This window comes from Trachurus japonicus, chromosome 10 (assembly GCF_045865225.1).
Source record: "Trachurus japonicus isolate A0001 chromosome 10, Traja_1.0".
Lineage (NCBI taxonomy): Eukaryota > Metazoa > Chordata > Actinopteri > Carangiformes > Carangidae > Trachurus > Trachurus japonicus.
In genome coordinates, this window is record NC_140916.1 from 5,261,235 (window position 1) to 5,332,995 (window position 71,761).

The following is a 71,761-nucleotide window of genomic DNA, read 5'->3' on the forward strand; positions in this document are numbered from 1 at the left end:
CATGGGGCGCCCGCTCTAACCACTACGCCACGCGACGCCCCGCACTGATCTGTTTTTTACTCGCATTTGCGACGAGGGGCTCGCACTGTCGAGCCCTGGTTGGCGTATCCCTTTAAAGCTAGTTGTTATCATCTTGGTTATTGAGGTTGAAACTGATGTTTCTGAGCCATGATGTTAACGACCTCTCTTCCTGTTAGCGATCAATAAAGTTTCTGACAACCCGATCATTTGAATGATTTTATTCAGATTCAGTAACAACACAAATAATTTCCTGTTTTCAAATTAAAAGCCTCAGACACTTAACAGACTGAACCGACCCGACACATTAATCAACGTCGTAAGAAGCTAACAGTGGTACCAAGAAAACAGATCTTCAAATGAAATAAATAAAATAAACCTGAATCAACAGAAAACAGTCCTCGTCCTGTCGGCAGACTCCACCTGCCGACAGGTGCAATGTGGGTACTGTGGCGCTCAGCCGTGACCAGCAGCAGAGGGAGCGCTTGCTTCGTGGCGAGGGACATCCGGCCGGGCCCCGCAGGTTCTGCTTTAGGGCCCGACCTTCATGAACGCCAGAGGAGAATGCCCCACTGCACCGGGACACCTGAACAGACGGACAGGTGAGAGACGGGTGAGAGACAGGTGGGAAAGGAGAGGAGAAGAGAAGAGAATAGGAGAGGAGAGGAGAGGGGAGGAGAGGAGAGGAGAGGACGGGAGAGAAGAGGAGAGGAGAAGAGAGGAGGGGAGAGGAGAGGAGAAGAGAGAGGAGAGGAGAAGAGGGGAGAGGACGGGAGAGGAGAGAAGAGGAGAGGAGAGGAGAGGAGAGAAGGAGAGGAGAGGAGAGGAGAAGAGAGGGGAGGAGGAGAAGACGGGAGAGGAGAGGAGAGAAGAGGAGAGGAGAGGAGAGGAGAGGAGAGGAGAAGAGGGGAGAGGAGAGGAGAGGAGAGGAGAGACAGGTGAGTGACAGGTGACAGACAGTCAGTCTACCTGTGTCTATCTACCTGTGTGTGTTTACCTGTGTGTATCTACCTGTGAGTGTAGCTCTAAGTTGAAGAGAAGGTCATGTGATCCACCTGGTTCATCTTCAGGTGGTTGTCGAGGATCTGACAGATCTCCTGGATGTTTGGGACGTAACCGGACTGAAGCTTCGACCACACCGGGACGTCTGACAGGGAGGGGACGAGAAACACCATTACATCAGGAAGTTACAGGCACAGAGGACCATCATCACCTCACCTGTACGGGCCGTCCGTACAGGTGAGGTCATTGTGAACCAATCAGACTGAGGTGAGGTCATTGTGAACCAATCAGACTCAGGTGAGGTCATTGTGAACCAATGGGACTCAGGTGAGGTCATTGTGAACCAATGGGACTCAGGTGAGGTCATTGTGAACCAATGGGATCAGGTGAGGTCGGTTTCAACCAATCGGACTCAGGTGAGGTCGGTTTCAACCAATCGGACTCAGGTGAGGTCAGTTTCAACCAATCGGACTCAGGTGAGGTCAGTTTCAACCAATCAGACTCAGGTGAGGTCAGTTTCAACCAATCGGACTCAGGTGAGGTCGGTTTCAACCAATCGGATTCAGGTGAGGTCATTATAAACCAATCGGACTCAGGTGAGGTCAGTTTCAACCAATCAGACTCAGGTGAGGTCATTGTGAACCAATCAGACTCAGGTGAGGTCAGTTTCAACCAATCGGACTCAGGTGAGGTCAGTTTCAACCAATCGGACTCAGGTGAGGTCAGTTTCAACCAATCGGACTCAGGTGAGGTCAGTTTCAACCAATCAGACTCACCGTTCAGAGTAACCTCGAAGGCTCCAGTCGACAGGAAGTGAGTCTCCATCATGTTGCAGAGGAAGAACGCCATGAGACAGGAGAAGATCTGAGGAAACAACAATCGTGGAGGATGTTCGTTAGAGCCATCACCGTGGCAACCTGCTGTTTTCTGGTCTCTGTTGCCGTGGTAACGGGTACCTTGTTGTCCTGACTCCAGGTCCAGGCTCTGGGAGTTTGGAGGCCGAGGAAGAGGAAGGGGTTCTGACCGCTGACGATGAGGAGGATGGAGAGGAGCTTCAGGTAGGAGACCAGCTGACCCACACACCTGGAGGGAGGAAACACACACCTGGTGATGTCACAGCTCACCTGGGGAAGGGGGCGGGGCCAGTGTGGTGATGTCAGAGCTCACCTGTTGAACGGGGTGGGGGGGTAGTTCTCCCCCTCGATGCGGATGTCCGGATACAACTTAGTGATGGTGTGGGAGTAGTCCTGGAAGACTTTACTGTACCCTCAGGAGATACTGGAAGACAGGAGAGACAGGTGAGACAGGATCGACTCATGGGATAAACACCCAACAGAGGCCGTTTACACTGAATTGACCCTTTGTCAAGGCCCCGCCCCCCACGGTTACTGTTGCTAGGTTGGACAAACAATGGTCACGGAAGGGTTAACTCCCATTGGAAACCATTGAAAATTAGGCAGATTTAAATTGCTTGTAAGGAAAATTTGAATTAACTTATACATCAGAAAAATAGTGTCCATGATAGAGGACAGACGTGGCTCAATAGCGATTGAACGGGCATTACCTGACTTTTCCGAAAAATGGGGTAAAATCATTGTTTTGGTCACTCACTAGCTAGTAGCTAACGACGCTAGCTAACGTTAGCTACAAGCTAATCTCCGCCGATCTCCCGTTTTTCCTCGTAAAACTTCACAAAGTTCAAAAGACATTAGTAGCGGTAATGTTACGTTTGCTAGATAACTTTGAAGGTATTAGATCTTCTCTGTTTATGAACACGACCAGAGAGTGGACTGGAGAATGAATGAGCTTCAATAGCACTTCAGTAATACAGCCAGGGAAAAACAGGCTCACTTCTCATGAGGACTGCACACAACAACAAACAAAACTTTGCAGTTAACCCCTGACCTATGTCTACAGCTCCCCCTAGTAGACCACCCCCAAACCCTATTATTAAGCTCAACTAAATACATAACAGAAGGTTAAAGTAATATGTATACAGTAGCCTACATGTTTATTGATGTCTTAGGTTTGGGGAATGGGATAAAAATGACTCCATGAATACGTTCCAGATATCGTGAGTTGCTACTGCAGGAACCCCAGGCACATTTTAACTATATTGAAAAATTATAAAGTAGTTTTTGCCGAAAAACTTGCTGTCTACCTATCTTGTTTCATAGGGTTTCATTCCAGGGTTGTCCAACCTTAGAATGTTGTGCAACATGTGACATGGGGAGAAGCGCTCTGATTGGTGGATCAGCAACCAATCAGAAGGCCAACAAAGGGTCAATTCTGTTGAAGAATTCTGAAAGTTCAGAGGAAGACCCTAAACAACGCCTGCAGAGCAGAGCTGGGTCGTTTCCCATTATTACTCAACATCCAAAAACGGACAATGACATTTTGGAACCATCTAAATAGTAGCCCAAAAGACACACTTCCCTCTAAAACATTAAAAACCCAAGAGCTGAACCCAGAAAACAGCCCCCTCACTCAGCTGATGGTGAAGCTCAGTAACCTGGCTCCCATCAGCTCAGCCTCAAAACACCAGAGAATAAAAACCATCATTAATCAATCAAAATATTTATATGTACAATACTGAGAAAAGAAAAGAAAAACTCAAAGCAGACTAAATTGTTATTTAACTCTAAACAGAGAATATAAATTGGCCGAATACCTCCACTCTGTTACAGACATAAAACAAAGACGGATCCTGACCAAGTACAGGCTGAGTGAGCACCAGCTCGCTGTAGAGAAAGGACGACACTGACAGACAGTACTGCCCAGAGAGCAGCGTATGTGCTCACTGCCCCACAGGAGAGATAGAGACAGAGATGCACTTCCTGCTCCACTGTAAGAAATACTCTTTAATAAGAGACGCTCACTTCAAAGAAATAACTAAGAGAATCAAAAGATTCCACCTGCTAACACCAGAGGAGAAAATGTCAATCCTGCTAGGAGAAGGGACAGCAGTTCCTCTGGCAGCCAAATATGGAACTGCTTAACAACATCTTAACTTGCACCATTATTTATACCTGATTGTACTAAATTCTATTGTAATGTAGTTTATATGGAATATTGTTTATTTGTTATTGAATACTGAAATATGTAATACTGTATATTTGTTATATTGAAATGTCTTTGTAAATAGTTTGTACAATGCTTTGGCAACAACAAATTTCTGTTCATGCAAATAAAGCTAATTGAATTGAATTGAATTATAGGGACAGGAGAGACAGGTAGAGACAGGTGAGACAGGAGAGACAGGGAGAGAACGTGTCTCTCGGTCCAACCTGTCTCTCCGCCTGTCTCTCTGCCTGTCTCTCCGCCTGTTAGCCTGTTAGCTGCTAACAACCCACCAGTACTGGAACCGGAGCACGGGGCCGGTGTAGAGCGCGGACTTGGCCGGCTTCCCGGGCTCCGTCTCCGGGGAGGAGAGGCCGGAGAGGCCGGCGCCGTCGGCCTGCGTGTGTCCGCGCTGCGGGCTGGATCTGCCGAGGTAAACGTCCCGCACCGTGAGGGCGGTGAAGAGCAGCAGAGCCGCCAGGAGCCCGGCCTGGCTGTACTCCGCCATGTTGCTGTCCGCCGCGGAGGGGGACGGTGACGTCAACACTTCCGGCGTCAGGTTATTAGACTTCACAATAAAAGCTTGTTATTAAGGGCTATTTCGGTGCTTGTAAAAACACGAGAAAGATTTAAACTTGATATTGAATACTCTTGTGATTTATGTGGCTTGTATGATGAATCTATTGCACATTTATTTTTCACTGTGTTTATTGTCAAATGTTTTGGTTTGGAAAACGGGACATTCAGTACATCTGCATGAAAAGGACATTTTTCTTTACTATGAAAACAAATGGAAAATAATCTCAATACTTATTAAAAATGTCAGTTCTGTTTTCTTCAATTGTTCACCACAGCTGTATAATGTATCCTTTGATTTAAATAACAAGGAGTAGATTGCCTGAATATAATTTTATGACTTTATTTTTAAGTAATCACTCCTCTAATCCATGTTCGGTTGTTGTCAAATACAAGAAACATTGTAAACGCATTCAAAAGGTGCAGATATCAGTATTCTGCCATCAGATATACAGTATGTATTGCTGTTTCATGCTTTTATTGTGAAAGTTCGATTACGCGGGTTCCGGTTTGAGCACCAGAACCCGGATGAAAGTTTCTGGTAAATTTCTTCTTGTCCTCCGATTATCTGCTCGTGTAAAACCTTCTAGTGTTTTGGGGTGACTTATATTTCATAGTCTTTACATATAGGCATTTTTTCTTTCTCTCTCTAGGCACTCTATTAGCGGTAAACAGTGTGACGTCATATGTGCGCGACGCTGCACGCCCGGCGGATGGAGCAGTGAAGGCGGCAGAGACGTGAAGGTGACGGAATAATAATAAAAGAAAAAAGGAAAAAATCAATCTCATGTTTTTCTCTTCAGCCGTGAAACGCGGGAACAGGTGACCTGAGCTCTGACGTCACGCAGGTGCGTTCAGGTTTGTTTTTTCATCCACGTGTTGTAACTGATGGTGAAGTGTTGACAGGTAAAGCTTCAACCAATCAGCTGTCATTGATCCAACATTAAAGGACAATTCCAGGTAAATTCAACCTGGGCTCTAGTTTCTAATATTTCAGCTCTAACACTGAATGTCTAGATTTTCAGGCTGTTTACATCTCATAAACCAGACAACGTCAGATGTCTTCAAATAGACACCGACGAGGATTTCCTTCACTTCTAAAAAGATGGAGCTAGAATACAAAGTCTCGTGCTCAGTATGTTTCCAGGTAGTCTGAAGCATAGACATACATATAGGCTATAGGCTATATGAATGAATTAATTTTTTATTTTCGTGTCATGCCACCACTATGTCCATCCCATATGGGATAAGACACATTTAATGACAAATACAATTTAAAGACTAGACAGTCCCTCCTGCTGGTGTTAGCTGCCACACAGATGCGACACATAAATAAACTATTTAAGATTACTTTCAGTATTCATCTATATATCGCTCTTCGTCTCATTGCCCAAGCCTTTGAAGAAATAAAGAAAATGCAAATATATTCAACTGAAAAAGATGCTTTAGCTTCTCAGCATCGTCTAACCACACACATTCCTTATTTGGATCTACCTTACTAAACAGTTTTAGTCTTATAGAGTCATAGAAAGGACAGTAGAAAACAAAATGAATTTCATTCCCCACCTCTTGGATGACACATAAATTACAAATTCTATCGTCTTCTGATGTGCTATATATATATATATATATATATAGCTCCTATATGTTTTATCAATAAAGGAAAATCAACCTAGAGTCAAAACGTCTTCGTAGCATCAGGGTAAATCTGGATGTTGTTCATTCTACCTGTAAACACAGTGAACCTCAATGTGACTCTCAGTGAGACTTTGTTTTCCAGCTCCGTTTACCAACATGTCGTCTTTCTAGAAGGTAACAAACTCCTCGGTGTCTGTTTGAAGACGTCTGATGTTGCCTGGTTTATGGGATGTAAACAGCCTGCTCTCCCTGCCTTTCCTCCCACCAGAAGCTGCCTTCATCACATTCTGTGTCATAAACTGTAAACTGTTTCCTTGTCTCTAACAACATCTATGTCACGTCTGTCCGTCCTGGGTGAGGGATCCCTCCTCTGTTGCTCACCATGGAGTTTTTCCTCAGTGGATGTGAGGGTCTAAGGACAGAGGATGTTGTTATGATGGTTAGAGCTGCAACAATTAATCGATTTTAATTTTTTTTAGAAAAAAAGTCCAAATTCTCTGATTCCAGCTTCTTAAATGTGAATATTTCTGGTTTCTTTGTTCCTTTATGACAATAAATTGTGTGTCCCTTTGGTTTGTGGACAAAACAAGACATTTGAGGACGTCGTCTGGTGGTTTGAGGAACACTGATTGACATTTTTCAACATTTTATTGACCAAACAACTGATCGATTAATCGTCCAAATAATCGACAGAGTAATTAATAATGAAATTAATCGTTAGTTGCAGCCCTAATGATGGGATGTAAAGCCCTTGGAGACAAACTGTTGGTAACAACAGGCTATACTAATAAAACAGCCTAAGCTCCGTCTGCTCCCATTCTAGGCTGCTGTGGTGACAGAACTAACTGCACAACAGGAGACATTACCACTAGCAACCACCAGGGGGCGCTGTATAACTACAACCGCCGTGAGTCGTTAAGTGGCGAGACAAACTGTGATGAAGCCACATTTTGAAAATATACAGATAGAAAGTCTGAGCCCCGTTCCACCAGACGAGGGAGAGAGACGGCAGCTTGACTGGACGGAGCCAGAACCAGACATGAAGGCTTCTGATTGGTTTTTTCTTTTCAGAATGAAAAGCATCGGTCAGAGTTGTGTCCTTCCTGCAGCTTCTGAAGACATCGTATTGTCTACTCTCAGGATAAAGGACCATTTCACCCAGTATAACACAACATGTTTCTGAACAGGATTACCAGCCATAAGAAATATACTGGGAGAGGTTTTCATGCAGAGGAAAAATATATAATAACACTATAATAATGAAAGAAAACTAAATGTGTTTTGTATTTAGGAGCAAACTAGTGGACAGCGAACACAAAGGCAGAAAGCACAATAATGTCGGCGCAAATCGGTGAATCCTCTGGTCGTTACAGGCAACGATGAGAAAACAACATGAACGATACGTTTTAGTGTGAATAATATTTATTGTATTTAGGGGAAAAGTCACAGACTGGTGTTTAATTAAAGGGTAGCTCCGCACAAATGAACATCGAGGTCGTCCAGTTGTTCTAGTTGTAGTGTTAAAATCTAAACTTCATTCTGTTAAAATATTAGAAACATTAGATCCAATCGGCTGTTATTGATCCAACATTGGAACCAATCGGCTGTTATTAGGGGTGTCACGATTTCGATTTTTTATCGAAATCGATCGAAATTACGTCACGATCTCGAGCATCGAAGTCAAAGAGGGGATCAACGATCCCCCCGCCCGCCCGCAAAGCTACAACTGCCCGTTGTCCCCATTGCGCACCAAGCCTCTTGTCAGTCACTGGTCCGAGTTCTCCTTTACTTTTTATTTCGAGACAACACTCACTCATTCTCTCTCTCTCTCTCTCCCTCTCTCCCTCTCTCCCTCGCTTTTTTTACCGGCGGTGTCAGCTGATGTGCACGTCTGCAGCAACCCAAACAAATGCACATGTTGACTGGCTCTATTCCAGCCACATGATTGGTTCGGCGCAGCGCGACTCTCAATATAATTGGCTGTTTGCCAAAACATGGATGAATGAAAACTATCGACCACGTCTCATATTTCTATCGAAGAAAAGTTATTTCACAATTTATAGCGTTTTATCACCCAGCCCTGGTGGGCTACTGTCCCCCTCCTACCTGGGAAACAGGAGGGAGACACAGCTCTAACTACACAACACCGACAAGCACTGAGAGCCGCATGTTGCAGAGACGAAGATTTAAAAACAAAACAAAAAAAAACCCGCAAATAATAAGCCGACGAAAAGGTGCAACTTGCCACTTTTTGTCGATGTATTATTTGCGGGGGCTTTGGGGGGATCTGTGACGGTGGAGGATCCGGGACTGATTGACTGTGGGCCACCGCCAGTCTGATCAGGACCTGATCATCAGGTCCATGGCAGCACAGCAGCTGCAGCTCTGCCCCGCTGTCTGTCACATGACTCTCCGTATCAGCGCAATCTCGTTTACATTACATTAAGCTGACATCAGGAGAATAATGAGACACGACGGTAAATTAATGAAAATTAAATTATGATAATGTAAAGATATAAATATATTTGTTTCAAAACCTTGGGGGCAATTTTGGCCCCTGGATCATGATTTTTGGGGGCATGTTACCTTTATATTGTAAAGAAATTATTTAAATGTGACCATTAGTGCCTAATGTGATACATTATGGAAATTGCATCACTTATATGTATCCCATCTTTTGAAATAAGATTTACTGTACAACATTTGATGAATAAAACCAATGATCGTAGACTAGAATAGTCTGAAAATAGCATAGGCGTCTGTGCTGTAAGAAAAAGAAAAAAAAATCGAGAATCGAATCGAATCGTGACCCTAAAATCGAAAATCAAATCGAATCGAGGATTTGGAGAATCGTGACACCCCTAGCTGTTATTGATCCAACATTGGAACCAATCGGCTGTTATTGATCCAACATTGGGTCCAATCGGCTGCTATTGATCGAACATTGGAACCAATTGGCTGTTATTGATCCAACATTGGGTCCAATTGGCTGTTATGGATCCAACATTGGATCCAATCGGCTGTTATTGGTCCAACATTGGATCCAATCGGCTGTTATTGATCCAACATTGGGTCCAATCGGCTGTTATTGATCCAACATTGGAAACAATCGGCTGTTATTGATCCAACATTGGGTCCAATTGGCTGTTATGGATCCAACATTGGATCCAATCGGCTGTTATTGATCCAACATTGGATCCAATCGGCTGTTATTGATCCAACATTGGAACCAATCGGCTGTTATTGATCCAACATTGGGTCCAATCGGCTGCTATTGGTCCAACATTGGATCCAATCGGCTGTTATTGGTCCAACATTGGATCCAGTCGGCTGTTATTGATCCAACATTGGATCCAATCGGCTGTTATTGGTCCAACATTGGATCCAATCGGCTGTTATTGATCCAACATTGGAACCAATCGGCTGTTATTGATCCAACATTGAAACCAATCGGCTGTTATTCATCCAACATTGGAACCAATCGGCTGTTATTCATCCAACATTGGAACCAATCGGCTGTTATTGATCCAACATTGAAACCATTCGGCTGTTATTCATCCAACATTGGAACCAATCGGCTGTTACTCATCCAACATTGAAACCAATCGGCTTTTATTCATTTAACATTGGAACCAATCGGCTGTTATTCATCCAACATTGAAACCAATCGGCTGCTATTGATCCAACATTGGATCCAATCGGCTGTTATTCATCCAACATTGAAACCAATCGGCTGTTATTGATCCAACATTGGAAACAATCGGCTGTTATTGATCCAACATTGGGTCCAATTGGCTGTTATGGATCCAATATTGGATCCAATCGGCTGTTATTGATCCAACATTGGATCCAATCGGCTGTTATTGATCCAACATTGGAACCAATCGGCTGTTATTGATCCAACATTGGGTCCAATCGGCTGCTATTGATCCAACATTGGATCCAATCGGCTGTTATTGGTCCAACATTGGATCCAGTCGGCTGTTATTGGTCCAACATTGGATCCAATCGGCTGTTATTGGTCCAACATTGGATCCAATCGGCTGTTATTGATCCAACATTGGAACCAATCGGCTGTTATTCATCCAACATTGAAACCAATCGGCTGTTATTCATCCAACATTGGAACCAATCGGCTGTTATTCATCCAACATTGGAACCAATCGGCTGTTATTGATCCAACATTGAAACCATTCGGCTGTTATTCATCCAACATTGGAACCAATCGGCTGTTACTCATCCAACATTGAAACCAATCGGCTTTTATTCATTTAACATTGGAACCAATCGGCTGTTATTCATCCAACATTGAAACCAATCGGCTGCTATTGATCCAACATTGGATCCAATCGGCTGTTATTCATCCAACATTGAAACCAATCGGCTGTTATTGATCCAACATTGGATCCAATCGGCTGTTATTGATCCAACATTGAAACCAATCAGCTGTTATTGATCCAACATTGGATCCAATCAGCTGTTATTGATCAGAGAGGAGCCAGGTGTTTCCCATCATGCCCTGCAGCTGCTCTTGAACCCACAGGTGTGTTTGTCTCTGTGTTTCAGGACTCTGTGGGGGGGGGTCACCATGTTGAGTGTGGGGGTGTTGGTGCGTTCCCGCCTCCTGAAGCTCCGCCCTCCTGTCAGAGGAGTGTGTTCAGCTGTGAGCCACAGGAAGTCACCGGTCTGGTCACCTGTGGGCGTGGCCTCAGGTCAGAGGTCACTGGTCAGAGCCGCCTCCGGTGTGGGGGGCGGGGACGTCACCGCGGCGACGGGCTGGTACGGCGGCCTGGTGGACTCAGCTCCGGTTCACCTGTGTGAACACTTCCTGGTCGGTGTGCAGCAGGCGAGCGGGTTGCCATGGTGGCTGAGCATCGCCGCGGCAACACTGTCAGTCAGGACACTCATCACTCTCCCACTCGCTGCTTACCAGCTGATCATCGTCTCCAGGGTGAGTCCACACACACACACACACACACACACACACACACACACACACAGATAAATGACCTTCTATAGATTCAAACCTTCAGCAGGAACTCCACAGCTGTGTCTGCAACCAGCCAGAGAGTGAGATTGAAGACGCCAAAGAGCGACCATGGCCTTGGCCTGCTCCTCAGAGAGAAAGTAGGGCAGATAACTGCCCCCAGCAGTAATCTAACAGAAAGTCCTCTAATTCATAGCTCTCCACTGTAACACAGAGGGATTGACCATTAACTACACAAACTATCTAGGGAAGTGAAATTATTCTCTTTAGAGTCGGACCAACACACTGATGAAGAAAACATCAGGAAGTTTTCAGCCGTGGCTGTTTGGGAGAAACTCTGAGGTGATGCAGGAAGAAGAAGAAGTGTTAACATCGTATTGGCCGTTGGGCATAAACATACCAGCGATGTGATGGGAGCAGCAGTAGATTCTCTCTCCTCACACAGTGACGGTGCCACAGACTGAGAGCTGAGACGCAGAAAGAGACCACGGCCTTGGCTTGTTCCTGTAGACAACACAATTTTCTCCAGCAGAAAGACATCGACTGACTGACCTTTAACCACACTAACTACACGAAACATGTTTTATATAACTTATAAACATGTTTTATTTAACTTATAGGCTAAACATGTTTTAATTAAAGGTAAAAATGCATTTTTATTCAACTTAAAAACATGTTTTCAATAAAGTTATAACCACTAAGTTCTTTTTTTCTTTTTCTGGACAAAGTGGTTTTTTCATACCTTGTTGACCACTTTGTCCAGAAAAAGAAAAAAAGAACTTAATTATTCCATACGGACATAATGAACTTTCATAGTATATAAGTTATAAACATGTTTATTTTAGACTCAACATGTTTTTATGAACCGTGAACTCTGTCCTCCCTCTTCTTCTTCTTCTTCTTCTTCTTCTCGTCTCAGTTAAAACAGTTTCGTCCTCAGAGTGATGAAATATTTCAGGAATCTAGAATCAGACTCTCCCACGACTTCTGACCCCCCCCCCCCCCCCCCCCATCTTCCTTCTCCTCTCTCCTCCCCCCACCTCCTCCTCCTCCATCTTCCTCCCCCTCCTCCTCCTCCTCCCTCCTCCCTCCTCCTCCTCCTCCTCCTTCAGGAAACTTGTAAACATGTTTCCCTCCAGGCTGCAGTCAGCTGTAAACATCTGTAAACATCTGCAGTGAGATCTGTGTGATGAGCAGCTGGAGATTAATTGGAGTTGTTCAGTAGATAACGGATGAATGTAGAGATGTGTGACGATGGAATTCGTTGCCACTTTACATTGTGTTAACAGATTCTAAAGAGAGGTTTACATTCCTGCTCAAACAGTTTCTTCTAATGTTGCAGCTGCAGCAGTTGAATTGTACACATGAGGGAGTATATGATATAGTGCCTGTTCTCTTCCCTACCCTGTGAGATTACTATTTAGGTTTTTGTATGTTTTGCTATATTGCTTTCCCCATATTTACTGATTCTTAATTGTATTGTACAAGTGGTGTATTGTGTCTTGTGTTATACGTATGTCTGCGTCTACTGTGTGATTGTATCTGTGTGTTGTGACTGTATTAGTTGTTTTTGCTCAGCTTTTTCCTTGATGGACTTGGAAGAATATAATAGTCAATTTCGACTTAATGTTTGGACTCCAGGAAGAATAGCTATGCTAATGTGCTGGTGCTAATGGAGATCCAATAAATGAAATGAAGCAGGATGAAGGTTCGTTATATACTGTCACTACTATACTATTACTATATAATGTCACTAGTTCACCTGGTCAGTTAGTTCACTCCGTCTCCTTCTTGTTTAAATTAAAATAGTTATTTTTGTACACGATCTGCTCCTCCATCGCGGTAACCATAGTAACCCTGGTGATGTGCAGGTGGAGGCGCTGCAGGTGGAGATCACTGAACTGGCCAAGAGGCTTCGATACGAAGTTTCAGTCCGATCAAAAGAACGAGGCTGGACGGACAAACAGAACCGGTAAGAAACAAACAACAAACAAACAAACAAACAAACTTAATTTCATCAAACTCCTGCGTCCATTGTTTGTGTTTGTTGTTGTTTACTGCATGTTGTTGTTGTTGTTGTTGTTTGGTTCAGGTACCACTTCCAGAAGAACCTGCGGCGCCTGGTGTCGGAGCTCTATGTCAGAGACAACTGCCACCCGTTCAAGGCCAGCGTCCTGGTCTGGGTCCAGCTGCCGCTCTGGATCAGCCTCTCTCTGGCGCTCAGGAACCTGAGCACGGACCCGTCTGGTGAGTCTGGACCGGGTTCTGGACCGGGTTCTGGACCCGGCTCCTTTATAAAAACAGAGAATATACAACCAAGTCTTTGTGCTCCTGGAGCATGACGTCATGAACAAATAAACGTGAAGACTAAAGACTAAAGGTCCTAAAGGTGCGGAGACGACCTAAAGGTCCTAAAGGTGCCGAGACGACCTAAAGGTCCTAAAGGTGCGGAGACAACCTCTAGGTCCTAAAGGTGCGGAGACGACCTACAGGTCCTAAAGGTGCAAAGACGACCTACAGGTCCTAAAGGTGCGAAGACGACCTAAAGTTCCTAAAGGTGCGGAGACGACCTAAAAAGGTCCTAGTGTGAAGACGACCTAAAGGTCCTAAAGGTGCGAAGACGACCTACAGGTCCTAAAGGTGCGAAGACGACCTAAAGGTCCTAGTCCGACGTAGTCCGACCTACAGGTCCTAAAGGTGCGAAGACGACCTAAAGGTCCTAAAGGTGCGGAGACGACCTAAAAAGGTCCTAGTGTGAAGACGACCTAAAGGTCCTAAAGGTGCGAAGACGACCTACAGGTCCTAAAGGTGCGAAGACGACCTAAAGGTCCTAGTCCAACCTAGTCCGACCTCCAGGTCCTAAAGGACCTACAGGTCCTCAAGGTCCTAAAGGTGCGGAGACGACCTACAGGTCCTAAAGGTGCAGAGACGACCTAAAGGTGCGGAGACGACCTCCAGGTCCTAAAGGTGCGGAGACGACCTACAGGTCCTACAGGTCCTAAAGGTGCGGAGACGACCTACAGGTCCTAAAGGTGCGGAGACGACCTACAGGTCCTAAGGGTGCGAAGACGACCTAAAGGTCCTAAAGGTGCGGAGACGACCTAAAGGTCCTAAAGGTGCGGTGACGACCTAAAGGTCCTAAAGGTGCGGAGACGACCTACAGGTCCTAAAGGTGCGGAGACGACCTACAGGTCCTAAAGGTGCGGAGACGACCTACAGGTCCTAAAGGTGCGAAGACGACCTAGAGGTCCTAGTGCGAAGACGACCTAAAGGTCCTAAAGGTGCGGAGACGACCTAAAGGTCCTAAAGGTGCGGTGACGACCTAAAGGTCCTAAAGGTGCGGAGACGACCTACAGGTCCTAAAGGTGCGGAGACGACCTACAGGTCCTAAAGGTGCGGAGACGACCTAAAGGCCCTAAAGGTGCGAAGACGACCTAAAGGTCCTAGTGCGAAGACGACCTAAAGGTCCTACAGGTGCGGAGACGACCTACAGGTCCTAAAGGTGCGAAGACGACCTAAAGGTCCTAAAGGTGCGAAGACGACCTAAAGGTCCTGAAGGTGTGAAGACGACCTAAAGGTCTTTAAGTTGCGGCAACGACCTACAGGTCCTAAAGGTGCGAAGACGACCTACAGGTCCTAAAGGTTCTAAAGGTGTGAAGACGACCTACAGGTCCTAAAAGTGCGAAGACGACCTACAGGTCCTAAAGGTCCTAAAGATGCCAAGACGACCTAAAGGTCCTCCAGGTGCGAAAACGACCTAAAGGTCTTAAAGGTCATACAGGTGCCAAGACGACCTAAAGGTCCTAAAGGTCCTACAGGTGCGAAGACGACCTAAAGGTCCTAAAGGTGCGAAGACGACCTAAAGGTCCTAAAGGTCCTACAGGTGCGAAGACGACCTAAAGGTCTTAAAGGTGCGCAGACGACCTACAGGTCCGTTCTCACCGACCTCGAATGTTACTTGGTGAAAATATTCGCTGCTGAATATTTTGCAGTTTTGTGTTGTTTATTGGCTGTGTCCCTGGAGTGAAAGCGTTACCTAGGTGACCTGTAGACCTGTGTTCTCTGCAGCGCTGCAGTCCAGTCTGGCAGCAGGGGGCGCTCTCTGGTTCCCAGACCTCACCTCGCCCGACTCTACCTGGATCCTGCCGGTCTGTCTGGGACTCATCAACCTGCTCATCGTGGAGGTGAGTCTGTCGGCAGGTGTGAGGTCACCTGACCACCTGACCACCTGACCTGTGATGTCACTGAGCCAGTCACTGAGTCTTCTTCTTCTTCTTCAGGTGTTTTCTCTCCAGAGAGTCAACCCGACTCGGGTCCAGAAGCTGGTCCTGAACTTCATCAGAGGATTCTCCGTCCTGATGATTCCCATCGCTGCTACAGTTCCCTCAGTGAGACCCCCCCACCACCACCACGTGTTCAGAGTCGTGAGCTTCATGTGTGAAACCTGAGCTGCAGGTCTGAGACGTTCAGGTTCAAGTTCAGGTTCAGGTTCAGGTTCAGGTTCAGGAGGAATGTAGTCGACGTGTTGAGATCTGCTCACATTCTTCCACTGCTCATCAGATTAAACACATTCAGACACGTTTATCTGAGACCAGGGCCAGGACCTGGACCTGGACTTGGATCTGGACCAGGACCTGCAGTCCTCCTCATGTTTCTGATAGACCAGAACCAAGCTGCAAAAACTCAAAATCTTTCCAAGAATATTTCAAGTCAAGTCACTTTATTAAATGTCCCTTGTAAGGGCAGTTTGGTTGCAACAGACATTCAGCATTATATTTAAACAACATAGGACAAGCAAAGGTACAGCAGTAAAGTGCATTTGTAACGAATGGGTATAAATAGCAATAATAAATAGTAACTACAAGTATAAATACAAGAAATTTGTCTTATTTCTTGTCAAAACTAATCTATTTTTCACTTAAAATAAGACTCATCACCTAAAAACCTAAATAATTTTAACTTGTTTCAAACTAATTTTCACTATCAGATTTTTCTACTTATTTCAGGTGAAAATCTGCTTGAAAGAAGTAAAAAGTGTCTAAAAACAAACTACTTTTTAATGTGACGAGTCTTATTTTAAGTAGAATGAGATTTGTTTTGACTAGAAATAAGACAAATATTCTTGGTAAGATTTTGAGTTTTTGCAGTGTACAGTCCAGACCAGGACCAGACTTGTAGAGCTGAGACTTTTTTTTCTTATTATTTTATTTTGAGTTTTGCTTGTGTCTCTTGTTTCTAACACCACTTTCTTTCTGCCCCTCCCTCTTGCCCCTCTTGCCCCCCCTCCAGTCCATGGCTCTGTACTGGTTCACCTCCAGTCTGGTGGGTTTCAGTCACAACCTCCTCCTTCGTTCTTCTCTGGTCCATAAGACGCTCGGACTCCGGACTGGATCCTCGTCCCCGTACCGAGACCTGCTGTCGGCCTTCACCACAAAATACTGCAAATAAATTCACAGAGTACTGCAAATACTGGTGTACTGGTGTGTACTGCAGCTGTACAGGCTCCGTGCTGCTCTCATGTCCAAGTGTGTGACTCTGTCTGAACAATAACAGGAAGAATAAACGACCTCTGGAATATTGTTTTTGTCTGAACATCGACTTCCTGCTTTTATAAAAACGTCTGAGCTACACCTGGTGTGTGTGTGTGTGTGTGGGGGGGGGGGGGGTAAGTTTTAATATTGTATTATTTTGAAAAATGTATTGGCTGTGGCAGCAGCAGTACTACGGTTGTGTACTACAGTATTACCGTACTTACAGTAGTGTATTACAGTAGTAGTACAGTAAGTAAGTAAATTCTTTATTGTCCCGAAACGGGCAACTGTTGCTGCAGCAGCTATAGACATTGAAAACAAACACACCACAGGAGAACATAGAGGTAAAAAGCACAAACACAAAGCACACAGCACTGCTGTCAATGATGATGGCAAATAAAAACAACAAAGACACTATTATACAGAGGATAGATAACAGTATTACAGTAGTAGTGTATTACAGTATTACAGTAATAATAATAATATAGTTTAAGGCATTCTCTTAACTATAAAATGCCTTTATTCATTTTATAGTTAAGAGAGTGCCTTGGAATTTTTCTTTTGTTTTCTTACATCCTCGATCCCTTTCCAAAGAGCACCTCTATTTTAAACAACGAGTCCACGAAGCGCTTCTTTTTTTGAACATTTTTTAATAATATAGTTTATTTGTATAGCACCTTTAATGCACAAAGTGCTTTACAGGGTAAAATGATTCAGTAAAAGTCAATACAGACAAGATGAAAACATTAAAACATAATACATGCAATTTAAAGTTGACAGTTTGACAACAACAACAACAAGAAAGAAGATTAAAATTTTTTTTTTTTTTAAACAGTGCACGGAGCTCAGCCTTGGGGGGCGGGGGTCAGGTCTCAGGAGGAGGAGGAGGAGTCAGCAGCTGTACCAGCTCAGCAGCTGTACCAGCTCCTTCTGCTCCGCGGAGCTCAGATGGTTCAGACCGTCACAGAGTCCGGATCAGAGTCAGCAGGTCAGATCTCCATGACAACGATGACGTCCTTCATGCTGGTGCTGTGTCTGGTTCCGGTGCTCTCGAGCCTCCCGGTGCTGTCGGTGCGGGTCTCTGCGGGTTCGAGCTGCGGCCCCTGTGACGCGGCTCAGTGCGCGCCGCTCCCGGCGTCAGGCTGCTCCGCCGGATCCCTGCTCGATTCCTGCGGCTGCTGCTCCGTCTGCGCCGCGGCGGAGGGAGAACTGTGCGGCGGCCGCCGCGCGGCAGCGCGCCGCTGCGGCTCCGGGTTCGAGTGCGTCCGCAGCGACGAGGACAAGAAGAACAAGCTGGGCGTGTGCGCGTGCAAGAGCAACTACGAGGTGTGCGGCACCGACGGCGTGACGTACAAGAGCGGCTGCGCCCTGAAGAGCGCGAGCCTGAAAACCGAGGCCGAGGGCGGAGAGCCAATCAGCGTCCAGAACAAGGGCCGCTGCGCCACAGGTGAGTGACGTCACACCGGTCAGCTGCTACTGTCAGGTGACGTCATGACGTCACGTTTTATCTGTATAGCCCAGTTTGTCTCTTAGTTCTTTACAGCATCATAACAACATAATGACCTTTGACCTCTGACCTCACATCAGACCTCAGGTCAATTATCTCCAATTTAACTGATGTGCATCGACCTGTCAGTCACCTGTCTGTCTGTCTGTCTGTCTGTCTGTCTGTCTGTCTGTCTGTCTGTCTCTCTGTTACCTGCAGAGATGGACAGAGTACTCGACCGCAGTACTTGAGTACGAGTACAAATACTACTGGTCAAAATTTACTCCGTTACAAGTAAAAGTAGCTCAGTCGACATGTTAAAAAAAGTACTTGCTTTTAAAGGTACTTAAGCATCCAAAAGTACATGCTTTTAAATTTACTTAAAGTAAAAGTAAGAGTTAGAGTAAATTTATTATTTATTATTATTATTTTTCACATCAATGAATGACTATAATTTTTTCTAAATGAATTTAAGGACCTTTTAACTCTTGTTTCTCTTTGAAACCAGCTTCACTGATGTGCTGCTTTTAGGGGTTAGGGTTTCCTTCTTTGACAAACACAGCTTGTGTCCAATAGGATTTTAGAAAAAAAAAAGAAAGAAAAAAGAGCAGACCTGAAAGTAACGAGTACTTTTCAGCCTTCCTAGAAATTAAAGCAGAAGTAAGCGATCCGGTGGTTTTGGCTAACTTCTTGTCAGCCGATGGAGTTAGCAGTCCCCGCCCTCGTCCCTACGTCACCACATTCACGTGCATCCCTTGGCTGCACACACAGAGAGGACCACAATTTACGTACTTTCCGGACTATAGACGCACCTGTATAAGCCGCACCAGCTAAATTTTAAAAGAAAATACTGTAGGCTACATAGATAGGCCGCACTTGGATATAAGCCTCAGGTTTTCATGTTGTAACATGAGATATTTAAACAGAAAGACAGTATGAACTGTGCAAGTCCGCTCGCTTTTCCTCTGTTTTGGTTACGCTCCTCTCGCACATGTGCATCTGTTGACAACAAAGCCGGCGAAAAATCAATAAATGGAGTGGTGGATAACGTTACATAACGATGTTACGGCGTGTGTTTGTGTAGTCTTAACCGTCATAAACAAAAGATTACGGGTTACGGAGCGCGTTTGTGTTGCGGTGCAGAGACGAGAGCTGGGAGACCGGGGCGTCGTTCTCCATTTGTTTGAACGTAGCTGGGTGAAGTCCAGCAGCACTTCACCCACAAACTCTGCCTCAATTCGCATAATCTGTTTCCATAACAAAAAGTCGCATTTTCATTTAATCGATACGCTGACAAATCCACCCCCCCCCCAAAGCGTCAAAACTTTTATGCGCATTTACTGCCTTTTTTCGAATTTCTGGCGTTTCCATCCAAGTATTTATTCGCAATTTTTGAAAATGCGAATAAAAAAAGGTGGATGGAAACGCAACTATTGTTGTCGTAAGATATAACTATTTAAGACTTATATTAACACAAACATTCTGCTTACTTCTGCTTTAACTCGAGTAAAAGTAAAAATATTTGTCTTGGAAATGTATTCAAGTAAGAGTCATGAGTACCAAAGAAATCTAATACTAAAGCACAAATCCTCTGGATATGTACTTAAGTACAGTACTCAAGTAAATTTACTCCGTTACTGTCCACCACTGGTTACCTGTCTAACTCTCTGTCTGTCTGTCTGTTACCTGTCTAACTGTCTCTAACTGTCTGTGTGTCCTCAGCTCCAGTCATCGTCACTCCTCCAGGTGAAGTCTACAACGTGAGCGGTTCCCAGGTTTACCTGAGCTGTGAGGCGGTCGGCGTTCCCACACCTGTTCTCACCTGGAAGAGGGTGAGTGTGTGTGTGTAGTCTGGCGTTCTGACTTCAGTTTCCTGTTCACACTCACTTCCTGTTTCCTGCCGCTGGTTGAAACAATAAAAGTCCTGCGTGTGAACATGAGACAGGAAGTGACTCACCTGATCCAGAACCAGAGGTTAGTTCAGGTCTCTGATCCAATCAGTCAGTTAAAGGGATAGTTCAACATTTTGTCAAATAGTCCCATTGCCATAATCCCTATAGTCATAGCAGTAGGTTCGTTACCTTTAAATTGTCGGTGCAAGCTATTTTTAGAACGGCGGAGCAGAGCCGTGAGCTGCTCAGAGCTACGCTACAGAGGCTCATGGGATTTCTTGGTTTCCCTCATCAAACTCATCAAATACACAATCCAACAACTCCACAACGCTCTGGTGGACAAGTTGTGACCTGCACATTCACCACGCTATGAGATAACAACAGAACGTTACCAGACAGAGTTGTTTTAGAGGGAAATACAGAGACTGCTTGATGAAAAACTGTCCCTGAAGGCAACGCGCATCAGCGGTTTTGCATGAATTTCCCTCTGAAACAACTCTGTCTGGTGACGTTGTGTTATTATCTCATAGCGTGGTGAATGTGCAGGTCACAACTTGTCCACCAGAGCGTTGTGGAGTTGTTGGATTGTGTATTTGATGTGTTTGATGAGGGAAACCAAGAAATCCCATGAGCCTCCGTAGCGTAGCTCTGAGCAGCTCGCGGCTCTGCTCCGCCGTTCTAAAAATAGCTTGCACCGACAATTAAAGGTAACAAACCTACTGCTATGACTATAGGGATTATGGCAATGGGCCACTTTGCTAAAATGTTGAACTAATCCCTTTAAATGAACTGATGGAGTTTCTCTGTTGCCATGACAACATCAGAGTCAGAAACCTCATTCTCCTGCTGTGAGCTCATGGCGGCGTGCAGCCTCAGGTGTTCAGGTGCTGAGCCTCAGGAGACAGTAGGACGAGCTGCAGCTTGTCTCTGATTCGTCAGAGACGGCGAGCGAGGACGAGTCGCCGCAGGTCGACGAGTCTGAAGACACAAACAAGTCAACGTTAAAGGCCAACCATGTGATTGATGCAGTGACATCACCATGAGGCCAATGAGTTTTATGAATAACTGACATGAGGAGGAGGAGGAAGGTGTTGACGATGATGATGGTGATGAAGATGATGATGATATCATCTTCCTCCAGGTCCTCAGTGGAAAGAAGAAGATGGAGCTTCTCCCTGGAGACAGAGACAACCTGGCGATCCAGACCAGAGGAGGACCAGAGAAACATGAGGTCACCGGCTGGGTGCTGGTCAGTACTCTACTCTACTGTTTATTAGGGCCACGGGGCAAGTGCACCGGGCACTGGCCCCTACAGCTACTGTTATTTTGTGGATTTTTTCCTACATATTATTTTCGTCTTTCATCTTCCGGACGATTTTCAATTCGCTACTAGTCAAGTAGTATATCAAAACGTGCGGTTTGATCGAGATCGGTGTGCTGTTACTTTTCTCAACTGTTTACGAAAAAAAAAAAAACTGTGCAAAATTTTGCATTGAAGTCAATGCGACGGGCGAAAAAAAAGAGCGAAAAAGAACAATCATTGGAGTTTAACAAACGTCTACTGCTCAGGCATACTTTCACCTAGAGACTCCATTTAAACTTTAAACAGTAGACACAAGTCTTATGTATTGGTGTATTACTCCACGTTTTGATAGGTCATATGGTTTTTGATCAATCCCTGATCAATGATCATGATAATTTTTGGAGAAATTATGAGATTATAATGGGTGTGTATTGCACGGAATGTTCGTGTCAGAGTGTGTGACATCATCAGAGTGGGAGAGAGTCCAGAAAAATTCCAGATTTTTTCTCTTTCCACACTCGGCCCGGCCACAATTTACACTCTACACACATGATTTTTTCCAAATTTGTAGACAATCTTGTTCTGTCTCTCACCATGTGCTCAAAATATCAGAGAGACTTACAGAATTTACAGAATCAGCCTCTGAGTGCGGCCACGTTTGTCTCTGCTCCTCATTGACTCCAATACAAAGATTTTCTGAGAGAAGCAGAACAGACCGATGTGTTAAAACTGCCAGCGTCTCCAAAATATTTACTGTAGAGACACCAAATCGTACCAAATTTTTCAGGAAGTCCTTAGAGCACCGTTGATCTGTGTTTTGTTCTGATAGGAGTTACCGTTTTGTCACAGTAAGCCTTTTGCGAGACCAGTGCAGAGGCAGAAAATCGCTCTTTTTCTCCACGTTTCTGTCTGTCTCAGCCTGGGGGGCCTCTATCGTTATTGGCGACCACCTCAAGTTGCCGTGGTAACCTCTGAGCCTCAGGCCAGAGCTCGTTAACTTTATAAACAATCCACCTGGCGCTCGTTAACATGTTTAAAAACAATCCACCTGGAGCCACACACACCAACACACACAGGTAACGTACACATGCGTGCGTATGCGCGCAATCCTCTCCCACACACACAAACACACACAGGTAACTTCATGTGAGTAAAGAGATACACATGCACACAGACACACACAAACACCAGCACACAGGTGACTGACTATGATTACAGCTCCTCCATATTAGTGGTTATAGAAAGAGGATAATGTGTCTGTCTGATGAGCTCGGTCTTGACCTTAAGATCGTGGGTTTGATTCCCATGTTGACAGAGATGGTATGCCCGGCAGTAGCCCCCCCCGTGGTCCTATCGAAATTTCCCAGAGGAAATTTTCTAGTTAGGGCCGCGGGCAATCGCACCGGGCACTGGTCCCAACAGCTATGAAATAGCTGCAGGGACCAGTGCCCGGGCACTACTGTTATTGTGTGGATTTTTTCTTATTAGTGTGAATGCTGGAAGCATTCACACTATTGTTATTCGGTTCGGCCATTTTCTGCCTTTCTTTGTCATGTAACTAGTCCTTCATACTTTGTGCTATTTCAACAATTCAAATATCAAAATGTTCAGCCTTTTCGGGACAGGTGTGCTATGTCTTTTCTCTTTTCAACTATTCATACTTTTTGCAATATTCAACTATTTCTGATTTTTTTTTCCCCATAGAGAATGCATTGGAACAGTCTTGAAACTCTTCAAATCTTCTTACTTCTTTCAGCCTTTAAAGCGTCCACATACTTTCAGCTAGAGACTTCATTCAAATTCTGAGCTGTAGACAAACTTCTAATGTATTCATCCTGTATTTACAACTTTTTCATAGCTTGCACCGTTTTTGAGATAAATCCTTTAAAAGCACATGAGGATTTCTGACAAATTTCACACTTTTCAATGAGTGTGTATGGGGTTGGATCAGAGTGAGTGACATCATCGTTAGAGTGAGAGGGATCGAAAAAACATTCAGGATTTTTTCTGGATAAATTGCCAGCACGGCCACAAATTAAACTCTAGACACATGATTTCCTCACCGGTTTGTAGCCACACTTGTCGTGTCTCATTTAATGTGCTCAAAACAGCAGACAGACTTACAGAATTGTCTCTATGAGCCTAATTGTCCAGCTAGACCCGCTCCAGTGGCTCATCCACTTCAATATAAAAGTAGGAGCTGATTTTTTTAGAAAAGCAGAAATGCCCCCCTTTTCTACCTTGCGACGGCAAGAAAAGTTTTTGCCCTACAAACATTTAATGCACATGAATGTGCTCAGGAAGGTCTCCTTGCCCAGATGGTCAGGACCACATTCTGATAAGAGTTACGGTTCTCTTTTTTGGGAAGCTGCTCAGAGCTCAAATCTCTCTGCTCTGCTCTGCTCTGTGTGCAGTTGGTCCAGCTGTAGGGGCCAGCTCGTTATCAAAGTCTATAAATAGAACAGGTCAGGTGCAGCCTGGCTGCTCGTTAAGATGTTTTTAAACACAGCCCCACACACACACATGATAAACCAGACTGACAGAGGATGTCCACGCACAAACACAGGCATCACACTCACACACAGACACACACAGACACTCACACACAGTCACACATGCACACATACACAAACAGACAATTCCATTCCATTCTTCATTCTTCCATTCTTAGATAATAATTTAAAATATTTTTTAAATGCAGCCAGGGAGCTCTCTGCTCTCATGGGCTGAATGAGAGCAGGAGAAGGAGCTCAACTTTGTAACTTGCTGTTAAAGGGATAGTTCACCCTAGAATGATATTTCGCTCATTACTGTATCTACTCACCCTCATGTGGACTAAGGGCTGGAAGAAGTTTCAGAGTCCTCCGTCCCTTCTCTGAGTTACAGGGGGTCTTGGTGTAGCAGTGCATGTCCATATAACGGTTGTAAAGGGACACCAGAGCTCTTCGTAAAAAAACACACACAAAAAAACATCCAAATACCTCCATGATGCTCGTATGTAATGTCCGTCTTGTGCTGAAGCCCCAAATTGCGTAATTGTCCCGAAAAAAATTAAATAAGTCTATATTTTAAGCTTGTTTGTAGCGGAAGCTTCTCAAAGCTCCTCTTCCTGGTCCGTCCAAATCTCGCGTGATTCGCAGTAACCGCACTGACGCCGGCGCAAATCACGCGAGATTTGGACGGACCAGGAAGAGGAGCTTTGAGAAGCTTCCGCTACAAACAAGCTTAAAATATAGATTTATTTAATTTTTTTCGGGACAATTACGCAATTTGGGGCTTCAGCACAAGACGGACATTACATACGAGCAGCATGGAGGTATTTGGATGTTTTTTTGTGTGTGTTTTTTTACGAAGAGCTCTGGTGTCCCTTTACAACCGTTATATGGACATGCACTGCTACACTAAGACCCCCTGTAACTCAGAGAAGGGACGGAGGACTCTGAAACTTCTTCCAGCCCTTAGTCCACATGAGGGTGAGTAGATAATGAGCGAAGTATCATTCTAGGGTGAACTATCCCTTTAAGTGCTTTTTAATTCACCAAAAAATAGTCACAGGTCACAAAAAAGTCCTCTTCTTGCTTGGTGTGGCTAATTTCTGCACTTTCCTTACTTTTTTTTTAAGCATCATTGAAAAATCTCACATTCATGAAAGTCTCAACCTCTTTTGCACAATTCCACTGTAGGGTAGGGGGTAGGCTGGCTGCTTGTCAACCCCAAGGTCACTGGTTCGAATCCAAGGGAAGAACTCTTGTTATGTTATGTTGAATTCTGCTCTCCTCCACCGCCTTCAATTGGTTACAGGTGTTTGTTATCTCCTTGATTACTCATACCAGTTTGCAGCACATCATCACATTACAATGAATGACAACAGTCTTGAAAGCAGTGTGCTCTCTGTAGCTGAGTGGCAGAGTGAAGGATTTATGATCATAAGGTCATAGGTTCGATTCCTGCCTCAGTCATTTCACATCATTGCTTGACTTTTGATTCCAATTATTCAGCTGTCATTGGACAGTCTTTGATTCCTCATAGTATAAAGCTCATTGTAACTCAGGTTCTCTGTGGCCGTATGGTTAGTGTGTTAGGTTACCACTCATGGAGTTGTGGGTTCAATTCCTTCCATGGACATGTGTCTTGTATGCCATTCCGCATGTCTTTGTCAATTTATTCTGCTAATTCAGCATGGTTCAGCATTGGGTTTCAGCATTCACACGCATGTTCCGTTAGGAAATGCTGTTTCTAGTTATTAGTGTGAATGCTGGAAGCATTCACACTATTGTTATTCGGTTCGGCCATTTTCTGCCTTTCTTCGTCATGTAACTAGTCCTTCATACTTTGTGCTATTTCAACAATTCAAATATCAAAATGTTCAGCCTTTTCGGGACAGGTGTGCTATGTCTTTTCTCTTTTCAACTATTCATACTTTTTGCAATATTCAACTATTTCTGATTTTTTTTTCCCCATAGAGAATGCATTGGAACAGTCTTGAAACTCTTCAAATCTTCTTACTTCTTTCAGCCTTTAAAGCGTCCACATACTTTCAGCTAGAGACTTCATTCAAATTCTGAGCTGTAGACAAACTTCTAATGTATTCATCCTGTATTTACAACTTTTTCATAGCTTGTACCGTTTTTGAGATAAATCCTTTAAAAGCACATGAGGATTTCTGACAAATTTCACACTTTTCAATGAGTGTGTATGGGGTTGGGTCAGAGTGAGTGACATCATCGTTAGAGTGAGAGGGATCGAAAAAACATTCAGGATTTTTTCTGGATAAATTGCCAGCACGGCCACAAATTAAACTCTAGACACATGATTTCCTCACCGGTTTGTAGCCACACTTGTCGTGTCTCATTTAATGTGCTCAAAACAGCAGACAGACTTACAGAATTGTCTCTATGAGCCTAATTGTGCAGCTAGATCCGCTCCAGTGGCTCATCCACTTCAATAGAAAAGTAGGAGCTGATTTTTTTAGAAAAGCAGAAATGCCCCCCTTTTCTACCTTGCGACCCTGAGAAAAGTTTTTGCCCTACAAACATTTAATGCACATCAATGTGCTCAGGAAGGTCTCCTTGCCCAGATGGTCAGGAGGACCACATTCTAATAAGAGGTACGGTTCTCTTTTTCTGGGCTGTTTTGGGAAGCTGCTCAGAGCTCAAATCTCTCTGCTCTGCTCTGCTCTGCTCTGTGTGCAGTTGGTCCAGCTGTTGGGGCCAGCTCGTTATCAAAGTCTACAGTGCAGGTGCAGCCTGGCCGCTCGTTAAGATGTTTTTAAACACAGCCCCACACACACACATGATAAACCAGACTGACAGAGGATGTCCACGCACAAACACAGGCATCACACTCACACAGACAGACACACACAGACACTCACACACAGTCACACACACACACACACATACACAAACAGACAAACACACAAACACAACACTGTTCCACACAGTAAAATGTAAGCATGGTAGTCGCCATGGTAACTTCTGAGGGCAGGATGCCAATCAATCAGATCATTAGGGAGAGAGGAGTTCTGTGGCTTTCTGCACATTGTACACACAGACAGAGAGACCGTCAGACTCACACACCCAGACACACACACACACACACACACACACACACAGGTTTTCAGCTCAAATTCATCAGCCTCTCAATTATTTTATACTTTTGATGTAAACATCTCCAACAATTAATTTTTTTCTCATGAATTTATCTATCTATCTATCTATCTATCTATCTATCTATCTATCTATCTATCTATCTATCTATCTATCTATCTATCTATCTATCTATCTATCTATCTATCTATCTATCTATCTATCCCCCTCCCTATTTTTAACCCCTCTGTCTCCTTTTTTTCTTTCTTTCTTTCTTCTACTCCTTCATTTGTATTTTACGTAACTTTTTCTATCCTTCCCTCTCTATCCATCCATCCATCCATCCATCCATCCATCCATCCATCCATCCATCCATCTACCTCTTTCTATCTATCATCCCCCTCTCTCTTTTTCTTTCTTTCTTTCTTTCTTTCTTTCTTTCTTTCTTTCTTTCTTTCTTTCTTTCTTTCTTTCCTTCTTTCTTTCACTCACTCCATTTCTGTCTTTTTACTTCTTTGTTTGTTTGATTGTTTCTTTCTTTCTTTCTATTCCTTTTCTCTTCCTTTGTTTTTACTCCATTTCTTTCTTTCTTTCTTTCACTCCATTTCTGTTTGTTTACTTCTTTGTTTGTTTGATTCTTTCTTTCTTTCTTTCTACTCCTTTTCTCTTCCTTTGTTTTTACTCCATTTCTTTCTTTCTTTCTTTCTTTCTTTCACTCCATTTCTGTCTTTTTACTTCTTTGTTTGTTTGATTCTTTCTTTCTTTCTTCCTTTCTTTCTTTCTTTCTTTCTTTCTTTCTGTCCTTTTCTTTTTTCTCTCTTGTTTCAATCTTTCTTCCTTTCTTTCTTTCTTTCTTTCTTTCTTTCTTTCTTTCTTTCTTTCTTTCAACAATTTCTTCAGCTCATTCAGCATTGCTGGAAGCATTCACACCATTTCCATTCTTGGAAATGTTTTTTCTAGTTATTCTCCGTCCTCTTCCGGACGCTTTTTCGATTCGCTACTAGTCCTGCAACTCGAAGAGTTGCAGGACATATTATATATCAAAACGTGCGTCTTGATCGGGATCGGTGTGCTATTACTTTTCTCAACAGTTTACGAATTTTTCGCGACGTAGTCGCGAAAAACTGTGCAAAAATTTTGCATGTAAGTCAATGGGACGGGCGGAAAAAAAAGAGCGAAAAAGACCAATCATTGGAGTTTAACAAACGTCTACTGCTCAGGCATACTTTCACCTAGAGACTCCATTTAAACTTTAAACAGTAGACACAAGTCTTGTGTATTGTCGTATTACTCCACGTTTTGATAGGTCATATAGTTTTTGATCAATCCCTGATCAATGACCATGATCATTTTTGGAGAAATTATGAGTTTATAATGGGTGTGTATTGCATGGAATGTTCGTGTCAGAGTGCGTGACATCATCGGTTAGAGTGGGAGAGAGTGAAGAAACATTCTGTATTTTTTCTGGATAAACTGTCAGCACGGCCACAATTTTCACTCTACACACATAATTTTTTCAGAATTTGTAAGACAAACTTGTTATCTCTCATGTCATGTGCTCAAAATATCAGAGAGACTTACAGAATTGACAGAATCAGCCTCTGAGTGCGGCCACGTCTGTCTCTGCTCCTCATTGAGTCCAATACAAATATTTTCTGAGAGGAGCAGAACGGCCTGATGTTTTAAAACTGCCAGCGTCGCCAAAATATTTACTGTAGAAACACCAAATCGTACCGAAATTTTCATTAAGTCCTTAGAGCAACGTTGATCTGTGTTTTGTTCTGATAGGAGTTACCGTTTTGTCATGCTAAGCCTAAATGTGAGACCGGTTTAGAGGCAGAAAATGGCTCTTTTTCTCCACGTTTCTGTCTGTCTCAGCCTGCGGGGGCCCCTATCGCCGTGGTAACCTCTTTGATCCTCAGGCCAGAGCTCGTTAACTTCATAAACAATCCACCTGGCGCTCGTTTAAATGTTTATAAACACAGACACAGCTAAATCAGACTGACACAGGATGCAGCTACTAACTAACTATGTGTCAAGTCAGTCACACACACAGACTCTAGAGCCAGCTTCATGTGAATACAGTCACACACACACACACACACACACACACCTTCATGTGATTAAAACACAGTTAACGTGCAACAGAATTTAAACTTAAACCATGATTTAATCTGGTTTTAAAGTTAAACCTTGTTGGTGTCACACACACACACACACACACACACACACACACACACACACAACACACACACACACACACACACACACACACACACACACACACACACACACACACACACACACACACACACACACACACACACACACACAGACACACACACAGTTAACCTAATGTGGTTACAGCTCCTCCATATCAGTGCTTATAGAAAGATGATCATGTGTCTGTCTGATCAGCTCTGTCTTGCGCTTAAGATCGTGGGTTTGATTCCCATGTTGACAGAGATGGCAAAATCGGCAGTAGCCCCGCGGCCCATTCAAAATTTCCCGAGAGGAAATTTTCTAGTTCTACTCTACTGTAGTGTCTCCATCTTTTCTCTGCACTTATATTGCTAAATTCACCTACAACCATAAATAAATAAAATCAGACACTTTAGTCTCCACTTCCAGCTACTTTATATCAGATTCAGCGTTGTTACTAAGTTTGGCTTTTCCATGATGTTCTGAGCCAGTGATGGGATGTCTGCTGTCACTAATGGTAACTAGCCTGTAGTGTGTCTTTGTCTTGACAATGAGCAGAGTTGAAGCGTCTCTGAAACGTCCTACATGAAACCCCCGCCCCCCCGTGGATCTCTGGCGCCCCCCTGTGGGCGTTCTGTCCTCCAGTTGAGAATCTACTGTACTGAATGTACACATAAAATATATATAAATGCATTACACACATGCATTTACCGTATAAAATAACAATAACTTCATTAATCAGTATGATGTCATGTTGGACCAATCAGATTGAGCTCCTGGTTTGTCGCTGCAGATCTCTCCACTGACCAGAGAAGAAGAAGGAACGTACGAGTGTCACGCTGCCAACGCTAAAGGTGAAGCCTCGGCCGTCGGCACCATTCACCTGGTCCAGTCCCTCGATGACATCATCGTCAAAACAGGTAGTGACATCATCAACAAACAAAGTCATAAATGCAACAAACAAAAATGACGTCCTGACGCTAATAAAGGAAAAGAAAGATGTTTAAACATCAACAGTTAAACGTTTCATTTTATACATTTAAAGGAGCATTATCGCAAATCCAAATTCTTAATTCGGCCACTAGATGGAGCCAGGCGGAGCATATCAGATATAAACAAGTGGGCAGCTGTCAGAGAGAGAGAGCAGCCTCGTTTAGCACCCCCCCCCCCCCCTCCTCCCTCCTCCCTCCTCCCCCCTCCTCCTCCACACCAGGCTGAATGCCGCAATCGCAGGAAAAAGAAAACTCGCTAGTGGAAGCGGCAGCTATACGTTGCGCACAACCACAACAATGACAACAACAGCAACTGCAACTTCCTCCTTAATAACGCTGAGAGGACTGCTGAAGAAAGACACGGGACGTGGAGCCAAAGTGTTCTACTGCTACATTACAATTTACTGTTGCATTTTTCCGGTTCGGAGGTCGGATTTGCGAGTTCCGAGTGCAATCGAACGCAGCAAGCGCTGGGCCGGCTTGGATCATAACAAAGACAAATGCTGCATTTGCCCCACGGACACTATACTGTTGGTGATTTTTTTTGTAAATTTAGTTATGGCTCCCCCCGACCCATCTTTTGCATATTTCAGCTTATTTTATGCTATTACTGCTGTATTTGCGATAATGCTCCTTTAATTAATTAATTCAAATAAATATGTAAATTCACAGGAAGTAATGATTTGACTAAACATGTTTTTTCCTTTCAGTGACGAAGGAAGATGAACTGTAATCAGCTGATCAGAGATCAATGAAGACGATCATCTTTCTTTTCTTAATCCTCAGTTGATTCAATGTTTATATTCAGGGTCGAGGTATTTTTATTATTTTTAATGTTTGAGATTTTTACTCATGTATTGTTTTTGACTGACATTAATTAATCAGGCTTTTATTTTGAAGAGACACAAATGATGATGGTCTGGTAATTAAATCATTGATGCAGATCACCGTGGCAACAGCACTGATGTGTTTATCTTTGTTTTTATTTTTTCTGATCAATTAGGTAAATGTATTGTTCTGATCAGTTTGTTTCTGAAACTTTTGATGCCAGTTAAAGGGATACGCCAACATGCGTGCGTGCAGTAACAAGGGAGATAGAGCAGTATCGCCCGTAATTAGCTTAGCTCAAACACTGGAAGTGTATAGGTAGTATTAGCCTGCCTCCACCTAAAGTCATCAGAGAAACTCTTCAGCAACTCTAAACGGAAACTGGCGGGCCGATCTTCATCTCTCAGAGCTGACAAAACTCTCCGGTAAGGCATCTTGAGCAGTCAAATGCCGGTAACGGGACGAGATTGGTCAAAACGGAGGGTTCAAGCAAAGACGCTTTATTTCGGTTCAAGCTAGCTACATTGAGGGTAGGTTAGCTTCCTATTTCAAAGTAAAAGCACAAATTCTATCGTCATGGTTTTCTGTAAAGGGCAACGCATGTTTTATTTTGTGAAAGTAACCGGAAGTGCGTTGGTCACAACGGCTAGCTTGAGTAGCGTCAAATTCCTCCCAACAAAATTGTAAACAGCTGGTATTTAGACAAATTAACGACACACTGCTGATCTAAACGGCTAATTTCTCGCCTAAAAATGTTTGAAATGTCGGTAAATATATAGATATATTTACAGAGTTTAGAGCTAAAATGAAATCAGCTTCTGACTGCTGATTTCGGCTCGGGTAGGAGGCAGGCTAACACTACCCATACACTTCCAGCATTTGAGCTAAGCTAATTAGCGGTGCGCCAGCTCTGCCCGCACAGTGGAAAGGATGGTGTCTATCTGCTGGTCATGGACTCGGGAGTGAGGCAAGACACGAAAGAAAATGTTGGCGTATGCCTTTAAAATACATTTAACCCTTTCTTCTAAGTTTGTTTCTTTCTGAATGAATGAAACTGTATTTCACTGTCATGATGTTTGGTGGTTCACCACAGTTCTGCTGCCTTGTTACTCACTCTGTTCCTATAATAAAGGCATTTGAAAACACTTTTGCAAATCTAAGAGAAGCAGGAGTCGAATCTGAGAATCTGAGACCGGAATCAGCAGCAGCAGGTTCGTCCTTCAATCTGCACCGCTGGAAAACGTCTTCATGTAACTAATGCAGCCATTTCAATCTGAAGCCGATTCATCGCTGGAAGCCAGATTTTTATTCCTTCCTTTCTAGACACAAGGTTAAAACTCTGGTATCCAACAAGAGGAGACTTGTGTTTCAGAGGGTGTTGGCCTCGTTTTCCACAAACACAAAGAAAGTAGAAAATACCAGGGAGCAATTAGGCTGTCAGCATGTTCAGGAAAGTTAATCTCTGGTATACATGCGATGATGCCTTGAGGTTATACTTTTACAGAATGAAATGTGAACTCAGCTGCTCAGTGGAGACAAGATCAGACTCATCAAGGCTCTAATATAATAATAATATAGACAGACATTATTGAATCAAATGTAAAAGCTGACGATTCTCTGCTTCAGTGTCACTTTCTGCCCTAAAGTTCAAACTTACTGATTCGATATCTTCAAACTTTCACCTCAAATACATCAACCTCCTGTTTCATGTTTATTACTTGAATAAAAACTATTGTGACAATAAAGGCAGAAACAGCCTTTTATTGGGTCAAACTGATCAATGTTGATATTATTTTCACCTCGTCCAACTCTTCAGCTCAGATTAACGAGGTTCAGTGTAAACAATAATTGGGTTGATTGATTCACCAATAACCTGATAGTTCACCATACAATTATCAATGATGGTCAGTCAATATTAGTATTGATCCAATAGTATATGGCTGCCACCTAGTGGTTGACTGTAAAATTGCAACTGTACAGTCTGGACCTGCACTATGGTTTTTTGACAGGGCAAAATCCAAATAAAACGCCAAGATCTAATTGTTTATGAAGCTTGGAATGCTTTTAAATGTTCTATTGCATGGGGTTAGTATTGGTTTTGTATGTTAATGTGGTGTTTCTCAAACTGTTTTATGTCAAGGACCCCAAAATTGACACAAATTAGACCACAGACCCCCATTGGACAAAAAAAACAGAATTACGCAAACAATCAATCAGGTGTACATTTTTGAAAGATTATAGAGAAATTTCTGGAAAAAAGTGGTACAATTTTGCAATTTTTTTTTTTTTTTTTTTTTTTTTTAGAAAAATCAGTTAAATTTCTCAGAAAAAGTGGTAAAATTAAAAAAAAAAAAAGTCAAACAATAATAAAAAAAAAAGTGGTAAAAGTAAAAAAATAATATAGTAAAAAGTTGTTTTTTTAAAATTGAGAAGAAACTGGTAAAATTTTCTAGAAGAAGTGGTAAAAATTTTCAAAATATTATAGAAAAATGTGGTAAAATTTCTCAAAAAATGGGGGGCAAACAATAATACAAAAGGGGTAACATTTCTTTGAAAAAAAAGTAAAAAGTAGAACAGAAAATTTGAGAAGTAACTGATAAAATTTCTGAAAAATATTCTAGGAAAAGTGGTAAAATAAAAAAATAAAATAAAATAAAAAAAAATAAAAACAATAATTAAAAAAGTGAAAAAATTCTAGGAAAAAGTGGTAAAATTTCAAGAAAAAGTTGGGGACCACCTTGAACCCTGTCAACCCTCCCACTTTGAGTATACTGAGTATACCCGAGTTTCACATAGACTACATGGATACAGATATGACAGATACGAAATATGAACAGTATGGATGGCAGTAGGAACGTGAGTATTGAACGTGAATCACATTGGTCGTTTAATGTCATTAAAGTTTTTGTCAAAAATGTATCTGACAGTGTGGGCCAATGTTTCCACAACAACAGTATGACATTTGATATTTTATGAACACGTTGGCCCACACACAGCCTATAATTTTATTTCTGTTTAATTTAAGCACACAGTATTAAAAGTATCTTGGTTTCATTAACTTAAACAAAATGTGTCGGCCAAGCCAGCTTCCAAAAACATCAATATTATATATTATATATTACTGTATTTGACAACGTGCATATAAGACTTTCGTAGTAAACGTTTTATGGTCAAACGGTCGTTACACTGTGAGATACATTTTCGACAAAAACTTTTATGACATTAAATGAACAATGTGATTCACGTTCGATACTCACGTTCCTACTGCCATCCATACTGTCCAGGATTATACATTTTCTTGGTACGATTATTGTCAGAGAAATAATCACGGTATTACGATTATCACGATTATTATGCATTAATTAATTTCACAACACTATGAATGTGTAAAATCAAATATAGTCAAAATATAATTACAATACTCATTGTTTACACAAAATATTTCAAGTATCTATTAATATATGACTAATTATTAATCGCCCAGTGGAACTGTTTGAAATATTCAGGCCATAAATTGTCATCTAGACCAAATTTTAGTCGTTTTGTTTTGTTTAGTTGTTTTTTTTTAAATACAAATGACATGCCAACATTTAAATTTTCTACCAATTCAATGTTACGTTAGTTAAATGGACCAGTATCTGAGCATTTACCTTTATTTTGGCGCCACATCTGCCGATATGGTTCCGACATAATCTTATTTGGGAAGTGACGATATTTAGGAATCTTTACGATTAATTAATTGGGGTGTTTAATACCACGATTAACTGTGAAAACAAGTTATCGTGACATCCTTACTGCAGACACAAGCTTCTCTATTGATCATTGAGCCAACACTGACTTAGTAGATAACCAACAGTCTCGTCTGTCGACCAATGAGGAGTCAAGAACAGATCATGTGACCCAAAAATCTGATTTATTCACTAACAAAAACAAAGATGGAAACACAAAAATATAAAAACATGAAACTAAACTTCCACTTCCTGCTGATGATGTCACACTTGGCCTGATGGCTCTATGACGTCATCATGCGCGGGGCGATGCTCATGGACATCAACTCCTGGAAGAGGAGTTTACACGCGTACGGCATCCGGACCAGAGAGATCTGAAACCAGCAGAGAGAGTCGTTATCGATCGAGTCCATTTTTTGATTGGTTATTGATCGTGTGACCAGCTGTCTGTGGCGTTTATTTACCTGCGTCTTGTTGCGGCAGCCTCGACACTCGTACGTGTGCGTGCGCGTGTTGGCGATGGCCATCAGTCCACACAGGTTGCAGACGTGGACCTGGTACGGGTCCGACGCCTCGAACAGGCGCTCGCGCAGGAACTGAGCGGCGCCGTGAGCGATCTGACAGTCACGCTCCATCTCGCCGAAACGCAGGCCGCCGTCGCTGAGGACAGACAGGGGACAGAGACGGGTTAGACAGACGGACACACAGTGAACAGCAGGGATGGGAATCTATTACTATCTCACGATTCGATTCGATTCTGAGTTTTGGGGTTACGATTCGATTCAAAATCGATTTTTGATTCAAAACTATTTGATTCCTAACGATTTCTGCTTCAGTCTATCGGTGTGAAAGGATCCTCATCATCTACTCCAGTCTGCTTTGCAAGACAGAATGACTTAAGTGTCTTTTTCACATTTATTGAGTTTTAAACATTTATCCATGTTTTGAAACTGTTGCATAAAAACAATATCACATATTGCTGAAGTAACAAAATTAAAAGTGCCTCTTTATTAAAGGGATAGTTCAACATTTTGGCAAATAGTCCCATTGCCATAATCCCTATAGTCATAGCAGTAGGTTCATTACCTTTAATTGTCGGTGCAAGCTATTTTTAGAGCGGCGGAGCAGAGCCGTGAGCTGCTCAGAGCTATGCTACGGAGGCTCATGGGATTTCTTGGTTTCCCTCATCAAACTCATCAAACACACAATCCAACAACTCCACAACGCTCTGGTGGACAAGTTGTGACCTGCACATTCACCACGCTATGAGATAATAACACAACGTTACCAGACAGAGTTGTTTTAGATGGAAATACGGAGACTGCTTGATGAAAAACTGTCCCTGAAGGCAACGTGCTGCAGTGGTTTTGCATGAATTTCCCTCTAAAACAACTCTGTGGGGTAACGTTGTGTTATCATCTCATAGCGTGGTGAATGTGCAGGTCACAACTTGTCCACCAGAGCCTTGTGGAGTTGTTGACATTTTATATCGATTCTGAATCGCATTAAATGAGAATTGCGATTCTTATGTGAATCGATTCTCAGGCCACTCACCGCGACCGGCCCTCCATCGGCTGCCGGTTGAGGATCTGCACGGGGCCGCGCGCCCGCGAGTGGATCTTGTCGTCGACCATGTGCTTCAGACGCTGGTAGTACGTCGGGCCGATGAAGATCTGAGACGTCAGCTTCCTCCCCGTGAAGCCGTTGTACAAAACCTGAACACAGACCGGCAACCAATGAGGGACAGGCATGCTGACATCATCACAGTGACATCATCACGTCGACAGAGTGTGACCTCACGCTGACCTCGTTTCCTCTCAGGTGGTAGCCGTACTCCGACAGCAGGTTCGACACCTTCTGCACGTTCACGGCGTCGTTGAACGGCGTTGCGTCGCCGATCTCGCCTTTGTTGGCCGACACCTGATCAAAACAGTCAGAGTATCAATACACGATCGATCACACCGGCAGACTTTAGACTTTACTTGTTTACTAGAAAATGCATTTCCTGAAGGAAATACGGGTGAATGCTGAAAGCTGGAAGCTGAATGAGCTGAATAAATTGTTGAAACAATGCTGAATTAAGTGAAGAAACTGAAGCAAGAAGCAATCTTGAAGAGATGAAAAAATATGACGAGTAGGAAATGGTTGGAAATTATTAATTTGTGAAGATTAGTATGAAGAAATTGAAAGTCTGAAGTCTACTCAAATATATTTAAAACTGACAGCTTGAAAACATTGTTGAACCATTACTAATACAGATGAAACAATATCTGAAGAGTAAAAGTAGAATAATATAGAAGTTGTTACAATCCTTTAAAGGGAAGAATAAGTTAGAATAACTACATCATATCTGAAGGTTAAAAGTAGAGCACGATCGATCACAACTTCAGACTTTATTATTGATCAGAGCGATTGATCGGTACCTTGCCCTGCAGACACTCGATCAGATGGCCGACCGTCATTCTGGACGGGATGGCGTGAGGGTTGATGATGATGTCAGGCGTGATTCCCTCGCAGGTGAACGGCATGTCCTTGAACACAGCACACACATCGCCAGGGTCAAACTCAGTGCAGAGAGTTTATTAAGAGATTAAAGGGATAGTTCACCCAAAATTAAAATTTCACTCATTTTCTATAAGGGCTGCCTTCTCTGAGGCTGTCTTTACACTGCATGGTTCAAGTGGGCCAATTCCGATTTTTTCCTCTCAAGTGGCTCAGATCGGATCTGTAACATGAATGTGTAAACGGGACAAATGCGCATTGAATCGGATATTGTCAGATCAGATTCAGGCCCCCGTTATATGTGGAAATAAATCAGATACAAATCGGATATCTGCCAATACGTCTGCAGTCTAAACAGACAGATCGGATCTCTCCTGGCAATGCGTGTCATACGTCATCAATGATAATATTAATTCACGTGCTCACGCATCTCGCTGAACCTCTGTAGCCCGTGATTGACACGTGGGGCTGACCTGGACTACCGTGGTCAGCTGTGGTCAGCTGTGGTCACTGTCACAGGAGTTACAGTGTTTCATTTCCGTGGTGTCCGCGCGTCTGTTTTTTCCCCCCTCACTAGTTCTTGTTTTCATATAAGCCTACAGTAACATTCATTTTGATGCAGATCGATACGAGGGCAAGCGAGAGAGTGTGAAAAAAGAGAGCGCGCAAGATAAACACCAGATTTCACGTTTTCCTACCGGCAAAAACTGAACCGAGCCGATAAGAAATCAAGAGAGGAAAAACAAACAATGTAGCCTACACAAATATGTCCAAGAGGCTGTCCCGTCCTCACTACGTGAGCGACGGAGGATCGAACGGTGGCACAACATTACTGTTACTGTCAGCTGCTCATCAGCAGCTCCGCTCCACGCAGCCACTTCACTAACGTTATTTTGTAACGTTCACTTTGTAAGTGACGTGTTGGATATAAACTCTGAACACCAGACTCACCTTTGTTTAAAAATATTATGGAATCATAACGTGACAATCTCCTGTAGCCTATTAAAAAAGAAAAAATCACTAGTTTATTTCCAGCGGGTTGTTTCATGCAAGCAGCAGGTGTAAATGCAAATGATCAGATATGGGTCACTTCTGATAGAACATGTAAATAGACAGTCAAAAAAAATCGGATATAGGCAACAAATCGGAATTGGGCATCAAGTCCTGCAGTGTAAAGACAGCCTGAGTTACAGCGGGGCTCCGTGCAGCACTGCATGTCCATATGACGGTTGAGAACGGAGCTCACTTTTCTTCGTCCAAAAAGACACACCAAAAAACATCCAAATACCTCCATGCTGCTCGTCTGTAATGTCCCTCTTGTATTGAAGCCCCTAATGAGAAATTGTTCCGAAAAAAATTTAATAAGTCTATGTTTTAAGCTTGTTTGTAGCGAAAGCTCCCAGTGTTGCTTTGCCGGAATCTCGCGAGATTTGGACGGACCAGGAAGAGCAACACTGGGAGCTTCCGCTACAAACAAGTTTAAAATATAGACTTATTTAATTTTTTTCGGAACAATTTCTCATGTCGGGGCTTCAATACAAGAGGGACATTACAGACGAGCACTATGGAGGTATTTGGATGTTTTTTGGTGTGTCTTTTTGGACGAAGAAAAGTGAGCTCCGTTCTCAACCGTCATATGGACATGCAGTGCTGCACGGAGCCCCGCTGTAACTCAGAGAAGCCACGGAGGACTCTGAAACTTCTCCCAACCCTTAGTCCACATGAGGGTGAGTAGATAATGAGTGAATTATAGCTGCTGCGCAGCAATGGGTCGGGTCCGGCCTAATTTTGGCAAATTTAGGCAAATTCTGAGCAACAAACAGGAGAATAGGAAGACAAGACAGTTGACCTTATAATGTTCAATTTGCACCCGTTGAGGATTGAACCCACAACCCGTGGAACCAAAGACCGTTGTCTATCGCACTGAGCTAATTGACAAGTGGCAGTTTAACAGTGGCTTCACAAATTGAGTAAACCATTCACTGTCGTGCAGGCAGATTTGAAACCACAGTAAAAAGAAAAATCTGTATTTGTCAAACATCTACTATGAGTCTAATATGTTAGGAGCCTTCGCACATGGTCCAGTCCAAGCTATTTGTTTTTTTTTTAAATTTAGAGGCTTGCTGTGATGCCACCATCAGTACAACTGTCTTGTATTTCATGTTGAGGACATCTGACATTTTGATCAGTCATCATCATCATCATCACCCTTGCTGGGTCTCGAACTCACAATCTCTGACACCAAGAACCAGCTCCTAACTCGCTGAGCTAATTAGCTGGTAGTGAGACCTGCTGTGTAGCTTCATTTATCCACTCATGGAGTCAGTGCCCAGGCAGCTGTTGTGATGAAATGGTCAAAATGTCAGAAATTCAGTTATCTAAACAAAAATCTGATAATACACAAATTGCATCTTGACAGCATGGAAATGTTGGTGATTTGTTTTTAATGATAAGTGTTTTGCTTCATAAGAGAATTTAATATAATGTAATACTGTAATGTATATTGTTGTATATTGTATTTTGTAATTTATAATGTTGACGACGTGTGCTGCTCAGTGTTTCCTCCAGGATTTTTTTAAAGAGTGGCGGCAAGGGTGGTCTGATCGACGGGGGGGGGGGGGGGGTGGGGTGCGCGCGACCGGATCGTCGACTAGTCGCTGATGATGTCATTCATATTTTTCCCATCATAACTAAAATCCCAGGAGGAGGGAAATGCTCTGCAACAATCTGTATTCACTGACTGACAGCTCACGCACAGAAATGAGTCCACAGAACAGCAGCTTTATAAACAACAAACTGTAAATCAGTTTGTTTTGTAACATATAGCCTACAGGTGCAAAAGAAAATACTGTAGCTACTGTTCATTAAACAATTAGGGAGGAAAACGACACACACAGGCCTCGTCACCATCACAGTCCTGCTCACTCACAGTTTCACTCACAGTTTTTGTTTTTCCTGGTTGGTTGCTGCTGTTGTTGTTGTGCGCGGCGTAAAGCTGTCGATATGAGCGGAGTTTTTTTTTTTTTTTTTTTTAATTGCCTGCAGCCCGGACACACTGGCCACGGAAGCGGCAGTTTCTCCTGCTCTCTCTCTCCACGCCGGTCAAACATCGACCCGTCTGTAGCTACTCGGTTTTCCACACACACAGGTCTGTCTCTAGCCTGTATGTAGCCTATGGATGTGTCTTGTGTGCAGACGCAACTGACAAATATTTATAGACGGACAAGCAAACTTAATCATCATTTAATTTATTTTGAAAATTGACCGGATTCTCTCGCCTTTTCTGTGCCTGACTTCCTGTCTGGTACGACCTCGTTCTATCCAGCTTGACGGCGCTCGTATTTTTTTCATTCAGCGCACTCAGCTGTTGTTTCAAGCCGCTACTCTTGTAGCCTACTGTTACATGATCAGCGACTAGTCGACGTCAAGCTCAAAACGTCATTGTGGAGCAGGGGACTAGTCTGTGCAACCCCTAGTGGAAAACCTGCTTTATAATAATAATAATAATAATAATAATAAGTTTATTTGAAAACAGGGACAGTGCACTTTACATTGTTTTAACATTAAAAAAAAAAAAAAATCATCATTCTGAAGGTGTGGCGGCTTTTATTTTGCCGTGGCGGTGCGCCACGATCAATTACATGTAGCGGAAACCCTGCTGCTGCCCTCTTGGCCAGGTCGCCCTTGAAAATGAGATCTCGATCTCAACGGGTCTTTTACCTGGTTAAATAAAGGCTAAATAAAAAAAAAAAAATAGAAAACCTGATGTTTAAAAATTCCAGTCTCACATTGACTGCAGTTGTTCCCATGAGAGCAGAATTCAAAATGTTCTCAAAAATTCAGTTTTTGAGATAAAATTCTGATATTTGCCAAACTTCATCAACCATGACTCCAGAATATTCTCATTTTTTTTCAGGAAGATTGAAAATGTATTTAGCAAGAATTTGATGGTATATGTTTACAGTACTGTTTACAGTCAAACGTTTTCATGCACTGTAGGCTCAATATTTGCTTAATCAAAAATCCGAGAAACAAGTATTGTGGAGGACAGTCTGGAGATGCTCTGTAGCAAGTTTGGTGTCAATTGAGCAAAAATTGTGGGAGGAGATACATTTTAAAAGTTTTACAGTTATTGAAAAAAACAGAGTGATGGACTTCATAATTTGTAATAAGTTTAAGTGGACAAAAGTTTCAGCAGTATTGAGGCTACATTGTGGTGAAGTTTCAAAACTTTAGCATCTACCGTTGGTTTGGTAGGAATTTTTTAAGTTTTTAAATTTAAACGCTTATTGTGCCCCCCCTAGGAGGGGGGGGGGCACATGTCCTTGGAGTTGAGTGAATCTGGCATGGGTTTGGATGTTTCTGTGAAGTTTGGTGAGTTTTCACCCATGGGAAGTATGACTTCCTTGGAAGAAGAAGAAGAGGAAGAAGAAGAAGAAGAAGAAAGAATTCCTAGGAATACAATAGGTTCCCGGCAGCTTAGCTGCCCGGACCCTAAATATGAATTTTGGGTGAACTATCCCTTTAAACGATCAATCAATCAGCCGATCGACTTCCTGTTTACCTCCTGTCGGTACTGGATTCCACAGGTTCCCTTCTGTCCGTGTCGGCTGGCGAACTTGTCTCCGATCTGAGGGATCCGCACCGAGCGCACCTGTGGGGAGAAGCGTGTCAGAACGGTCAGAACGTGCCTGAAGAGCAACGAGCGGTGAGCAGCGTGACGGTGTCGATGCGGCGGCGGCGGAGGTTTTGGCTCCCTCACCCTGATCTTGCAGAACTTGTATCCCTCCTGGTTGAGCGTGACCATGACCTGGTCCACGATGCCGGTCTCGCTGGTCCGCAGGAAGGTGCTGCAGTCTCGCTTCGTGTAGCGCCGGTTGGTGCTGTCCAGCTCATCGTCGTTCTCCGGCAGCGTCACCGTCTTCCCGATGATCACGTCCTCGCCGGACACGCGCACTCCGGGTGCGATCAGCCCATCGTCGTCCAGCTTGTCATAGATGGCGTGTCTCATACCTGAGGAGATGAACATCGGTTGATGTTGTTACACGTGACAGTCCAGTAATTTTAAGCCAAAATGGGGGTCAACCTTGAACAAATTGCAACAGAAGCAAACTCAACAGAAGAATCCCATTAGGGGAAAGTTTTAAAAAAGACCAAAATATAGCCCATTCATACGCCTATTAATTATTTTTCTCACGTGATGGGGTACCCAGTTGATTACTTACATTAAAACAAACAAAAGTTTTTTGAAATAGTTTGTTAACATGAGATAATTTGCATAAATCCCACCGTTTTGACTAGGGATGTCACGATTATAGATTTTCTTTGTACGATTGCCAGAGAAATAATCACGGTGTTGCGATTATTATGCATTCATTAATTTCACAACATACTGTATGAATGTGTAAAATCAAATATAATTGCATTCAGGGATGCAAACGGGTCAGGACCAAAAAAGAGAGGAATTTCCCGGGGGGGGGGGGCTCACCATTAACAAATAAGTACATTGCAATATCACGGAAAAGTCAATTTCCAGTAGTTCAACCCCAACCAAGTATTGAGTGCATATAGATGGACATAGTTTTCAGAAGGCCAACATTTCTATATTAAAAATGCTTAAAAAAAAAAAATTCCTTTGCAATATTTCCATTTTGGAGATACTGATTTTTAGGTCTTCACTGAATGTTAGTCATAATTATTACTATTAAAATAAACTGAATAAATAAAGACATGGGATGTTTCATTCAGTGTGTAATGGACATATAGGCCTATATAATGTGTTAGTTTCACTTTAATTGAACACATTCTACATCGCGGAGGTGACGTCTTTCCACTCAGGGCTTCCTGCACCTCTGAAACGGGGCAGAGCTCCGTGGAAACACCTGCCTGACACAGCAACGTAGGGAACCGTGCATGTCCGCGGCCACAGCTCCACGGTGCACGGGGGGAAAAACGGCGTCGCCGTCGCACCGACTGCACACGGATACGCGCCGCTTTAATGAGCGCGCACGTCGCGCGTCTACATTGGAGGTCGGCTGTTATCAGTATAATCAGAGACAACCATGAATGAGTTCGCCTCAGTTTCACGTGATTGTCACTGTCAGCCTGTTAGAAAAACATTTTACTGACCCGAGCTGAGACGCTGAGACCCCCCCCCCCCTCCCAAAAACAAAAACTCTTCGGATCTGAACAATTCACACAAGTCACCTAATTGGTCATGAAAAAAGCGAGTTTCGCTTTTCGGCGCGCTGTTTGCATCCATGTGCATTACTAAGTATTTTCACTAAATATTTAAAGTATCTACTATTAATATATAACCAATGATTAATCCTCCAGGGGAAGTGTTTAAATATTCAAATCATTAATTGTCATCTATTTTTTTTTTTATATCACAAATGACACGCTAACATTTAAATTTCTACCAATTGTACGTTACGCTAGGTAAATGGACCAGTATTTCTTACATTTACCTTCACTTTGGTGCACATCTGCCATTCCAACATAATCTTTTTTGGAAAGTGACGGTATTTAGGAATCTTTACGATTAATTAATTGTGGCGTTTAATACCACGATTAATTGTGAAAACAAGTAATCATGACATCCCTAGTTTTGACAGTACATGTATATATAAAGGTGCTGTGGTGGTACCAGCATGAAAATTGGGATGAGTTGTCTCCATCGGTCACTTGACAAGAAACCACTTGAAATTTGAAGATCGCAGCTATTTTTCAAGATGACTGCCACCACCTTAAGGAGGTGACAGCTCAACTTCTGATGGTTGTTTTGATGGAACAGTTCTTTAAAAAAAATATTCTTGGCAATTTCATCTTTAATGATAGATAGAGAGATATTTGTGAAAGGGGGATGGAGAGATGGAAGGACTTGCAGCAAAGGACGTGGACTGGATACAAACCCGTTGCTGCAGGAAGCACTTGTTTTACATGGTAGCCTAAGCGCCCTAGCTCATTAAGCTACCGTGTGCCTAACTGTAATATGTCAACAAGACTGAACAAGACATTTTCACCTGCTATATCCAATGTTTACATCTGGTGTTGTATGTATGCAAATTAGCCATACTTTAATTAGATTATGCACTGTTTGCTCATGTTGACAAAGAATTTCAAAACATTTTCAAAACTTGTAATACATTTGTTATTTGTCTTAATGTAAGTAATCAGCACAGTAATTTTCATGAAGATATCTAAAGGTTAAAAATTTTACCCTATTCATGTGAGAAAAATAATTAATAGGCGTATGAATGGGCTATATTTGGGTCTTTTTCGAAACGTTCCCCTAATGGGATTCTTTGGGGCTTTTTTTCCCTCACTCAGGTCATGTTGAGAATACAAAATCAGTTGAGTTTGCTTCTGTTGCAATTTGTTCAACCTTTTTTCATAAAGTGACTGGACTATGAGTCCTGAACAGACAGATGATGGACGTCAGACCGGCGCTCAGTTCTCACCTTGACAGGTTTCACGTGTCGGCTTCTCAAAGATCTCCTCCTGGTCGAAGCCTTTCTTCGACTCCTGCTCTTTGTAGGAGCGGTAGAACACGGACCTGCAGGACGAACGAGCAGCGCAGCGTCAGACCGATAGGCAGAGAGAAAACAACACTCGGGCGTCGTCATGCCAACAGAGAGAGAGACGCACCTAAAGAAGCCTCGATCCACAGCCGACCGGTTCATGATCACAGAGTCCTCCTGGTTGTAACCCGTGTACGACGCGATCGCCACAATCGAGTTGATGCCTGGAAAACACAAACAACATTTCAGCTCCGCCTGGCAGTCGGTGAGCAGGGCAAACTGTAAACCCTAAACCCTAAACCCTAAACCCTGACCCTGGTCTGACAGGTGTGTTTACCTGCAGACAGCTATAGGACAAATCTCCTTGTTGTTTACAACTACTTCCGGGTAGAAAACCAGCATGAGAACAATAGTGACAGACGAGAGTTTCGCTATATATATCAAATTTTTCATGTTACTATATCACCGTTTAGACTAATCTGATGTTTGTAAAGCTTATAAAACCAATGATTGGACAAACATTACTATTTATGTGTGCACATTTTTGTAATTAGTCATGGTTATCATAGATTAGCCGGGCTAACGGTTAGCTACCTGTTTAACTTTAATAACTCAGTGACTCAATAAACGGTCCATGAAAAAATATTTTCTCCAGCGGATATCTGAGTTACTACATGACTGAGCTAACTGGAGTAGTTTCATGTCGTATCCCACAACGGGAGGGTTTTAACAGCTGACGTCCTGGTGTTAGCTTAGCTACCGCCGTTAGCTTAGCTACTGCTGTTAGCTTAGCTACCGCCGTTAGCTTAGCTACTGCTGTTAGCTTAGCTACCGCCGTCAGCTGTCCCTGTTAGCTGAGCCACTGATGCTTTCTAGACACTGTGATTCCCCCAAACTGAATAAATTCAACACATAGCAACACAAAACACACACACACAGAAATAGTAATGTTTCTTCAATCATTTCAGATTTGTCTAAACGGTGATACGGCGTGAAAAATATGATATACTGTATATAGCTAAACTCTCGTTCGTTACTATTGATCTCATTCTCATCTCATTGATCTCAAATTACGTGCTGGTTTTCTACCCGGAAGTAGTTGTAAACAACAAGGAGATTCGGTCTATATGAAGCGCTAAACCCTGATCCTGGTCTGACAGGAGTGTTTACCTGCAGGCAGCTCTCTGAAGCGCAGGTACTCCATGGAGCGCGTGGTGACCAGAGGCTTCTGAGGGTAGTAGAGCACGTGAGCCAGCGTGTCCATCCGCACATGGAAGTTGGTGATGTAGACGCCCATGGCCTGTTTCCCCATGGCCGACTGGTACGTGTTCCTGGGAGACTACAAGCACAAAGATCTTAGAGAGAGACGCTCCACTACAACCACAAAGATCTTAGGCTGTTTTCGAAACCGCATACTACCGTACTGCCTACTACATACTGCGTTAGTATGTACTGTATACTGCATACTGAATGTGGGATTCAGTATGCTACTTCTACTATTTTTTAAAGATACTTCACTCCTCTAAACCGTCTTTGGTTACGGTTAGACGTCAGGGGCGCATTGCATTGTGGGATACAGTACGCAATGTAGACTGGTCAGATGCAAACTGGAGATATTTTCCGAATCAGTACGACATCCGGGAATTTTTCACATACTGCAGATTTTGCTTTTGTTTACATACTGCATACTGCATTTTGGCCTAATCAGTACGTACCAGCAGTATAGTATGCGGTTTCGAATACAGCCTTATGGTACAGACACACCAACTCCGGCGGCGACGGATCCCGACGCAACGAATCGCCGAACGCACCAGCGAAAGGGCAGTTCTGTGGGGTGCGGAGCTTCGAGTTTCGCTCTGCCGTTTCCAACATGGCGGCCGGGTCACAAACGATCTCATTTTACAGTTAAACAACACACTAAAGTATGTTTCTGAAAACATTTGAGGCGAGAAATGTGTAGTGCAGTAACAGAATCTTGATTCATATTTGATCAACACTGCCTAGTTTGATAGTTTGAACTAAGTTTCTGAGCCGGCTGCATTGCGTTGGACGGACGTCTTTTGCATCATGTTCAATCTATCGAATTTTATGCAAATCCACATACGGCGATGGGGCCGTCAACTCGACGTGCTGTGTCAATCATGCACCGCGCGGCCGGAGCTCCTGCTCTACATAGACAATGAATGTGATCCGTCGACTTGACGTCCGTTGCCGAAGTTGGTGTGTCTGTACCATTAGAGCAATGTTCCACTACTACTACACAACAAAGATCTTAGAGCAGCTGGCGACGCTCCGCTACGTGATGGCAGCCGGTACCTGGTTGTGGTCGGGGAAGGGGATGATGGAGGCGCAGACTCCCAGGATCATGGACGGGTGGATCTCACAGTGTGTGTAGGTGGAGCAGTAGGCCACGCCCTTCTCCTGCAGGTCGTCGGGCGTCATGGCGAGCATCACCGTCTCCTCCTCCAGAGTGTCGATATACTCCACCACGCCGCTCGCCACCAGGTCCTGCCAGCTGACGCCACACGGAAACAACAACAACAACTGAGCCAGGAAACAACTGGTGATGTCGTCGAATGTTAGGACAGCGGTCTCCAAGAACTAAGACACTGAGACACAGACAGACATCCCTGTCTCACCTGTAGCTGTCTCACCTGTGTCTCTGTCTCACCTGTAGTTGTTGTACTCTCGCTCCTTCAGCTGGTCGATGTGCCGTCTCTTCAGCAGCAGTTTTTGTTTTTCCACGATGAGCAGCGGCCGACAGATCCGTCCGGCGTCTGTGTAAATCCTGATCTCACGCTCCCTGATGTCTCTGATCATCGACACCTGGGAAGTTCAGAGCAGCCATTAGGACTCACCTGACCAGGTTAACGTTTCTTGTGTTGGACCTAACGATCATGTAGTATGAACGCGTGACGGCGACTTTACCTCGGACACGATGATGTCCATCTGTCGCCGCAGTTTCCTCAGCGTGTTCATCAGCTGCTCCGGGTCTTTGTGGATCCCGACCCAGCAGCCGTTCACAAAGATCTTGGTGGCGCTGAAACACAGAGACAAAGACGTTTGACACCACGAACACGTCGTCTCCTCTTGTGCAGAGACACAGGACCAGCATTGTTTTCGTTAACAATGACGAAATATTTTGTTCGTCATGACGATAACGAGACGTTGACGAGATACACATGGCTCTCTGATGACGAAAACATGACGAGACGAGTGTGAGTTTTCGTTGACGAGACGAGAACGGACGTAAATGCTAGTGGTCGGGCTGCGATCGCCTCTAAATTTCCTAGTGTGGATTGTCATTGCTCTAAAGCTTCACACGATTTAGCAACGGCTCCGTCAAAAATAGAACAATGTGCTGGGACGCTGCTGAGATATGCTGTCCGTTTATTATTGTATTTATTGGTGGAAATAACCGATCTACAAGCTCACAATGTGTTGCAATGTGTTGAACTTATAGATCTGCTATTTTCACAACTTATGTGTGACACTCCTGTATGATGAAGCAGGCCAGGGCATCAATTCACGGAAAAAAAACAGTTGAAATATGTTGGGGGGAAAACGTTAAAGGGATAGTTCACCCAAAATTCAAATTTCACTCATTATCTCCTCCCCCTCATGTGGACTAAGGGCTGAGAGAAGTTTCAGAGTCCTCCGTGGCTTCTCTGAGTTACAGCGGGGCTCCGTGCAGCACTGCATGTCCATATGACGGTTGAGAACGGAGCTCACTTTTCTTCCACACTTCCACATGAGGGTGAGTAGATAATGAGTTTCAATTTTGGGTGAACTATCTCTTTAAAAAGTTGAAATATGGAGATAAAAGGTTTCTGCCCAACAGCAATCTCCAATAGCCTACTTATTGAATTAATTTGTTAGAAGACTTTTTTTTTTTTTACTAAAACTAGACTAAAACCTTTTTGAGTTTTCGTCGACTAAAACGACTAAAACTATCACATAAAGAAATGACTAAAATTGACTATAACTAATAAGTATTTTAGTCCAAAAGACTAAGACTAAAGGTCTTTGCACACTGAGTCCGTTTTTTTCGCATGCGTTTTTCATATCCGTCATCCGACAAAAAAGGTAATGTGCAGGCTCCTTGCACACCGAGTCCGTTGCGTTTTATTCGCATGCGTTTTTATTCTGTGTTCCAAATTTCGGAGAGGGAGACAAAAATCGTCACGCAGTGATGCACTTTGTGGTTCTCTCACTTGTAGAGAAATGAAAGAGAAAAAGTGTCCATCCTGAGAGGACGCAGTAGCGAGGGGATCTGCTGCTTGTTAATGAGCAGGAACTATCATGATCACTTCAACTGTTTATTATAGGATGTCAGTGGTCCAGTTTGAAAGATATTGATTATTAGCTCACACAGTAAACAGAAGACGATGAGTTTCCATGATCCTGAACAGCGGCTGGCGCACTCACAAATGCATACACACAGACACACACACACAGCGGTGAACAGCGGCTGGCGCACGCGCGCACGCACACACACACACACAGACACCCAGTCAGCGGTGATCCCGCCCCCCTCTCTCTCTCCCTCTCCAGCCTCGAAACTCTGATGTGATTGGTCAAAAGGCTTTTCACGGATGCGAAAAACGCATTAAATCGAACCTGTTCCGAAAACGTTTATGACGGATGAAAGTTTCGGACTCGGTGTGTAAACATGATTGACACAACATGAGGTCGAATTTATTTTTTGACGTGCGGCAAATTCGGACGAAAAAAACGGACTCAGTGTGCAAAGGCCTTAAGACTAAATCTAAAATGGCTGCCATAAACAACAGAGACACAGGACGGATGATTGGTATCAGCTGATGGACAGTTGGACATGAGACTGACTCTGCGATGGCAGCAGGAGAGATCTCCTCCAGGTTCTCCATGCTCCACTCCTCCAGAAACTCCAGGATGGGCGACGGCTGCGAGCCCACGGAGATGTAGGCCATGAGCGCCAAGTTCTTCACCAGACCCACGGCGTGACCCTGAGGCACAGAGCCAATCAACAATCAATTACCTATAATCACAGACGGTAAACAGCCGATACGGATTGTCTTCAATATCCACTTTTTCTTTTATGTATCTATTTATATACGAATAATATATGTACAGCTCTGGAAAAAAATAAGAGACCACTTTCACAAATGTTTGTTAACTCATTGAGTGCCAACCACGTAATTTCTCGTTTTTCGTTCCCATGCGTTGAGTGCCAAAAACGAAATTTTTCGTTTTTTGCTTTTTTTTTAAATTATGAAAATAGACACTTTAATACACATTATATGTAAATTTGGGGACTCTACGACGAGGAGAACTGAAATAGATGACGATCAAAGTCACATGACAGCTCATGATGTGGAAGTTTTTATCATAACTCAGCTTCTGCAAACGGAGTTCTGCATGTGGATGCAGCAGCTGCTCTGCTCTCACCTGCGCTGCTGCTCCAGCTGCTCCAGCTGCTCGGAGCAGAAACAGGAAGCTCTCAGCCCACAGTCCCGCCCGGTCTTCATCTGGAGCAACACCGTGTCCTCCCCAAAGTCCTCCCGCAGTAAAATCTGATGGTCTCTGGGCCAAAGCAGGCCGGCATCACCGACCCGTACCACAGACGGACCGCGACCACCGGCGGGACCGGTGTTCGCGAGCCGCTGTGGCCGACAGACCCTCACGTTCCGCGGCGAGAGGCTGTGACACGGCACGGTGCGTCTGTGTTATTGTTGTTTAGTGGCGCCCCCCCCGCCCCCGATGGTGGTTTTGTGAATAGAACAACAATTGTTGTGTATATTTATCTTATACGAGCCCTTTGATCCAGAAATGCGAGTGTCAGAAGAGCGACAGGCACAAACAGAGCACCTTTCATAAAAGACGCTCTATCTCCTTTTCTAGAAAAAAAGGAGGGATTTTGGTGAAACCCAGCCATGTTTAGCTTGACTTTTCTCAGGAACGGAGGCACGTAGAAACAAACGGTTTGTGGCCATTTGAAGCATAAAGTTAAACCTTTCAATTGAGCTACAGTATGTGTTGGTGGCAATAATATAGAATACACTATGGCTCTACATAAAAAGTCAAAATGGTCTAAATTGCCGGTACACTTGACTAAAACTTTGGAAAGGAGCGCGGCACTCAATGAGTTAAAAGCATCTCTACATGTATGACAGTCATTCTTTTCTTTTCTTTTTTAACTCCTTCTCCTTAATGAGACACTGATGAGGTCATCACCTGAACCACATCTGGTTTTATAGGAAGATTATAAAAACCACTGCTGGGATTAAACATTGACATTATCCCACAATAACTGATTTATAAACTCTTCCTGAGTTAAAATATTCTTGCTGTGTTCTTTAGGAATATATATGAACATGTTTTCTTTGCATTATTATTATTCAAGGTCTGAAAAGACTTGATATTTTTTGTTATTTAGACTAGTTTAGTCATTTTCAGCCAATAAAAGCTCTAAATGACAGTATTTTTATTTCAATTTTGGGAAAAATGTTGTCGGTAGTTGATATAATAAAACAAAAAAAAAAAGTTAATTCTAACACATAACAAACCTATAAATAGTGAAACCAGAGAAACTCATCATTTTGGGAGTGGTCTCTTCATTTTTTCCAGAGCTGTATATATATATATGTTACTTTTTCAGTGTAATGTTTGATGTGTGCTGAGTTTATTTTCATTGTTTAATTGATGTTTTGTATTGGCAGCAGAAAGGAGAAAATAAGAAAGAATGTTTGTTGAATATCTGAGATTAAAAAAACAACTAATCAACTAACGGATCTATGTGATCAACCAGAGGAGCAACAAAGAGTTTTTTTTTTTTACCTCGGGCGTCTCGGCCGGACACACCATCCCCCACAGCGTGTTGTGCAGCTGCCGCGGTTTGGCCAGTTTCCCGTCTCTGCCGATGGGAGAGTTGACGCGCCGCAGGTGGGACAGCGTGGACGCAAAGGTGAGACGGTTCAACACCTGCAGACAAGAAGAGGTTCAGTCACAGCTGAGACGGACTGAGTCCTGAGACTCGGTTCCACCGCTTGGCCTCTGGAGCTCTGACCTGCGACACGCCGGCTCGGGCCTGGTGAGCCTTCTTCACGTCGCCCCAGTTCCCTGTCGCCAGCGAGTACTTGAGTCCGTCGGAGATGATGCGGGTTTTAATGGCGAGCTCCAGGTTGAAGTCTTTCCCCCGGTCGATGAACTTCTGGGCGTAGATCCTGATCTCCTTCAACAGGTTCTTGAACATCCTGGACGAGGAGGACAAACAGGAAACAGGGTGAAGGAGGACTTTTTTAAAATAAAAGCATGAACCTCTGACCCTGGTGTGGATGGTGTAACCCTAACCCTATTGATGTTGACTTGACAACCAATTCAGTATCTTGATTGATATCTGACTAATGTCTTTATTACAGCTAGGGATGTAAATAATTAATCGACTATCGATTAATTGTCGATAAGAATTTAATCGATTAACTCTTTGACTGCCAGCCATTCTCACAGCAGCTTCCTCCAGCTTGCCAGGCATTTTCCAGCTTTTTGACTGATTTCCGTAGACCCACCATATATTATGTACTGTTACTACATACACATTCAACTAGGGATGCAACGGTTCTCGGTAAAATACCGAACCGTTCGGTACGGCCTGCACGGTGCAATACGCTCTTGGACCTCGGTATTTCAGATTCAGCGTCCATCAGCTCTTACTGCTTTACAGGCAGCTGTGCCGTGTATGTGTGTGCCTGGCCGTTTAAGGCGAAAGCCCGCCCCCGCGAGTCGATGTCCAATCACTGTTGAGCCTCCACACACTCACAGTGACTCCCCCCCTGCAACTGAAAGTGCAGCAGCTCACATACAGAAGAGGGAAAAAAAAAAAAAAAAGAAAACAAACAGGCGGCGGCATGAGCGGTCGCTGATCGCAATCGCGGGGAAAATTAATAAGTTATTAGCGCGATTTAGCACATTTAGCTTTTATTAGAGTTCCAGCAGGACTCTGTCCATGCACACCGCATGTGTGTGGTCGCGTATCCGCGTGTCCGCGTGCCCGCGCGCGATAGAGAGACCGAGGTCGAGCAGGAGTTGACTGACAGGGATGAGAGGTAGTGAAAGGCTGTTTAAAAAAACACAATAGACTAACTCCTTCTTTCCCAGTGAGAGACTGTGACTGCCAGCATAGTGACGGTCTTCCATGTCGGCAATATAGCGCGATCTCTGTTTGAAAGTGGCTTCAGAGTGTTCACCTACTAAAGGAGTGTGCAGAGGGAGGAGCTAGGGGCTGTTCACAGACAGTTCAGGTGTGTGTGTGTGTGTGTGTGTGTGTGTGAGTGAGTGAGAGAGAGAGATAGAGGGGAGAGCTATATTATAAATATATTATAAATTATAAACATTATTTTGGGAGAAAAAAAAAGTTCTCTGCACAAAACACACACCGAAACCGTACCGAGAACCGTGACCAAAAACCGAGGTACGTATCGTACCGTGGGCTACCTGTACCGTTGCACCCCTACATTCAACCCATCAAAGGAAAGATGAGGGTCTCTAGTTTCCAGCAAAAAAACCTGTTTGTTTCTATCTTGTTCCAGTCTTGTGAAATTGGCGGTTGAATATAGGTTAGTTTAGCCCAAAATGCCATTTTGGCACCAAAATCTTGAGAAAAAGAGGTTTTTGTGTCGGCTGTCATTTTCAGGTGAACCAGTACAATTGGCTCCTTTATATTTTGCTTTAGTGATGCCTCAACATCTGTACAGTTGTTCTCTTGTAAACAACAACTAAATCAACACTGACAAATGACTTTTGATGACAAAAGACAAAATATTTAGCTACTGACACACACTACTGCAGCCTTTTTTCCTTCTTTTCTTTGAGTTACAACTTTTTCTTTTCTTTTTTTTAGTGTGTGTGCGTACGTGACGTGTGCGTGTGCATACGTGTGTGTGTGTGTGTGTGTGTGTGCGGATCAGTTCGACAGGTTTTTGTAGCCGAAACACGGCACTTTAGATCAGATCCAGCTTCCTCTGGTCAGCAGGCAGCGGTCTCACTCACGCTCTTTGTCTCACACACACATCTACACACACACACAGCCTACAGCTCTGGCTGACGTGCCCCCTGAACCCACAGCCACAGACAGTCTGCTCACAACAGACACTCCCACCATCTTTAGCTCTCGCCAGTTCGCCGGCACCGTCCGCTCCTCATCCACACTAGATCGGGGATTTTCAAGCTGCTATCTGAGTGATTTCTCGCAAAATCTGGCGACTTTCCAAACGCTCTTGATGACTAACGACGAGTGATCAACGGGGTTGTTGTTACTAACGTTTGTGCTTTGTATCACGGAGCTGCACGGAGCTTCAACGAGCTGCCGAGCCGCCATGAGCCCCGCCGCCGCCCCCTAAGCTCTCACCGGCAGCCAGAGTGTCACGGAGCGGCGCCGCTGCAGTCAGACACCCGCTCCGCTCCGTGAGGGGGGAAAAACACGCTATATTTTTTATATCTCTCAATCCAAATGTGTTTTTCTGCACTTTATTTTGATGATACAAGTCTGATCTTCACAGAGGAGTAGGGCAAGACATTCAACATGGCGTTGCCATTAAAAAAACGCTAAGACGAGATAACTCGTCTTTGGCAGTGAAAGGGTTAAATTAAATTAATTGCAATTAATCGATCCTTTTCAATGGGAGTTTTACTGTGAAATGTAAACAAGCAAAGCCGACATAATGTAGCGGATCTCTGTGTAAACGTGTGCAGCGCACTGCAGCACACAAGGGAGAGAGGGAGAGGAGGTGAAAAGAGACAACAACAATCTGTAGATATTGTGTTGGTCAAGAACAAGTTCAACTTAAAGTGAGAGGAAAAATGTTTAGGGTGTTTTTACTGTTCCTAAATATAAAAATGGGTCACATTGGACCCTCAACATTATTTAAAGGTTAAATAACGTGTAATAGCACTAGGTGAAGTGAGAGGTCAGAGTGACGACGGCGAGGAAGCCTCACCCTCTGAACAGGAAAGCCAGCAGCGGCCCAGCGAGGTCCAGTCTCTTGTTGCCGTAGTGATCTCTGTCGTCCAGCTCGCGGCGGCCCAGAGCGGCGAGCAGCAGCCGGTGGACCATGTACCTGCATAAACAGGAAACACACACGGTGACACACACACCTTCACCTGGACGCCGCCTGTAGCGGTGCCGGTGCGTCTCCGAGGGCGACGACTCACCCTAAGAAATACGCCTTCTTGGTCTCGCAGAAGTCGCTGACACCGACGTGCGGCAACATTTCCTTCTGCAGAACTTCTTTGGCGTATTTGATCCTCCGTTCCTTCGTCACGCCGGGCTTCGCTCCTCTGGACCCGATGAAGTTCAACGCCACGTTCTGCTCCTGGATCACGAACGCCTCGTCCAGAGACGGCTTCACCTAGAGGCCGATGACATCACAGGTGACATCACAACCTCAGTCTGAACCAATCGTGTCACAGTCAACAGCTGTTCAATAGACCGAATCTCCTTGTTGTTTACATTCTACTTCCGGGTAGAAAACCAGCACGTAATGTGAATGAGATAAATAGTAACGAACGAGAGTTTAGCTATGTAAATCATATTTTTCACGCCCTATCACCGTTTAGACAAATCTGAAATGATTGAAGAAACATTACTATTTCTGTGTGTGTGTTTTGTGTTGCTATGTGTGGTATTTATTCAGTTTGGGGGAATCACAGTGTCTAGAAAGCATCAGTGGCTGCAGCTGACAGGGACCGCTAACGGTAGCTAAGCTAACGGCGGTAGCCAAGCTAACGGCAGCAGCCAAGCTAATGGTAGCTAAGCTAACACCAGGACGTCAGCTGTTAAAACCCTCCCGTTGTGGGATACGACATGAAACTACTCCAGTTAGCTCAGTCATGTTGTAACTCAGATATCCGCTGGAGAAAATATTTTTCTCATGGACCGTTTATTGAGTCACTGAGTTATTAAAGTTAAACAGGTAGCTAACCGTTAGCCCGGCTAATCTATGATAATCATGACCAATTCCAAAAATGTGCACACGTAAATAGAGGGTATGCACATGACGTCACGGTACTCGGAAGTCGCTGTGGAACGTCCACTGAGTGGCAAAAAGACGAGTGGCAGAGCCGCCAAAGTTCAAAAACGAGCAAGTAACGAAGCGATTTTCTCCGAGCCCACACAAGTCTGACATGTCTAGCTTTGCCAGCATGTAAAGCATGCATGACCTAACAGAGCTGCTAAAAATCTTGAGGATACGTCTCACTTTGACCGAGTTACATTCAAGAACCTGTTCTCAATGACGGAAAGTAAATTAACAGGAGCGGTCATTGTTTTCGATCGATCAGCTGTGTTTACAGTTTCAGGTGTCGTAGTTATGATGTTTAGACAGATAAATTAGTCCTCTAACACATCCTACAGTTTGACTGGTCAGAGTTTTTCAGAATAAAAGCAGCTCGTGTTTTAGTGTCGGGAGTCACTGTCAGGACGACAGTAACAGCTGTAATCTCGTCCCTCTGCACATTAACAGTGAGCCTGTCAGTCACTCTGCAGGTGCCGCGGTCACACTGTGTGTTACAGGAAGTGTCCGTAGAGCAGACGGTTTTGGGGAGCTGGTTGTCGATTCTTTTTGACATCAATTTGTTTTCATATAAGATATTTTATCCAGTTTATGAGTCCACCGCTATCCGCCAGCACGTTGAGGAACGCTTGTTTTGCCACTCAGTCCGATCGAACGGGGCGTTGCCGAGGGCAACGTGACGTAAACGCATACCCTCTATAGTAATGTTTGTCCAATCATTGGTTTTATAGACTTTACAAACATCAGATTAGTCTAAACGGCTATATAGTGACATGAAAAAGTTGATATATATAGCGAAACTCTCGTCCGTCACTATTGTTCTCATGCTGGTTTTCTACCCGGAAGTAGTTGTAAACAACAAGGAGATTCGTTCTATAATAAAGGACCAATAATCAATAATGAGACCGACCATTTCCATCATCTCCGGGTCGTCAAAGTCGTAGATGATGTGTTCCAGGATGTCTCTGTCCGACACAAAGCCCAGCGCGCGGAACACGATGATGATGGGAACTTCCTGTCTGATGTAGGGCAGCGTGGAGACGATCCTCTGCCCGATGGCGCTCTTCTTCACGCCCTGGAAACGCAATCAATACGTTTAGATAGATAGATAGATAGATAGATAGATAGATAGATAGATAGAACGATAGATAGATAGATAGAATGATAGATAGACAGAACGATAGATAGAACGATAGATAGAAGATAGATAGATGTAATGTACAAATGTATATACAACAAATTGGCAGTGTTGATTTTAGTGCAAAGTAGATAGAACAATAAAACGAACGATTATAACGATAGATAGATAGATGGATAGATAGAACGATAGACAGATAGATAGAACGATAGAACGATAGATAGAACGATAGATAGAACTAGATAGAACGATAGATAGATAGAACGATAGAACGATAGAACGATAGAACGATAGATAGATAGATAGATAGATAGATAGATAGAATGATAGATAGACAGAACGATAGATAGAACGATAGATAGAAGATAGATAGATGTAATGTACAAATGTATATACAACAAATTGGCAGTGTTGATTTTAGTGCAAAGTAAAAAATGTGCGATGTGTGTAACTGTGTGATTATGATTATTATCAATATCAGTCGGTAATCAGGACTCAGGAGCTGTTTTGTGTCTCCAGGTGCAGCCAGGACTCACCTGTCCTCCTCGGGCCATCATGCTGACCCAGATGGTGCTGGTGGGACGGGACGAGTTCTCCAGACAGGACCGGCACTCGGCCGTGTAGGCGTACTTGGAGTCCTTCTTGGCGAAGACGTAGACGGTGTTGGTCGCCATTTTCTCCTGAGCGATCAGCACCTGATCACACAGCAGCTGTTAGCTCGGCATGGACATACTTACATATATATACACACACACATCTACATTGGGGACGGCGAGATTCACCGCTTCACATCGGTGGTCCGATACAAACGTTTGCGATGCGACTGCACCGGTAGATCCAGGGTGCATCAGATATAATTTTCGGTTGAATTTGCGATGCATCTCTTCTCGCCTGTCTGCGTCGGTAAATTCCATTGTTAAATCGATTATTTCGTGTTCTGAGGCGAGCCACCAAGAAAAGTAAACAGTCATCGTGAAGCGCTGGAGTGGTGGGTCGATACTCGGCCGTCACCGACACCAGGAGCCTCCAGTGTGATGTTGTAACAAGTAGGAGCTTCTGTGGTGAGCTGGGAGGAGGTGGTAGCGGCGGATGCTAACCGCTACCGCTAGCCAAAGTTAGCTATAGCGGTTAGTATCCTAGGAGCCCTCCTACTCTGCTCTGGACTGGATGGCAGACTGGTTGTAAATGTAGTATGTATTGTCCAGTTCCAGCTATCTTAGCATGGACACAGAGCTAGCGTAGTTTAGCGTAGCATAGCATAGCATAGCTTAGCTAAGCTTAGCCTAGCTTGTACCTTCTCAGAACCGTTGATGATGAAGTAGCCTCCAGGATCCAGCGGACACTCGTTGAGCTCACACAGGTCTCTGTCCGTCAGGCCGCTCAGCAGACAGTAGGTGGAGCGAAGCATGATGGGAATTTTACCGATGAAGGTTTTCTGGTGCTGAGTCTGCAGCTGGTCCTCGCCCTCCTTGATGATCGTCTTGGTGATGTCGACATACAGCGGAGCAGAGTACCTGTTGGACCAGGACCAGGAGAGACCAGGTGAGACTAGGGCTGTCCCGATTAATCGACCTAATCGATTACATCAATGACGTAAATATGTCGACACGTGCAACATACTGTCGAGTTGTGAACCATAAACTGTAACTGTAACTGTAAAAACACATGCTGTACCACAGCAGCAATATCATTCCGTTCATTCATCTCCGCATAGCGCTCTTTCGCCATTATTGTCTCTCTCTCTCTCTCTCTCTCTCTTTCACACACACACACACACAGAGAGCGAAGGGCGCATGCATGTGCGAAACTCATACGGTCCAATCGCGGACCCCCCGCCCCCCCTCCCTCATCAGATGATCAGACTACCCCACAGTCTCCTTGCAAACCTGTGGGAAACACTGGTTCTGCTGCTTTATGTATCCATAGATGTACATTTTTTAACCCACTCCGCTGCTGCTCTCTGTGCACCCGGACGCAGCACAGCATGCAGGTCGTAAGTGAGGGTGATGTCCTGCACCCCCAGCTTAATAAACATCCTAGAGGAAACACTGGTCTCCATGACTATACTAAATAAATGTGCCTATTCAAAATCATTGTGCTAATATTTCAGTGTGCACTCTGCTTTATCTGTCTATTTTCCAGGTTAAAGCAAACTGATGTGACACAATTTTTTCCCTCCAAAAAAAAAAAAGATTATGAAGAGGAATGCACACTAATCGACTAATCGAAAAAATAGTCGATAGATTAATCAGGAGAAAAATAATCGTTTGGGACAGTCCTAGGTGAGAGCAGGTGAGAGCAGGTGACGTACGTGAGGTTTCGTAGTCGGGCTTCGTTGGGCATCATGGGAGAAGGAGCTCCGTCTCTCTCCCAGTGCGTTGGCTTCGACAGGTAAATCTGCTCAAACTTCAACAGGTAACGAGGCTGAAACACAGAACGGAGGTCAGAGTGATGTCACCGGTGATGTCACCAGTGATGTCACCGGTGATGTCACAGGTGCAGGTGCAGCAGCGTCTCACCGGCTCCTCCACTTCCCCCGACGTGTGCTGAGCTTCAGCCTGCAGGTCGATGGGCGGAGCGTCTTCCACGATCCGCTGCACCGACATCTGGATGAACTCATCGAACGAGTCCAGCTGCTGCCGCACCAGGCCCTTCTCGTCAAAATAAGAGCTGCAGGAAGGACAGAGAGGGGTTTCAAAATAAGAGTTGCAGTAAAGCCAGAGAAATAGGTTTCAAAATAAGAGCTGCAGTAAAGACAGAGTAAAGAGCTTCTAGATGACCCAGAGCTTCTGGTTTATTCTCATTAAACACCGTGATTATTAACACTACAGACGATGTCATTAAAACCACTGACGATGTCATTAAAACCACTGACGATGTCATTAAAACCACTGATGATGTCATCCAGGTGAGGTGAGTTTACCTGATGACGATCCAACAGGCTTCCTGCCACAAGTCTGGAGTGATTTCATCCTCATCTTCATCGTATTGATTATCTGACAAATGATCAATAAAGATAATGTCATTGATCAACACAACAATAAATCAATATGAAGAGGTCTGAACTAACATATATTATGTAAATGAGATGCAAAACAAACAAACAATGGGATTGGTTGCTAGGGATTCTGATGTTTTAAACCCGACTGGGTGCTGAAAAACTGAATCCAGTTTTTTCAGACTCTAGTTTTCAAACTGCATTTTCAAATCTAAAAAGCTCAGTTCCGGCTGCGTCGGCGACTTCGCTGCTGAAACGTCTTGTAGCAGAAACCAAACACGACACTGACATGGTAATAATGTCAAAAATCTATTTTTGGTTTAGGGGGATTTTAAGTATCCAGTACTTGTACAGTGTATAAGTAATGTAATTGGAAAATTGTCATCATATACTGTATTACAGTCGGTCTCATTCTCAACTCGCTCATGTAACTCGTTGGGAAAAAACGCTGTTAGTTTCTCTGCAGCATCGACCTGAATCATTTACAACAACATTACAACTACAGACACTTTACACTATGAAAACAAACTGCTCTGTCTGTGATTGTAACCGTTTTTAATGTGTGGAACTGTCTCTGTGTTCCTTCTTTAAAGGGATAGTTCAACATTTTGTCAAATTGGCCCATTGCCATAATCCCTATAGTCGTAGCAGTAGGCTCGTTACCTTTAATTGTCGGCGCAAGCTATTTGTAGAACGGCGGAGCAGAGCCTCGAGCTGCTCAGAGCTACGCTACGGAGGCTCATGGGATTTCTTGGTTTCCCTCATCAAACCCATCAAATACACAATCCAACAACTCCACAACGCTCTGGTGGACAAGTTGTGACCTGCACATTCACCAGACTATGAGATAATAACACAACGTTACCAGACAGAGTTGTTTAAGAGGGAAATTCATGCAAAACCGCTGATGCACGTTGCCTTCAGGGACAGTTTTTCATCAAGCAGTCTCTGTATTTCCCTCTAAAACAACTCTGTCTGGTAACGTTGTGTTATTATCTCATAGTCTGGTGAATGTGCAGGTCACAACTTGTCCACCAGAGCGTTATGGAGTTGCTGGATTGTGTATTTGATGAGTTTGATGAGGGAAACCAAGAAATCCCATTAGCCTCCGTAGCGTAGCTCTGAACAGCTCATGGCTCTGCTCCGCCGTTCTAAAAGTAGCTTGCACCGACAATTAAAGGTAACGAACCTACTGCTATGACTATAGGGATTATGGCAATGGGCCAATTTGACAAAATGTTGAACTATCCCTTTAACTTGTGCTGTGTTGTTGTTTCAGCTAATTATGTTTCTTTTTTTTAATAAACTTTATTTACACAAAGTAGTGTACAAGGCAACTGTCAATACGAACACGGAATGCTCGAGGTAATGCACTTTGGGAAAATAACAAAACAAAAGAAAAAAAAACATAATAATGACAATAGTGCATGAATCAAATAAAGAGAGCAACAGAGAGAAAATAAATAAATTAAAATAAATCAAATTCATTACATAAGGCTAAAATTTTTAAAGCTTTGGAGTTTTTGCAAAAATTAAGTGTGTCCATATATGATTTACAGTAAGAGATGAAGATAAAAAAGTTGGGTTTTTGTTTTGTAAATTTGCTGGTATGTATATAGAATTTTGCTAATAGAATAAAAAGGTTGATAATAAATAATTTCTTTGTGGGTATTTTCTTATCAAAAAGACCAAATAAAATAAATTCAATTTTGATTTTAAAAGGGGTACCTAATTTTCTATTCAAAAAAAGGTTGAGGTCGCACCAGAAGGTTTGACTGAAGGGACAATCCCAGAAGAGATGACATAGCAATTCATCTGTATGATGACAGAAGGAACAGAAAGGCTATATATTTTACAATAGTTGAGTTAACAGGATAACATCTGTGCAATATTTTCAGAGACACTTCTCGCACCTTATTTGAAACAAAAAATTTCCTAGGTAGTAACCATGCTTTTTCCCAGTCAATTTCAAAATACAAATTGTTCCAGACAAATACAGAGGCAGGTTTACTAATTATGTCCCTTTGGATTAATTCCCTTATACATTTATTATTTGTTTTATTACTCAAAAAAGGATCTGAGTTCCCAATATATATGTCTGTTTGAATAATTTGGAGGGTGAATGTTGGTGGAGGTCTGGTTGTACAGGATAAAAGAATTTTAATACCTGAAGGAATAGCATCAAAAACAATAGCAAATTCTCTAGGCAGCACAGGAAACGTATACTCTGACAGAAATTCATTATAAAAAAACAGTTGACCCTCCTTGTTAAATAACTGACAGACAAGTAGAATGCCATTATCAACCCATTTTATCCCCATTTCTTTAAAAATATTTTTTTATGTTTGAAACATATATCCTGGTTATTCCATATATAGTATTTGTGGGGAGAAAAATTATGTTTGTATACCAAGGACCAGCATAAGAGTAACTGTTTATGAAAGTTAGAAAGTTTCACAGGAAGCTTTTCTATATTATAATTACATCTTATTCAAAAAATGGTGTTTCTTAACTCAGGTTCAGACTCAGGGTTGTGACGTCAGGGAATCACCAGCAGCATCTCATTAGCATTAGCATTAGCTCAGTTAGCATGTAGCTGTTAGCAGCGCGCCGTCAGGTTAGGTCAACACCTGGTCATTGATCATTGATCACTGCCCGCAGGTGGAGACGTTAACGTGTTTTATGACGTGTTCAGTGTTTTATGACGTGATCTCTGTCAGAACACGTGAGTCTGTTTTCACAGGAGAAGCTAACGTTAGCAGCTAACTGCTAAGTTAACTATTGTTTCCTGCTCAGTGAAAGTTAACGGAGGAATTACGGATCTATTATAAGAATATAATAGGACATACAATTAACATAATAACGGAGTGAGTTGGTTCGTTCCAGATAAACAGCTTTTCTCCGACCAGTTGACGGACTGAAACAGTGCAGCTGTGTAACGTAACGAACACTTTTACGTTACCGGTTTAATTATATATATTATATTATATATTAGCTACACCTCATATATATATATATATATATATATATATATATATAACCGGAGCCTCATAGATCTATTATAAGAGCTATACATCTATAACCTGAAACTAATGTTTGTTATAAACCGACAGGTGTCAACAGGTGAGCGGTGACGCGCTGTGCTCGTGCCCGCGGCTCACCTTCGTCCTGGTCGTACATCGTGAACTGTGAAAACCTTCACCTGCAGCCTGTAAATAAAGATTTATATATGTGTTTATAAAACTCCTCTGGATCAAAATTCCGCCACAACGACACAACAGAGCGCGTGGCCCGGAAATGAAACGAAACAAAGGACACTTCCGGTTCTTCTTCTTCCTGTACGGTGAGGTCACAGAAATGACGCAGCAGCGCCCCCCTCAGTCTGCACCGCGACACTGCACACACACACACACACACACACACACACACACACACACACACACACACACACACACACACACACACACACACACACACACACACACACACACACACACTGTATATTTAATTAATAATTGTTAATAGCCTACTTTCTTCTACTTATTCTAATTTTATCTCATAATATAAATAATTTATATAGGCTAGTGTGTATGTATGTTTTCTTACTTTCCTAATCTCTGTTTTATTTTGCTCTTTCATGTATAATATATACTATATTATATCATTTTACATCATATCATATTATATTATATTTAAGCAATATATCACGACAGGCCGTGGTATTCATTAGATTCACATGACGTCACTGTGTTTCTGCGCCGCCATATTTGTGTCCGAATCAGGGCAACCTGGGCACAGATCACAGCGTCACGTTACCAGAACAAGTGGAGTAGTAGGAGGAAATCAGCAAGAGACCGAAAATTGACATTATTTGAAAGATGCCAAGATTATATTGTGCTGTTGACTGTGATAGCAGTCGCCAAAAAAAACCCGGACTGCAGTTTTATTCCATCCCAAAAGACGTAAAGTTATAGGCGGAATAAATAGTTGACTGCAGTCTATCAGTGCAGCATGGGCTGTGACAAGTCTCACAAAAAGAGGGGATTCACTTTTTTTTTAATAACATGGATATATTGAATTCTGCATTTTGATTACTATTAATTACTCACTGATTCTGCATTTAGGGTAGTTTTATTTCTGTATAACAGACCGTTGCTAAGTAAAACGGGCCGTTGCTAGGGACGCCGCTCTGATCAGCAGAGCAGGGCAGAAGAACTATCAAGGATTTTTACCATTTTTACCAGCTTCAGACTAATTGTGATGTTAGAAAAATGACTTGTAGCTTGTTAGAGGGAGAGTGGAGGCTCTCTGCCTCCCTCACCGCTGCTGGAAACCAAACCTGCGATCAGAGCGGACAGAGCGGACGGGCCAGCGCAGTGTCACAGCTGTGACCAGCTGTGTCTGTGCCACCGCGAGTCCGTGACACAAACGTGTCCCGTAACCGTAGTCTCTTATGACAGACAGGACTACATAAATGCGCACATCGTAACATTTACATGATAATTCATCAATCTACTGATTGATTATCAAAAGCTCGTTGAAAACAACTACACATGAGTCGACCGAGAGGAGGGTGAGGAGCAAACAGCGGAGAAGTGACCGGACTTTGATCAACATTACGTCTCAAATTAATTAATTAATTAATTCATAAACTGTGTAATAAGTGGGATAATATAGAGTTTGTCTGTTGTTATAGAGATATAAACCCAGACAGGATGTATGAAACCCTGTCATTTTGTCAAGAAACTGTCATTTCCATCCTACGGTTTGTATGCTGTCATATGAGGAGACCTGTCAAATCGGACACAAATATGGCGGCGGTCCCTTTGACGTGACGTCACTGCAACCCATGAATATGCTCATTATACCACGGCTAAGGGGCGTTGTTCGGCCCGACGCGAAGCGGAGGGACGACAACCCCCTTAGAGTGGTATAATGAGCACCACGGACTGGAGTGATATATTGCTTTTATAAAACGGTTACCAATAAAGGCAATATGAAAGAGGGATACGCAATCAATTTCATGTAGTTTTATTCAACCAGAAATACATATTATTCAATAAAATAGCCTCACTGTGAAAAAAATAGTCCCACCTCTCCAGGCGTTAGCTCCTAGTTAGCTCTGCATCTCATCTTTTCCTACGCTTTTTTTCAGGTGAAAGTCACTGCTCAGTCCCCTCTACCATTGTTAACCCTCCCCGCAGGTGAAAGTTCACCTTAAACATGTGAATTCAACTACTTTAGTCCATTTTTTTTAACATCGTAAAAACATCAGCTGTCTTTTGCTACGGACTGCAACAGTCCGTTGTCATGGATACATGACAACAACTTCCATTCATACCCGTCATATGCAGCCCCCCTGTAATCCTCTCGGCAGGCACGCCGATTTTTCCCAGTGGCCACCCGTGGTACTGCAACAAAAAATCCCATGGGGCCCAAAAAGGATTTTTCCCATAGACCGCAATAGTAAAAGAGAAGCCTGTAAAACTGTTCACAGGACACCTCCAGCTGTAACCTCCGTTAATTACTAATCTTTGTATTCTATATTTTTAAGTCATGGACTTTTTATCCGTCAAAATGTTTTCTAACGGCCAGAAAAGCCACAGAAAAGTCTCTTTTCTGGCCGTGACGTCACGGCTGTGTCCGTGCACCAGCAGTGCGCGGTCGTGTGTGTCTCGGGACCGAGGATGCCTGAAACTAATGAGACTCTGTCCGGCGCTAAAATCACTCAGAAAAGTGGAAAACACGGCTCAAAGGTGAGTTTTTGTTTGGTCACATCAACTTTATGATAGTTAATGTCTATTAGTCTCTTGTCAACTCGTATTCTTAAACGTAACGTTTTAATTGATGAGATCGCCTCGTAGTGACTGCTTTTACTGACGCGAAACCGGACTGTTTTACATTACTGCTCCTGTAAAACTCATATTTTTCAGTAATTTTAGCTTGATAAGTCATTTATGCTGTATGTGTTTGTGTGTGTCAACAGTGTCTCATCGCGGCTGATGTTCTACACCTGTTGCTCCGTTCACAATGTCCACATTAATTTATTTTTACGGTTAATTAATGCCACGGTGGTAAAATGTAAACCGAGACATCTCCTCCATGGTCGGTGTGTGTCGTGTGTGTGTCCTGACGGTGCAGCTGCTCCCCGTCTTCCACCGGGGCCGGAGGAAGAACCGTGGACGTCCTCCTCCTCCTCCTCCTCCTCCTCCTCCTCCTCCTCACCGTCGTCAGTGTGTGTTTGTTCAATGTCAGTATGCTAAATGATAACTTAAACTTAGGGGTGTAACGGTACACAAAAGTCACGGTTCGGTACATACCTCGGTTCAGGGGTCACGGTTCGGTACGGTTTCGGTACAACAGACACTAATTGAATGTAAAACTAAAATCTGTCTTGTGTTATAAAAGTTAAAAGAAAAAAGAATACAAAATAAAACAAGTGCATTAGGAGTGTTATAATGCCATTCATTAATTCTAGAGGAAAAAAAACGTGCACTTGACAACTGGCAACTATTATTCGAATTATTAAATTATTACTATTAAAAACATATTATTAAAAAAACAAAACAATAAACTGACATCAATGTTGGTTTACACAGTTAAATTAGACTAGCAGTTACTTTGGTGATGTTTCTGGTCCTACCTGTACGGTGGCCCTGAAGTGCAAAACACAACGGCAAATCTGACAACAACGGCAAAAGAGAAAACACAACGCAAAAAGAGAAAACACAACGCAAAAAGAGAAAACACAACACAAAAAGAGAAAACACAACGCAAAAAGAGTAAACACAACACAAAAAGAGAAAACACAACGGCAAAAGAGAAAACACAACACAAAAAGAGAAAACACAACACAAAAAGAGAAAACACAACGGCAAAAGAGAAAACACAACACAAAAAGAGAAAACACTACACAAAAAGAGAAAACACAACACAAAAAGAGAAAACACAACGCAAAAAGAGTAAACACAACACAAAAAGAGAAAACACAACGGCAAAAGAGAAAACACAACACAAAAAGAGAAAACACAACACAAAAAGAGAAAACACAACGGCAAAAGAGAAAACACAACACAAAAAGAGAAAACACTACACAAAAAGAGAAAACACAACGGCAAAAGAGAAAACACAACACAAAAAGAGAAAACACAACACAAAAAGAGAAAACACAACGGCAAAAGAGAAAACACAACACAAAAAGAGAAAACACTACACAAAAAGAGAAAACACAACGGCAAAAGAGAAAACACAACACAAAAAGAGAAAACACAACACAAAAAGAGAAAACACAACGGCAAAAGAGAAAACACAACACAAAAAGAGAAAACACAACGGCAAAAGAGAAAACACAACACAAAAAGAGAAAACACAACACAAAAAGAGAAAACACAACGGCAAAAGAGAAAACACAACACAAAAAGAGAAAACACTACACAAAAAGAGAAAACACAACGGCAAAAGAGAAAACACAACACAAAAAGAGAAAACACAACGGCAAATCAGAAAACACAAAAGCAAAACATTTTGGGCAATACATAGCGGCCTCTGTGCTAGTCCCGCTTGCAATACTTTTTTTCCTACTATGGCCACGCCAAGACCCGCCTTACTCTGCCTCTGATTGGCTGCCTCTGATTGGCTGCCTCTGCAAGGCTAAGCCTATCCCTGCATCTTACCCTAACCTTAACCACTCCCTTCACACGCCTAAACCAACCGTCTTTGCCTAAACCAGCCCGAGGGTACCGACCTTTTCCGGTTTGGTTAATGTCGTTGTGTTTTCTCTTTCTGTGTTGTGTTTTCTCTTTTGCTTTTGTGTTTACTGATTTGCCGTTGTTTAGTAATTTGTCGTTGTGTTTTCTGATTTGCCGTTGTGTTTTCTCTTTTTGTGTTGTGTTTTCTCTTTTGCCGTTGTGTTTTCTCTTTTTGTGTTGTGTTTTCTCTTTTGCCGTTGTGTTTTCTCTTTTTGTGTTGTGTTTTCTCTTTTGCCGTTGTGTTTTCTCTTTTTGTGTAGTGTTTTCTCTTTTTGTGTTGTGTTTTCTCTTTTTGCGTTGTGTTTTCTCTTTTTGCGTTGTGTTTTCTCTTTTTGTGTTGTGTTTTCTCTGTTTGTGTTGTGTTTTCTCTTTTGCCGTTGTGTTTTCTCTTTTGCCGTTGTGTTTTCTCTTTTTGTGTTGTGTTTTCTCTGTTTGTGTTGTGTTTTCTCTTTTGCCGTTGTGTTTTCTCTTTTGCCGTTGTGTTTTCTCTTTTGCCGTTGTTGTCTGATTTGCCGTTGTGTTTTGCACTTCAGGGCCACCACATACCTGTGTTCATAAAACATATTAGGCAGCTACACGCACATCCCCCAAAAAACTGAAGACTAGGTGCTGGACCACCAAGAAAGACATAGGTAAGGAAAAAAGGAGACCGCACACTAGTTCAAAGCTCCCGTGACAGTTTAATGTCACTCACACGTTTCGGGCGTCAGCCCTTCATCAGACAAAATGTGTCTGATTATATATAGTGTGCGGTCTCCTTTTCTCCTCACCTGTCTGTGTTCATGTCAAGAGGCTTAAAAGCTGCGGGATAAGTTGTTGCACGCAACTAGTCTTTTTCCTTGCACCAGTGATTGACATATCGGGTTGAACATGCGCTACGTGTTTGATGCGTTTCTAGCGACTCACCGCGCATCCGTGAAACATCGCCGACGGACTTTGTCCGGTGGACCAGTCGCGAGCATGGATGTATTATGGTCGCGAGCCGCCGCCGCCGCCGCCGCCGTTTGTTTCATTGAGAAGCCACAGTGTCATGAATGAAGCAGACAGCTCTCCTCCTCTAACTTCACTCTCTCATCACTTCTCTTCTTCGTCTGCTATGACGGCTGCAGGCAGCTTCGAGGCTCATTACCGCCACCTGGATTCGAGTGAGGACTCGACTTTTTTTTTTTTTTTTTTTAATATTCATTCAGACGTATTCGTCGTGTGACTGTGTGCACCGAACCGTGACCCCCGTACCGTGACGGCACGGGACGAATACATATACCGTTACACCCCTACTTAAACTCATAATCATATTATTAAATTGTTCGGAAAAAAACAAACATGCTTGTGACTTTTTTCTTCTTCTACCAAATCCAACATCTGCAGCTGTGTCTGGGGCATTCGTGTTTGATTAAAATGTCTGGTTCTGTAACAGCTGTATTTAGTGGACACTGATATTCTGCGTGTTGTGGAAATATTGTAAGGTTAAACTGTTGAATTACAAAGAGTCTCATCCACCTGAAGGCTTAATGATGATGATGATGATGAAACTATGAACACAGCCAGTACAGACAATTATTAAAAGGAAGATGCATTTGCTAAAGAGCTCTAACTTTCTTTAATCACAGTGTGGTTGATAAAAACAAAACACGTGTGACTAAGTTTATAATACCTCCACCAACGTCCTGTAAATACAACTGGTGAACTGTGCAGCAAGTTAAATATACTATTCAATATAAAAAAGGTAAGAGTAAAGCCTCATTACATTATTTGAGGTGTTCTGGGATCATCTCTATCATGTTTAACAAAAATACAGTTAATTATGATTTATTTTCCATTGTGATTTAAGCTTACAGGTTCGGACTAACTTGTTTTCAGTGTAACATCGTATATTAATTAATTGTCAAAACGATTTAACGATCATATAAACGACCGTAGTAAACCTACGATCGGCCGTCTTACTTTTTAAATCATTATCTTTGTTTTAAAGTCTGTGTGAGTCCTGTAAAAGTCTTAATACTCATTCATTAAATCCACAAGTAACACATACATGAACGCGCAGCGCCAAAACTAGAACGGCGGTTGCTCGTTCTCATTGCCCCAGGGCATGATGGGAGGCCGCAGGGCATTATGGGGGGCGACTCAACTGCGCATGCTCTATGGGCCCGATAACGCGGAAGTAAACCCGGAAGTCAGAAACTTTTTCGGCGTATGCGCCAGGCGAGCAACTTCCATTGAAATGAACGGCGGCCATTTTCCGGTCCGGTATCCAGTTAATATAATACATCCATGGTCATACGTGCCTGACGCGGAGTGATAGCTTACGCTGTGATAAGGTTTTAGAATAGTAGCCATGGTATCCACCTTTTTCCGAACGTCAAAAACGTAGCCTGCTTTGCCGGTTTTGGAATGTTATGTTTACGTTTCCATGGTTTCAGTAGCCGCGGTAAATGCATGGATTTTTTTTTTTTTTTTCCCCCAATGAAAATCTGTAAAACGCATGGATCATCACAGCAGCTTTTAACAGTGGATATCACACAAATTGACATCTGTGTTAAAAGCCAGCGTTAATCCATGCGTTTACCGCAACTATGACAACGCCTGAAAACCACGGAGACGTAAACGTAAAATTCCACCAAACCGGCAAACCGGAAGCCAGTTTTGACCATAGATGACGTTCGGAAACTTGTGGATATGCTCAATATACCACGGTTAACAACCAATCAGATCGCCGGATTTCACCTTTCTCTTATAGGCCTGCTGATTTAACCACCCTGCTGTGGGCTGCCTGGCTCTCTCCTTCCTGCTGCACGTTGTTCTGTTTTGTTTTGCACCTGACAGCTCACACACGACATAGCACACAAACACCGCCACACACACCACTGACACTCACTTTCACGCTCCATCATAGGCTACCTTTTATTTGTGAACCCGGCAATCAAGTATTTTTGTAGTGCTCCACATCGCGCTGCTTTCTCTATGTTTTGTTGCGGTGTAACACTGACGGAGTGACAACCAGTGGTTTTCAAAGCATGTGTTATTTTCACTTTATTCAGATCACATGGTTTACATCAGATTGTGCAATATTTTCATTAATCCTGCATGTAATCAAATGCAACTTAAAGGGATACGCCAACATTTTCTTTCGTGTCTTGCCTCACTCACCGAGTCCAAGACCAGCAGATAGACACCATCCTTTCGACTGTGCGTGCAGTAACAAGGGAGATAGAGCCGTATCGCCCGTAATTAGCTTAGCTCAAACGCTGGAAGTGTATGGGTAGTGTTAGCCTGCCTCCAGTGTTGCCAACTTGGCGACTTTCTCGCTAAATCTGGCGACTTTCCAAACCCTCTTGGCGACTTTTTCTGTCAAAAGCGACTAGCGACAAATCTAGCGACTTTTTCCAGTGATATTACAAACGTTTCTGGACCTGAAATCACGTTATTACAGCTGTTTTCAACGAGCACTCACGGGTAGTCAGCCTACACAATAGTGTCACGGAGCTGTCTCCACTGCATTCAGAGACGCACTGCTCCACGCCACAGACATAAAGAGCGCCGCTGGCCGCTGCCGCCAGCACCTGCCCCCCCCCCCCCCCCCCCCGCTGAGGTAATGACGTCATTTACCGACTTCTGCTAGCGACTTTTACGACAGCCAATAGCGACTTTGCTTACTGAGGAGTTGGCAACACTGCCTGCCTCCTACCCGAGCCGAAAGTAGCAGTCAGAAGCTGATTTCATTTTAGCTCTAAACTCTGTATCACTTTATCCACATTTCAAACATTTTTAGGCGAGAAAGTAGCCGTTTAGATCAGCAGTGTGTCGTTACTGTGTCTAAATACCAGCTGTTTACAATTTTGTTTGGACGAATTCGGCGCTACTCAAGCTAGCCGTTGTGACCAACGCACTTCTGGTTACTTTCACAAAATAAAACATCCGTTGCCCTTTACATAGAGAAATCCATGATGATAGAATTTGTGCTTTTACTTTGAAA

At 43.2% G+C, this 71,761-nt stretch overlaps 4 protein-coding genes across 4 annotated transcripts; 2 read left to right on the forward strand and 2 right to left on the reverse strand.

Moving 5' to 3' along the window:
• Positions 1 to 224: 224 nt before the first annotated feature.
• On the reverse strand, positions 225 to 4,603 carry selenot2 (selenoprotein T, 2). Its single transcript, XM_085789008.1, has 6 exons — positions 4,374 to 4,603; positions 2,188 to 2,298; positions 1,977 to 2,103; positions 1,797 to 1,884; positions 1,030 to 1,165; positions 225 to 604 (listed from the first exon to the last, which is right to left on the reverse strand). The coding sequence occupies exons 1-5, from the start codon at positions 4,586 to 4,588 to the stop codon at positions 1,044 to 1,046; spliced, it is 663 nt and encodes a 220-aa protein (XP_085645134.1). The 5' UTR covers positions 4,589 to 4,603; the 3' UTR covers positions 225 to 604; positions 1,030 to 1,043.
• Positions 4,604 to 10,872: 6,269 nt separating this feature from the next.
• Positions 10,873 to 16,839, forward strand: cox18 (cytochrome c oxidase assembly factor COX18). The gene is made up of 6 exons (XM_085789019.1): positions 10,873 to 11,245; positions 13,153 to 13,253; positions 13,374 to 13,528; positions 15,350 to 15,465; positions 15,562 to 15,669; positions 16,571 to 16,839. Exons 1-6 carry the CDS (start codon positions 10,883 to 10,885, stop codon positions 16,727 to 16,729), a joined length of 1,002 nt encoding a protein of 333 aa, XP_085645145.1. The 5' UTR covers positions 10,873 to 10,882; the 3' UTR covers positions 16,730 to 16,839.
• Positions 16,840 to 17,783: 944 nt separating this feature from the next.
• igfbp7 (insulin-like growth factor binding protein 7) lies at positions 17,784 to 31,271 on the forward strand. The gene is made up of 5 exons (XM_085789021.1): positions 17,784 to 18,259; positions 20,021 to 20,130; positions 21,332 to 21,439; positions 30,077 to 30,203; positions 30,986 to 31,271. Exons 1-5 carry the CDS (start codon positions 17,812 to 17,814, stop codon positions 31,006 to 31,008), a joined length of 816 nt encoding a protein of 271 aa, XP_085645147.1. The 5' UTR covers positions 17,784 to 17,811; the 3' UTR covers positions 31,009 to 31,271.
• A 3,728-nt stretch (positions 31,272 to 34,999) lies between these two features.
• polr2b (RNA polymerase II subunit B) lies at positions 35,000 to 63,332 on the reverse strand. Its single transcript, XM_085789012.1, has 25 exons — positions 63,202 to 63,332; positions 59,966 to 60,038; positions 59,562 to 59,712; positions 59,354 to 59,466; positions 58,337 to 58,556; positions 57,579 to 57,737; positions 56,815 to 56,979; positions 55,045 to 55,241; positions 54,831 to 54,950; positions 51,905 to 52,091; positions 51,676 to 51,819; positions 49,705 to 49,844; positions 47,785 to 47,896; positions 47,528 to 47,682; positions 47,173 to 47,371; positions 46,027 to 46,195; positions 44,984 to 45,080; positions 44,797 to 44,891; positions 42,096 to 42,346; positions 41,898 to 41,987; positions 37,255 to 37,362; positions 36,638 to 36,751; positions 36,386 to 36,546; positions 35,296 to 35,491; positions 35,000 to 35,205 (listed from the first exon to the last, which is right to left on the reverse strand). The coding sequence occupies exons 1-25, from the start codon at positions 63,218 to 63,220 to the stop codon at positions 35,116 to 35,118; spliced, it is 3,525 nt and encodes a 1,174-aa protein (XP_085645138.1). The 5' UTR covers positions 63,221 to 63,332; the 3' UTR covers positions 35,000 to 35,115.
• Between the last annotated feature and the right edge of the window lie 8,429 nt (positions 63,333 to 71,761).

Excerpts from the sequence above, each read along its gene's own strand:
- igfbp7 (XM_085789021.1), top strand. The coding sequence starts at position 17,812 with ATGACAACGATGACGTCCTTCATGCTGGTGCTGTGTCTGGTTCCGGTG. Across the intron at positions 21,440-30,076 it reads AGGTCACCGGCTGGGTGCTG|ATCTCTCCACTGACCAGAGA; the intron begins GTCAGTACTCTA and ends TTGTCGCTGCAG. Across the intron at positions 30,204-30,985 it reads TGACATCATCGTCAAAACAG|TGACGAAGGAAGATGAACTG; the intron begins GTAGTGACATCA and ends TTTTCCTTTCAG.
- cox18 (XM_085789019.1), top strand. The coding sequence starts at position 10,883 with ATGTTGAGTGTGGGGGTGTTGGTGCGTTCCCGCCTCCTGAAGCTCCGC. Across the intron at positions 11,246-13,152 it reads AGCTGATCATCGTCTCCAGG|GTGGAGGCGCTGCAGGTGGA; the intron begins GTGAGTCCACAC and ends GGTGATGTGCAG. Across the intron at positions 13,254-13,373 it reads TGGACGGACAAACAGAACCG|GTACCACTTCCAGAAGAACC; the intron begins GTAAGAAACAAA and ends TGTTTGGTTCAG.
- polr2b (XM_085789012.1), bottom strand. Across the intron at positions 58,557-59,353 it reads GCCCGACTACGAAACCTCAC|GTACTCTGCTCCGCTGTATG; the intron begins GTACGTCACCTG and ends CTGGTCCAACAG. Across the intron at positions 47,897-49,704 it reads TCTCCTGCTGCCATCGCAGA|CGCCACCAAGATCTTTGTGA; the intron begins GTCAGTCTCATG and ends TCTGTGTTTCAG.